The following is a 72,089-nucleotide window of genomic DNA, read 5'->3' as shown; positions in this document are numbered from 1 at the left end:
AGGTTATTTGTTTCTCTAATGCACACAGAATACTCAATTATTTTAAGGTATACTCTTGAAAGGTAACCCCAAAAGGTCACTTTTCTCAGTCAGTTTTCCTCATAAAGAATTATTACATTCATGATTATAATATTAATACTATTTCAATATGAGGATGAGATGCCATAGTTTTTAGAAACTGTACACATGGCCAACTGAAAAAATAAAACTATTAGGTAAAAACAAACAAAAAATACAAATACCATTATTATACTTGCATTCTAGATGTTTCCAAAATGGAAAAAATGGATTTTATCTACTACAAAGAGAACATTTTGATAAATGTATACATCAAACCACTTCATCAACTGTCTTAACAATTTCAAATGAATTTGTCCTTGTCAGTGCAACACTTTATGCACCACAAAATACTGTGGCTCCTTTCTTACTTGGGCTTCTTGCTGTCTTTCAGAAGTGTTTGAAAAGAGAAAATTCCCTTTTATTACAAGGCAAACAGTTGTTGGTGTCCTTTATCAAACAGCTCTTTGAAGAGAGAAAGAGAGAGAGAGCTATGCAGACATTTAACCTTTTTATATAGTCTTACAATTGGGGCTCTCAAGGCCTTTCATTTGTGAAGTTCCTGTGGAAAAATCAGGGAGCTTGGACTCATTACATCTACCGGTACAGTATATTTATATTTCAGCTCCAATCAAAGCTAGCCAATATGCCATCCCTATGTATTTTCTCCTCTGAGCCCTGCCTCCCCACTATAATTTCCACCGACATTTTGTGTGCAAATGCAGTAATAGACACATTTATCACATCAAAAGGGATTCAATTTTCTTTTCAATCATCCACCGGTATGAATAGCGCCACATCCTCTGCGGCCAACAATGAGGGGCCATTACCGTGAGCCAAAGGATGGCTTCGCCTTCTCTATGCATTCAAGGGGAAAGTGTGTCAAACTGTTTGCCAACGTTTGTTCTAGGCAAATGGAGACAGCTTTCAGACAGGTTAGTGTCCAATTTTATTGTCAGACAAATGTCACTTTTGTTTGGGGCCGCGGTAATCATTGGGCTCAGACACCGGTGTTCCTCGACGGTAAAGCCGGCAGTTAGTCCATTTAATACTCTAACTCTCATGTCAGTAGCAGATTGCCAAGTCCAGACATGACACCCGCTGTCTCTTCATTATGTGAAGAGGGTGACATGCAGGATTCAGGATTCAGGTCTCAGTCCTCTGGGAGGGGGTGGGAGGCTAATTGCCAAAGACATTGTTGATCTACATGAGGAAAGAAAATACTTGGTGACTGCAATTAATTGTTCCCTTGCACTGACAGATCGGAGATGTGGATAGGATATTTTCTGTCAGATTTTCTTTGCAGTGATGTGTGTCACATCTTGGAGTAGCTGCAGAAGTGTTGTGCTTGCAATTTCTGTACGTCATTTAACTGATGTTTACTGCTGCACTTCAGGCTCTGAAATGTGCTGCAGGTTTGTGAAGTAAAAATCACTTCAGTCAGTGTTGTATAATACTGTAGCTTATTTACAGTTTGGGGAGTTTTGCTAACAATTAAACACGATTCTTCACACAGCTAGTTTTTTAAGTTTGGTTTATGGACAACATCTAATCTACTAATATATTTATAAAACACAATATTTATCAGACTTTATTAGGATAGAATAATAAAGTCCTGGACTTATTTATCCTGTTTACGCAGTCCAACAACCTTTATTAAGATGATGACGTATTGAATGTTTACATTATGAAATATCAGAAAATAGAAACTTAGAAACCAGCTAAAGGAAATTAGAGGGCGTAATTGTAACTCAATGATTTATGAAATATGGAGTTTTTCCATCAGCTAACTATTTTTTTTTTATGTTTGATGTTTTCTAACAGTTTAATGATTCAGTGCATTACAAGTGTTTTATTCAGTTTTAGTTGATCATTCTTTTCTTACATTTCACTGATAACTCATTGTGTTTTATTGGTACTTTGTGTCTCTGTCATTTTATCCTCTCTCCCATATAAGTAAAGGTTATGATATTTATATTATTAATATTATAATTAGTAGTTCAGCCACACTGAACATAAATGTTTAGGCTGTGCATCTTTTTCCAAACTACAGTCGCTCTGTACAAAGCTTTCATATATTAAACAAGTGAATAAATAGTTTAACATGTCTCTGATTCTTTGAAGGATTTAGATCCCAAAATGCTTCCAAAGCCTTACTCTTGTTGACTTAATTCTATCAAATAAAGCATTTAAGGATCAAGCCTTTGCCAATGTCGGCACCAACACAATCTTTTTGCAGAAAATGTCTCTGCTGTGTTTTCTGTCATCTAGTGCCACGGCTTATACATGGTCTCTCATTGCCAAACCACCCAAGCCACAGCTGATGAGGTCATCCATGTAGCCAGCACCGGTCAGGCCCTGAAAGCCCCGTTTAATCTGATATCATTGGCAGAGAGACGCTTAACCAGCTCCATCTCTCACCACACTATTTTGGGGTGTTCACCATCCAACAATGCTGTCTTGTCTTAGCCTGCGTGGATTCTAGGTTCTCAATTTATATGTTTGAAGTCTGTAGAGAGTTTGTGCTGGTGATGCCGCTTGCAAGGAGCAGTCCGATGGTTGGGACAGCATTTATGGAGCATGGCGGCGTGGCGGTAATGCTGAAACAATCTAGAAATGAAGAATGAGCCACAAAACCACGTCAGCACATGAGGCAGAGATAGCCCATTTACTTTTATGTTAAGTAGAGTGTGTTCTAGTTGTGGTCTGGCTACCGAATTATGTTGGAAGTTGAGGAAATGAACAATCATTCTCTGGATTGAGACCCTGCAGACTGAACAAAAAACATTTCTCTTAATGACATATTGAAAATAATAAATAATGCAGTGTAAAGATGCTGTGCAGCGATTTATTTCACTGCCTAATTTATTTCACAGGCCAATATGAGTAACAGCAGCTGTGGATGATATTTAAAATACAGTACAGCTCAAGTAACCAGTCACATATGTTCACATTCTGTCTTTCTCCATTAAATATGTATTGCATAGGCTTGAGCCACTGACCTTGGCTCGGGAGAGAGCTCGTATCATTTCATCTTGAAATAAAAAGAGAGACTGACAGTAATTATAGCATGTTAATTACATATTCACTTTCATCTGCTAGAAAATCACACAGATCTGCCCTCAATGCTGCTGTTGGGTCTCTTTAGATGGGGGCAGTACTATATTTGAAAAACATCAAGTGCCCCATCTAGTTAATATCTTCTTGTCCTTACCTGTTTATGTTACAAGTGCTGCTCTTGTTTAATCTCTAAGAGACAAAGAATTAAAAGCTTGAAGTTGGTCTGACATACCTATAGAAAGTGGTGAATACTTGAAGGAATTAGTACTTAACAGACTGCAGATAGTCTATCGTGATCTTGTGTTAAACATAGACCTATACAAGACTGTAACATCTGTGAGGAAACATCAGTCATCTGGAAAACACACACACACACACACACACTTAAACACACACAGAGTCTCTCGCTTCCCCTCTTAATGAAAGACTCTTTATTCTGTCTACAAGTCTCTCTAATAGAGAAGACTAGACCAGCAAGTTCAGCGGCTGTTGTAATTTTCCCTGTCAGGTTATATGAGGAGGAGGTGGAGGGGTTTGACAAACACTGTGCCCCCTATATCCCATGTAACCCCCTCCTCTGTGTGTCAGAGAGTGATTTACATAGACATGGTAATGTCGCTGCCATGTTAGATCGGAGGGCAGCAGCGCGGAACGGTGCGACGAAGGAGGCAGCGGCTTCAGCGCTCTCTGCCGAGCAGCTGCGGTCAAGAACAGAGACTTTTTTCTGGGATAAATGGAGTTAAGTCTGCATGTAGCTATTTTACAGAGCAAGAGGAAAACACTGGAAATGTTATCTGTTGTCACAACATGTGAGAGGTGTTTTTTTGTGAGAGACAGAGATGAAAGTGGCATGTTTATGGCAGTGCAGCTGCAGTACAGTGTTGTTTGGATAGAAGGCAATTTCACTTTAAGAATATTACTTTTGATATGTATATTAATAAAGAGGTGATGATCTCAAATCAGAACCAGAAGGCAAAGTGAAGTGTAAATTTAATGTCATCCTTGACTGCCATCAGTTTGATCAAATTAAATGACTGAATTGACATGTTAACTAAACAATGATAATGACTAAACATAATTTATTTTACGTTTGACTGCTGGCTTTTTTTGTATTTATGTTTTTGCAAATCTTTCCCAAAACTACAGCAAAACAAAAAGGTTCTGGGTGCAAAAAACTGCAATAAAAAAAGATCATAACATCCGCACATTTATCTCCTTTACAGCAAATTTACTATGTAAGCTTTCAGTCACAAAGACCTTCCCCGGAGCAACCTCTGCAACACTTTTGTGTCCGCAACCCTGTCTTCTAGAAATTACGTTTACATACAACTCATTTGTAACAGCAAATATGTTTTTAACAAAACATAATGCTACCTGAAATGTCAGGAGACCAAAGATTGACCTACTCTGAGAGCACTGGACAGGCCGTATTCCTTGTGAGTCAGTTGAAGCGCTCTTAACCTCTTCCTTCAGCTACATGAAATATGTTTTTATCAACACAGTGAGGAAATATTTTTAATGAACATATCTGCAAAGCTGCAAAATACTAACTGGTAAATGTTAACTGGCAACATATTTTATTTGTTTTCCTACAGTATCTGTGCTTGCAATAAAATACTGGCTCGTAGCAACTTACGCATGATTAACGTTTTTTAGGGTTATCTTCAGCCACTTAGCTTAGGTAAAGATAGTGGTCTTGGTTTAATAAGAAAAGTGACTTGAAGCATGAAACAGGAGCGATATGTATATGTTATTACGTAACATTTAACAAAATCACAATCATTCCCTAACCTTAACCAAAGTGCTTTAGTTACCTAAACCTAACTCACGGTGTGAATCCCAGTCTCTGGTGTCAATGTCCTGCACTTTGTGTGCCCACTGCTACCACCCTCCGACCCTCCAACCTGTGACAACAGGCTATCACGAAGGTCATGAAAATGAATCTGTCCCAAAACAACTTTCCTGGTTAAATACAGTTTGAATAAAAGCAATAATATTCCTCCTAATATAAAGACAAATGTATGTTTCACATCTTATGACAGCAGTTAAGCAGGACTGATAGTCACATAAAACCTCAGAAACATAGCAACTCTATTACTCCCTCGTGTCTTCTTCGAGTGACACACACACACACACGCACACACAGAGTCATACACGTTCAATCATCCACTCCAAGAGGGCAAACTCAATCAACCATCCGTCTTAATGTTTAACCATGAGTGTCACTTTAGGACACAGGAGGTTACATACATGAGACAATCTCCATATTTACTTTTCTGCTCCTGGAAAAGTTGCAGGAATCAACTGTCAGTTCAGATGTATTTGTTTTACTAGCATCTAAATACTAAATGTATTGTTTTAACATTCTGTGTTTGAGTTACCCAGATCAAAATCAAAATCATCCAAATACTAAAACAAAACAATGACATGACTACTGAAATCTGGATGAGGTCAAAAGTCAAAAAGCCACTATAACACTCATATAACATATGGGCATTTTTAGCAATTGGCATTTCCTCACAACCAGCAGTTTTGGAAAAAAACATCACACAACATGTCACTCAAAATATAAATACCCTGGAGACCAAAAACTGCTCCTGCCAATCCAAAACAGTATCAAACACATGCAGCCTTGTTAGACATATAAAACCTAAAGGCTACAGATACTCGGGCTGTTACATGATATACTCCGTCATAACTGTGGACACAGAAAGTTAACACAAACAGTCCGGCGGTTTGCTACTGTCTGCAGTTACAGGCAGCGCTACAGAAAAAACAAATACAATTCTGCAGCCTGGTCGTCTACAGGAGGAACAATCTCTCCACAAATCCTCTGAGACGCTGGATGGCGAGAGAGGAAAGAGGAGTCTGTGTGTGTGTGTGTGTGTGTGTGTGTGTGCGTGCGCGTGTGTGTGTGCGTGTACTGGGGGACATAAATGGAAAGGCGTGCTGCGGTGGCCTGTTAATGGTGAGGGGGGCTCAGAGGACCAGAGAGGGGAAAGTGTGTGTGTGTGTGTGTGTGTGTGTGTGTGTGTGTGTGTGTGTGTGTGTGTGTGTGGAGGATTATGAATGCTGGATGATTTGCTGAAGAACAGATGAGTGTGTTAACAGCCATAGTGAACAGGGGTTACGTAAGACTGTACAGGTCTGATGGTTTTTAAAAGAGACAATGGAAAAACGTTTAATTTAAAATTATCTAAACAGATTTTGTGTGTGTGCATATTTAAATGTAGCGTGTGTAGAAGAAAGCAAGAGAGAATGTGTGGCCGTGTGAAGGTCTCCGTTTGTTTTTATGTGTGTTTTTATATGTATATATGCATAAGTGCATGCTCTTACTTCTATTTTTGTGAGGACCAATTTGAAGGTTGACCTATGGGACCGAGGACATTTTGTCCTGGCTTCACTTATTCAAAGGGATGTTTGAGGGTTAAGACTGTTTTTTTAGATTCAAATTAGGTTTAGTTTAAAGGTACCCTCAGAGATTTTGATCACCAATAGCGCTGTAGAGCAATGTTTTCACGAGAAGTACTCTGTTCGGTTTGTTTCTCGTGCTCTGCTTGCAAGTGTACGAGGATGCACATGTATGTGACTGAGCACACAGGGATGGTTACAGGCCAAGAAACATATGGCAAATAAGAAGACTACTAGCTAGCAAACCTTGATGTGGGGGGGTGGGGCGTAGAGCCATTGTGTGGGGGGGAGGGGGCGCAGATGTTGAGCAGACCTAAAGTGATATGATTCATATGACATAAACAAAAGTGCTCTGATGCGAGCAAGGCTATTTTGCTAACCTGAATTTTTGAAGTGAAAATGAACTTTTTTCAGCTTCTGAAGAGGGACGTGACAGAAAAAGTTTGAGAACCACTGAATTGCAGGTTTCAAAATATTAGAAAAATAAGCTCTGCAAATGTTTTATGAGGAAGGAAATGTACTCAACGCATTTGTTGGGCCTCAAGTATACACACAATGTGTTTTTGTGAGAAATACTGATAGAAAAGAAAACTCCAATGTGGTACTTTCACACCAACCCAGATTTAGTTATTCAGCACTTTAAACAACAAACGCAGTTGATCCAAAGTACTTTGCAGCACGGACAAAAAAACAAAAGATTGGACAAAAATAAATGTTTTTTTGATAAGTTATTTTTAGGTGCATCACTTGTAATCAACTTTTTATTTACGATAATGTCTTTTTGGAATATGTGTGTTAGTGTCACTACTGTTGTGTCAGTATGACTTTCATATTTTGTCTGCTGTGACCTGTCTGATTTATGTGCCTTTTGTTAATTGTCACTGTGCATGGGCGACAGTGATGATAATGTTAAGAAATCAAATTTATATAAGTATTTTATGTGTATTAAAATAAGCCTTACAACATAAACATGTACTTTGACAAAATAATCTTGGCTCAAATTAAATTAAAGGTCCAGTATGTAACATTTAGCTATTGACAGAAATGGAATATAATATTTATAAGTATATTTTCATTAGTGTATAATCACCTGAAAAAATAATCGTTGTGTTTTCATTACCTTAGAATAAACTGTTTTTATCTACAGAGGGAGTGGGTCCCCTTCCACGGAGGTTGCCATGTTGCACTGCCATGTTTCTACAGTAGCCCAGAATGGACAAACCATACACTGGCTCTAGATAAGGCTGTTTGTGAGTTTCACAGCCACCATACTTTCTCTTACACATTTGGAAGCGGAGGATCATGTGAGCAGTATTCAAATGGTTGCAAACTGCAATTTCATTGCTAGATGCCACTAAATCCTGCACACTTTAAGATTAAGTTACGATTAAAACTGAGTTTAGATTATTTTGTAAAATTACTCTTTCACATTTAAATAAAATGTAATGTCTGAGGCAATGCATGAACTCTTGTATCAGCAAATGTCTGGCATAGGAAAAGCTACAGCTACATTTTAAAGGGTCAGTCCACCCAAATTACAATCTACCCATAACTCTGGATAATCCACAGACCTTGCTGTCAACATTTAGCTCCGTTGAACTATTTCTTAAGTAGTTCCAATGAGAACTGTTCACACAATTTCATTTATCGCCGCTGTATTGGGGTGGCAGCAAAAACATTCTAAAACCAGGACAAATAAAACCAAACTCTCTATATAGATATACAGCTTTATGACTCGAGGTAAGAAAGAAAATATGGGTTTTTTTGTAATTTGGGTGAATTAACCCAAAAGTTTAGTCTTGAAAACATCAATACAACATCAGTGTTTAAGTTAATGATTTGGGTTAGTACTCATGTAGTTATGATGGTTAAGGTTTATGGACTAAAATCAATTATGTCAGTGAGGGTCCTCATAAGTTTAGAGGTGCAAACTTCTGTGTTTATATGTGTATACAAACAAGATGTTCAAGGCAGTTTTTTCTCTGATGGATTTGCCCCAGTCCCTAAAGAGCAGCAGTCTCTCTCTCTCTCTCTCTCTCTCTCTCTCTGTCTCTGTCTCACTAACACACACACACACACTCACACACACATACTAAAATGCAAAAATACAGACTTAATAAAAACACCCTTTGAAACTAACAAGACTGTGGCTGCTCAAATTTTAATTACCACATTTCATTAATTCATTCCTTTTTCCACAAGCACGCTGCCGTCCAATGAGCAACTGTACACCACGCTCAATAATAATTTTAGTGATAGAAAAAGATTCAAAATGTTCATTTTCTGTCACTGAAAATTAATCACCATTGTTTATCTATACTTTATGCCGTGAAAAATAAATTGCAGCCCTGAATATGCTGAACATTTGATCAAGGCCGCACGTCTTGGGACAAAAAGGAGCTGTTTGAGCCTTGGTGCGGAGCATTTATTTCGTCGATTCTGACCCACACAGAGTGACCTCCCGCCATCCTGCCTGGCACGAACAAATTAAGGTGCACTCAGGCAACAATGAACAAATTCATGGCAGTCCACCAGGAATTCTGTTGAACACAAAGGGGAAAAAAATGGTTAAATGGTTTTGTTTTACCTTGAAGGTCTGTGAAAGTCAAGTTTACTGTACACGACATTCTTGCTGACTTGCTTTAGTGGTTTTAGCACAGATCAACATAAAGATACCTAATTTTATTTACTTCTTGTCAGTATGTTTCGTCATACTGAATTTTAAATGGTGCAGTGGGCAGTTTCTTTTGCCAAAATGAGCTATGATAAAAAATGCCAGGATAATGTTGTCTGGGTTTTATTGAGTGAACGCTTGCTAAATACTGACTGGAAAATAGAGTGAAAAACCCATAATTCTATGGGATTTACATATGATAGAAAAAACGGAACTGGATTAAAGGTGTTGAGTAAGCAATGATACGCTCCAAGATATCCTTATACAAGGAAAGGATGGATTATGCAGAGGTAATAATAGCAAAACACAAGAAAGATTGGAGTTTTCTTCACTAAGTGCATTATTTTTACATCAGATGTAAAAATCAAACATCAAAAGAGAAAATGTGTTCACGTGATTATCCATTTGTGCCAGACCGTTACAGCAAAGGAGACTGAATTGAGTTGGGAAGTGGGATGATTTATTTAAGATGTTCAGGTGTATTATCAGTGTTAAAGATGAGTAACTACAATAGATAAAATTCAAAGGTACATAAAAAATGTACAAGTAATACGTTATTAGTATTGCGAGGAAATGCAAAACATATTGCGAGGGAATGCAAAAGTAGTCCTCAAAAAAATTTGGGGGGCTCCGTAGGAAGCACATCTGCTCTTTTTCCCTCATTGAGAGATTCTGGATCTCTGAATGCCACGCCCACCACCGCTGTGTGTTAGGTTGACCAGTGCCAATGAGAGCATTGATGTGGGTGACAGACATACATATTAAATAATGTTAGTAGATAGTGGAAGGAAGCTCCAGGGTCTGGTTTACATCCAGAAACTGCACACTCTACCATGTTTGCTGTCAAAACTTTCACTACGCTAACTTAGTGCAAACTCTCGCTCTCTGTACTGACAAGTCCGCTCTCCGCTGGAGGTTTCAGGTTTCTTTCCAGTGGAAGTGCGATTGGCTTTTGAATTTGTGACATCCCAAATCTAGCTTGTCCGGAGTAAGTTTAAATCTCAGATTTTAGGTAAGTGTACAAACATCTCCCCCTTCAGTAGAGGAATGTGAAAATACCTCTCTAGTGATAACCTTTGCACAGATACAGGTCAGTAAAGTCAAGGTTTGATATTTTAGGGGACATAAACATAAGAAAAACACATTTTTGAGTGGAGGGGTACTTTAAAATTCTGTTGCTCAGCTGCACCACAATCAGCATGTAGAAGCTATATGATTACACTTAGTAAAAAACAGTCTGGTTCACATCTCTTCATTCACGTCACTCAAATTCTGGGTCAATTTTGGATGAACTCTGCAATTATAGTGCTGTGTTTTGTTCACACCTGTCCCAACAAAGTGATCAGAATTTCATACAACTCTGACTCACACCTCTGGCTGGCTTCTTCTCCATAGCAATGGTAGCTGAGGCTCTAGGTATTGAAGTATTTAGAGCCATCCATGCGAAACAGAGATAAAAACATAATTTCTCTGAACACAAAGTTGTAATAATTCAAAGTGATGGCATATAAACCATAGCATATACCTATTGTATTGTTAAAGACTAAGGAGACCTCCATGTTTCAATGTTGAGAAACATTCAGGAAATCATTACAAAACAAAAAAGAATTATGATATCAGACTTTGGGGGAAAATACCTCAGGAAACAGCAGCTTCTCTCACTTTGCACCTCTACTGTATATCACTGACTTACCAACTGACACACTGTTGAAATCATATCATTGAAATGCACATTTAAGAGTTATTATTTAATTTGTCAGCTTTTTTTGGGAACTTGGGAGCAAAGAATAGAAATAACGGGCAGTATTGTAACCAGGGCTGGCAAAATGGGACACGGAAAACAACACCAAATATACAGTTCTCTGTTAGAGTCAACACAGTTAAATTCTGTTCTGTTAAAGGTGCCCTGTGGAGTTCTCTTGTAAACAAATGCTAGTTATGTTGACATTGCAAAATGTTTAAAGCCCCTGGAAATTTGGACTAACTTGAAATAGTAAAAAATGCATATATGATATCAAATTTGAGCGTTTCGTTAAACATCCATGAAAATCTGAGTGAAAATAAACGTTCATAACTATTATAAAACCTAGTTCAAAAAAACAGCTAATTTTGCTGTTTAGACCATTTCTCAAGTGTGTCGGCGTGGCAGATTACATTTTGATTGACAGCTCCCTTGGTAGGATTGACATCTCCCTGGCTCTGCCTATGTCAACAATCTTTCATGGCAACAGTCACTCGCAAGTGACAATCAGCATAGTCCAGCCATACATGTTTGAGCTGTCTGATTCGGAAACATATCAAGCCCTGCCATCTGAAAATTTTTCTTTTCAGTTGGTCACTGAATGGTGAGTTACAAAATCCTTTGCTATCCGTATTACTCCTGAGTAGAATAGTTAGCATATACATGCAAAGTTAGCTAAGATGCCCCTGTTTGTTATGAATGAATGCAAAATGATCGCTCTGTAGCATTAGCTAGTGCCATACAACAGTCGACAATGGATGCTCTGTGGCCAGCACTAAACCCCCACGGCCGACGCTCAACACCCGCGGCTGTCAATAACCTCACTCGGTTGACACTCAACACCCGCGGCCTAAACTGAACACCCAGCCACCAATAATCACCTGCACACGATGCTCACGGCAGGTGTAAATAGTCTAATGGCTGCCTGTGAACATTCTCACAAGGGTACAAATTCTCTGCAGGTTTTAACCTTCGTGAGGGCGGTGCTACTCTACGAGAGGGGTCCACCGCAGTTGGAAAGTAAAAGAATGACACCATGGCATCTTCACCGGTGGATGTGCACCCAGGGACAGCACAAACAAGCTTGATGGGGGAAATAGCGGGGCGAGAAAGAGAGAGAGATAGCTAGCAATTTGGGTTTCCGGTGGCTTTAAGCCTTTTAAATCTAGCACTGTTTTCATTCATGTTTATTAGCTTGCACTTGCAATCTTCTTCTTCTTGACACAATTCTGCATGTCTTGGCGCATTACCGCCTCCTGTAGGTCAGTGGAATAGTGGAACAGTGCGAAACCATTGTAAAGAATGTGCGTGTGTACGTGCATGTGCATCCTCATGCATGTACAAAACAACGGGCACGCACTCAGAAAAAGAGCTGCATAGCCCTACTAGTATAAAACTCCACAAGGAACCTTCAATAATTTACCCCAAAAGTGTGAATTGTCAGAAAACCCCTATCTGTTCGCTCATTGAATCAACAGAATTTAAATGCCCAAAATGTCATGAAAGGTTTATAGCCTAATCACATGAACATTGCTATATCTATTACTTTTCAGTTTATCTAAGCAGCTGTTACTAAGTAAAGGGGCGATCCCACAGAGATGTGTCGCTAGAAACATGTAGCCAGCAAAAACAAATATCACACAGACTGTGGCATTCAAAATTATTTTTAAATGAACTCGTGCTACACAACAACCAACAAAAAAGGTTTAGAAAATTCAAGTTATTCAGCCAGTGGTGATTTGTTTTTATTGCATAATTCTTATTTACTGTTTATTTTTCTGCAGCATCAAGGCACATAGAGTAGAATAAAATCATGAAGGGAGATTTCTTCAGTGCAGTGGTTAAGACTTTATAATGTACTAATGCATGCCAGCTACAGGATAAAGCCATATGACCACTGTACACAAACCCCTGAAAATTTTTGGCATTAGACTTTTACCCTCCACTGACTTTGGCCAAAAGTTGTGACCACAAAGTGCTGATATTAATTTACACTCAATGTTTTGGTTGTGTTTCAGCAATTAAAATCCCCACTGCCCCTAATGGGAGCCAACTGGGGACTGGACTAGAGATATCAGTAAACAGGAATATAACTCTCTTAATTGGCTGTCCAACAGGTGATGGCACTTAAGTCATAATTATTCTTTATACTGTGAGGTCTATATGTGCTGCAGCAGGATGCTAATGTGGGATTGGTGTTTGTGTGTTTGGGTGTGTTACATATAAAGTCTTTAAGGTGATTAAAGGCTAGGAATATCTGTACGCTGTTAGTAACTAGTCTTTTGTCCAGAAGTAAATATTGAAAAATACAATTGGCTCACAAGCTAACTAGCAAACAAGTAAGCAAGCCAACCAGCTAGCTAGTAATTTTCAGCAACTCAATGCAAGACTCTACACCACAGCATTGTTGCTAAAAAAGCAGATTCACATCATGGTGCCTTTCCTGTTGAGTAGTGTTTACAAGAAGAATCCATTTGAATGACCTACTGATGTAGTATTCATGACTTGTGGACATTTTTTTGTGATGTAGTGTATGTGAATGCTTTTTTCTATATTGTTCAGATCATAATTATAAGAAACTAGATGGGTAAAAAGGTCCACGTCATCCTCCGAGTTGTAACTTCGAGTCCGAGATAATACATTGTTTGTGTCTGATTTCACTTGTTAACGAATCAGTACAAGTAAGTGACTTGAGTAGCTAATTTAAGCTAATTATCAGGTGTGACTACAAAGCTGCAGTTGGGGCTACCATCTTGGAATAATGCGTGAACACTCCCAAGTCAGAATTACAGGAGGTTTTTCACTTTTGCGCGAATGCAGCATGTTATGCCCCTGTCCAGGGGGTAAAAGTGAAAGTGAAATAATTTATTACTACAAAAGGTGAAAGCTGCTCCTGGTCCTTGAAAATAACCTTCCTCTCCTTGTTGATGATGGAGTCCTTGGGCCTCTGATCAACTGCGTCTGAAGTGCAGTTCATCAACAGACTAACAGTGGACACAAGGGTCCACAGTTCTTTGTGTGCATCTTGAAAATATGTGAAGACTTTTTTTTCTCTTGGCAAAAGGAATTTGACTGTTAAGTTTGGCCAAATCATTTCATGCTAATTTGTGAGTTTTGCAAAAGTAAAGTCTAATGTATCAACTTATGAAAGCATTTTCAAAGGAGGAAGAAATTTCTGTCATTTTCAGCCCTCTGAAATAAAGAGTCCAACAGAGAAAAACTTTTCCAAGGCAAAAGCAAAAGATGTGACACATAAAATATTAAAGTCTCAGGAGAGTCACAGAGTGTCTTCTTACATTAGACTAAGTCCTCAGATCCTTTTCTTACACAAAATGTCTGTGATTTGTACTTTGAGACAGTGAAGATGACATGAAAATGACTCTGTAGTGCAGCTTGCTAGCTTTCATTATCGAGTACTGAGTTTTATTTGTAATGTACACTTCCCATATTAAAAGTGATAGTGCTGATATTCTGATACCTGTTGACGAGAGACCTTTTTGATAGAATGATTAGATTAAACTTGGTTGTTAACCACCACCTTGAAGCTTTGGATGGCAAGGATGGCAACAACATACACATAGGTGACGATGGAGAAAATGAAAGTTCAAGAGCTCAGAAACTGAGAAAAACTGAAAAACTCAGAGCTACAATACTTGGTATCGTGGTCATGGTCGAACCAAAACAATATCAAAGGAACCTGTGTTTTTAGGCCGTCTGTTTAGTTCTCCTCTGTGTCAATACATATTTCATCAGGTCTCAACAAAGCAAGGCAGGAGCATATTCTATCACAAAGGCTTCTGAACACAGTCCCACGTGTATGTTGGACAACACACACGCACACAGAAAGCAGCTCAATTGTCTCAACACTGGGCTGGAGTGTAACAAGTCCAGGCTCAGCACAAGTGCCCTTAGGTGAAAAATAAGCTACAGAGAAAGCAAGAAGACCCTCAATTGTCTCTCCAAGGAGAGGAAGGCTTATGGAGAAAAAAACCTGAGAATGTTTTTATCAAAGAGATGACAATACAAAGGACAAGTTTTGCAGACAAGCCCTCACATATTTCTTTGTAATCACTTGCTGTATCATGTCCCAATCACTTGTGAGCTGCAGCACTGCGAGTGAATGAATGAATTAGTGAATTTTCAATGTGTGAAAAGCTGACAAACACAAGTTTTTCTAAAGTACTCAGCTACATTCTGCACTTCTATTCCTCCCAACAAAACCCAATGTTTTTGAAAAGCTGAAGGCTTAAATAGCAAATGTTCCACCTTTTTTTGTTTGTTTTTTGAGAGGACCAGGTAGTTCACGGGGGATCAACAGGTAGATCTTTGGGTCCAGCTCCTCTTAGTCTCTTGGCCTCTTTCTTTCTCTGTGAGACTCATTCAAAGGCTTTTCTCATCCCTGTGCCTATGTTTGTGACAAGACAGAATGTGTGAGCGTAGTTTCTCTGAGATAGCTGTCTGCTCTTTGGTGCTGAGTTGTGTACAGTGGGTTCTTGAAGCTTTTTCACTGAAAACAGCTGCCTGTTATGAGAGTGGTGAGAGTGAACCATAACAGTAAAGTTGTGGGCCGGTCAGCCCACAATGAGCTGAAACTCACTTTAAAGTTCTGTAAAGCCGAGCAGAGCTGCAGATTTGGATGATAATTCGCTGCATGTCTTAGGGGATCAGTCTACAGTAGCTTTTCTTTTTTCTCTTCTTCTTACTTAATTTATGTACTTTTCCTTTTTTTTTCTATTTCTTTTGTCAGCGTGTGCATTCTTCACTATGTTAACTGTGTTTTTGTGGGTTCCCCGTGATTGGAGTACTGTAATTCAATATAATGACATACGCATCAGACAGATAATTGCCTTTACTCCATGCATGGCATACAATAATGGTAATTCTCTTTAAATAAAAAGCATTTCTATTTTCAAATTCAAGACCATTTTTATAGATTCATTTTCCAGTGGCAAATATGATATTTGAGATTAATGGCAAATATATTCAAGAGAATAACTCAACATGCCATACAATGCACTTTAACAAATGATATATTGTACACCAGGACAAATAGATCATGTTGCCATATGCCTTAATAAAACATTTTAAATACTAATAGTGCCCTGTCAACTAAAGGTCCAGTGTGTAGGATTTAGTGGCATCTAGCGGTGAAATTGCAGTTTGCAACCATTTGTATGCAGTTCACCTCACCCTCCCCTTCCAAGCGTGTAGGAGAAACTACGGTGGCCACAAAACTCGCGAAAAACATGAATGGCCCTGTCTAGAGCCAGTGTTTGGTTTGTCCATTCTGGGCTACTGTAGAAACATGGCAGTGCAACATGGCAGCCATGGACCCGCTCCCTATGTAGAAAAAAACAGCTTATTCTAAGGTAATGAAAATACACTGATTCTTATTTTCAGGTGATTATACACAAATGAAAACATACTTAATATAATAATACATAAATATTATATTTCATTTCTGCCAGTAGCTCCTCCTAAATGTTACACACTGGACCTTTAAGGTACTCAAATAAACAAACTGAAAACATGTCATAGTCATCTAACTGTAATAATTTAGTTGTAAATGGTTATCCAAATAAAGTGACTGCTGATAGAAAACATCAAAAAATGCAATATTTTTAAAAGACCAACAATAAATGAGTTGAGAAGAATTTAACTAGACACATATCTTGGTACTCCAATGCTAAATGCTTCAGATGATTATTTGTGTCAGAGGCATTTTGCTGTATTATCCACTTCTGTGAAGGATCTTTCTCTGTTCTCAGATAGCCATAATGCTTTGGATACAATATCTTCAGACAAGAACATATAAATTGCACAGTGGTAGCATATAAAGTGTTTCATTTCAGAACAGGTTATACTTTCATTTTCAAAAAGTAGCACCTACTCATACAAAATAATTACTGATATAATTACTGATGTGAAATTCCCAGTGGAATAAAATAAACTAATGACCTTTTTTCTAGAACACCGTACACATTCATTGCATTTAATATGATCACTGAGTTGCACTAGGCATCCATCCAAACTGACACGATGCAGGTTCACTCCACTGCCCAAATCCTCGATGTCCAGTATGAAATTTGGACAGAAAATAATCCTAGGACACAGGAAGTAACAAACCAAAGTACCAGTCAGGAAAAAGATGTAATGTTTTGGAGTGAAACTTCTCATTAGTCCTCTTTGTGTCATAAAACAATACATGTATATGATCTTGTACATGAGTTCAGCTCTCCACTATCAGTGTTCAGTTTGCAGGCCATCATACAAAGCTCTCCTCCATGTTGGAACACAGCAGGAAAGAGTCGACTAGCCGCGGTTTGATCAGCTGCTGGTGGTCGGCTGCCTCGATGCTGTCTGGACACCCTGCTGCCAGCCTCCTCAAGGCAGCCTGACACACACACACACACACACACACACACACACACACACACACACACACACACACACACACACACACACATCAGTATGCATGTGCACAACCCCAAAAACACAAAGACATATGCATTATCACATATCAAGATCATGCTATACTGCTGTATGCAAACACACACATTGAAATCATGTAAATACATATGCAATCACACGTGCAGACAACTGGGGAGGTAGAATTGTAACAATGCACATTTAATATGGTTAAATAAAAAAACACCAGAACCTATGTGTCTGTAGATTTACAGTGAAAAACAACAAACTGTAGTGATGTAGTGATAAATTCAGTCCTACCAGACCAGGGGCTGTTCAGTTTTTCTCCACATCTCATGTGGATTACAACAGAGCATGAGCATTATGTGTGACGTCTCAAACCCAATTCAGCCAGGAGAGCCTCAAACATTTACATTTAAGATTACAAGTGATCTGTGAAAGCTCAGCGTCCTTTGAATGTAAAAATTCAACACCTACAAATGCTCTACTTAACCCTTGGCTAAAAGGATAAAATAGAATCACATTAATTTGAATAGACTGACAAGTGTGGTCACAGTGAAGAAGAGTGTATTTCTGGGCGCAGCATGGCAGCCCAATTAAGCTCCAGACCATTATGCACTTCAAATCCCCTCATCGGCCCTAAGATCTGGTCTTAATAATTATCAGGAATGAGAAAGTGATAAAGTACGAACAGTGATATTATTCATGATATGTACATATTTAAACATACAACGTTTGAGATGATGTGCACCGTTCAGCTATCTCAACATGGCTTAAAGATACTGAGATTGTGATATGTTTTAAATTTTCAGATATTGCCCTGTGGATGTAATTAAATTGGACAGTCATTTGGTGCACTGATGTTACATATGCAGGAATGTAGCATAATGCCCTCAGTTTGTACTATATAGCGAGTGCAGCTGAAAATGTATAGTATTTTAGAGGCACAACTGAAATGTGGAGTCACGGAGTAATATCTAAGTACACATATCTAAGGGTCTGCACACACACACACACACACACACACACACACACACACACACACACACACACACACTTTATACCTACCAGGCAAGCCACCAGCACTGAGTCGCTGTTATTTCTCTCAGTAGGGGAGCGACACAGTTCAATAAGACGAGGAACAGCTAAAGACAGCAGAGGAAAAATTCAGTTACAAGTTATATATATATATATATATATATAGCAGTTGTGTACAGGAGACATTCAGAATAAAAACTACTTTTTGTAATGCTGGGAACATTCCCAAAATAACAGGGAAGTTTCCATTACATTTAAGTTCTGACTAATTATTTGGTTTTACTTAATTTCCTAAACACAGCTCAGTGTACTGAAACAAATGGTATCACCTCTACTACTAAAGAAAAAAATACTTTCCATCTCTGGCTTTCAAGGTCCAGCTTTATTGTAATTAAGCTTAGAAATCCACTTACCTTCCCTTTGGCCAAATTATTTAAGATCCATTTCCAAAATTTAAATTATATATGTTATACTTAATGTTTCTCTTCTTGCCCAAAGCATCATTTAATTTATCTAAGTCAATCAAAGTCAGCTATACAAAGGAAAGCATAAGATAATATTACTTAAAGGTCCAGTGTGTAACATTTAGGAGGAGCTACTGGCAGAAATGGAATATAATATTATATTAAGTATGTTTTCATTAGTGTATAGTAACCTGAAAATAAGAATAGTTGTGTTTTCATTACCTTAGAATAAACTGTTTTTATCTACAGAGGGAGCGGGTCCCCTTCCATGGAGGTCACCATGTTGCACCGCCATGTTTCTACAGTAGCCCAGAACCGATAAACCAAACTTTTCATTTGCGTTTTTCACAAGTTTCACTGCCACCGTAGTTTCTCCTACAAGCTTGGAAAGGGAGGGTGAGGCGAGCAGTAGTCAAATAGTTCAGTTGCAATTTCATTGCCACTAAATCCTACACACTGGACCTTTAAGATAAGGTTGCTTAAATACATAGCAGTAAACTGTGACAAAAACAAAACACTTTTTTGCTTGAGGAGCCCTCTGGTGGCTGTGGTGCCCTAAGCTGCCACTCAATTCATTTATGATTGTTGGCTACACTGATTCTCATTATTCAATATTTATTCTGTGTTGCTGTTTCTTTTTACCTCTTTTTTCAGCACTTTATTTGTTTTTCTCAACTTTTCTTCATTTGTCAACAGTACTATTTAATAAAGAATAAATAGTGTAACAGTGTTATGAGAAAACTGAAATTCTGCACTACCTTTTAGCTGGATGGCTGTTTGGGCCACGTCAGGATCTCTGCTCAGACGGGCCAGAGTGACAGCAGCTTTCTGCTGAACACGCTCACAGGCGGCACCCTCTGATGGACTGGAGGAGGACGGCTTTTCTCCCAGCAGCAGCAGCAGTCGCTCTATTCCTAAAAGACATAATAATAATAATAATAATAATGATAATAATAATAATAATATGTACTATATACAGTACAGATTAGCCAAGCGAGACACCACATAATCAAAGGTGTCAGGATGGATAGAAAGGAACAGAGAATCAGAGAGAAACATGGTACAGAAGCAACACATCTACAGTAAGACACACAATAAAAAACTAATTAACAAATGAAGACAGGAAGCAGACAAGCACTAAGTTAAATAAGAACAAGACAAAACAATGCAGCTCAGTCAGAAACATAGGAACCAAACACATAAAAAACAGACACTTCAGAGACATAAAGTTACACAGGACTCAGATACAAAAAAGTGCCCAGGTGAATTAGAAAGGAGCCAGACATTACACACATCACTGTCAGAAAGGATTTAGACTAAAAGTGCAGTTAGAAAGAAAAGTCAATAGTCCAAAAACACAGAGATCAGGTGTTCAGGTGGTTTCACGTAATTCTTCAGATTTGCTCTAATCTCCACAAGTGCTGAGGCTCACTGCTTCAGGACAATTGCAGGGACAAAGACTATAATGAACTGACTTTGAAATACATTGTGCAGATTGTAAAATAATAAATAGTTTTGGCTTCTCAGTCTGTGATCGAATTTAGTAAATAATCACTAAAGGAGGCAAGAGTAAGCCACATAATTTATCTGTAAATACTAATTGACTGAGGGACCTAGAATCATACTGTAAACATCTGTATCTATCTATGTATTGTACAATGCCTGAATGAAAGCATAGAGACAATGGAATATGTTATACAGGATGGACTCATACGTAAGAGCAGAAAATATAAATATTGAAATTGAAGAATGAAAAACATGATTAAAATAAATGAACACTGAAATCCATTACAGTTGTTTAAAAATATTTGCATATGCTCAGTGGTTGATGTTTTATTTAAACTCTTCCAGGCTACTTCACAGATATTATCTGATGCTGCCATCTGGAGGATTAAAGAAGAATTACACTGATTTTTTTCTAGATTGTACATTGTACATACGTTTGGGTGTTAATGAATAGTTCAATACTTGCTAGTGTATTTCCTTCATTCAACAGCAGTTTTGCCATAAAAAATAACAATGAAATGTAACATTCAATTAAATATTATAGTTGAAATATAGATTACCTTGATCTTGCAGGACTTCAGAAGCACACTGCTCTAAGACTGACAGGTTTGCCAAGATTGTTACCACCTGCATTTAAAACAATAAAGAATTAAAAAACAAACAAACACACACAATGAAAGGTTTGACACATATACTTGTGTAGTTGGTTCAGAAAGCAAAAAATCTTGAAAATGCAAAGTTTTCTGTACCATACCAGTTCACTAATACAGTTCAATTCAAAAACATTCCCAGCTACTGTAAGAGCTGCCATGTACGATCACAACCTTCTGCTGCTGTACTACAGAACAGCTCATAAGTGCACTGCTTAAGGGCACTTCTAAGTCAGAGTCATTCATGTTCACCCTCCCTATAAGTGAATGTTGTAAGTTTTCATTGTTAACTTAACATTTTGGTAATTTTTTCTATTTTTTGAGAAATTACACCTAAATGTAGATGTGTACCTGGTCTTTGGAGTAGGGTGTGTCGACTCTCTGGCGGTCTTTGCAGGCCTGCAGCAGGATGTGGATGGCATTAAGCTGCAGGAGAATCTCACAGGCCATGCTGTCGAAGAAGGTGATATTGGCCAAGGCTGCAGACGCCAGGAGGAATACTTCACCACAGGAGGCGCTCTCGCACAACTCTGAGAGAATAAGACATCACACACTAAGTACAATGGTTCTAACATAACACAACAACACACATTATGCAAGAAAGTAAGCCATGAAGTGTTGACTGCCACATTATTTGCTCCATGTTTGAGGATGTTGTCTTTTGGCAACCAGATCACTTATTATACTTGTTTACAGGTGTTACCATTTGTTTGTTTGTATGTTTTGTAGAATTTTGAGTTTTATAGAGATTTAAAGGAATTCAATAAGGTGCGGTAATGAGGCATATTTAATCAGGGAGACTGTTCCAGTGTTTTGGAGCACTGACAGCAAACAACATTTTGTCTTTAATGTGGACAAGGTGGACACTGCAGTTAAACCATGGAGTGTTTGAAAGGTTACAATCAAAAACTACAATCTTAAAATCATTATTTTTGTTTACTTTATTTATTGTACTTTTTGTATTATGCAATATAGTATAATATAATATTAATAATAACTTTAGTAGCACATTTCAAAGCACAGTTACAAAGTGCTTTACAATAAAAAACAGAATACATTTAAAACAAAAACAAACAAACAAAAAAATGCATATATATATATATTACAAATATATATAACAAAACCTGCTCTGAACCTCTATTGTAATAAACTAAACTAAAATAAACCCACACTAAAACCCTTACTAAGTTAAAGGTTATATTATGTATGTAAAGGTTAAAGATGTGTTTACATTCAGTGTTACTCAGCAAATCGTATTGTGTGTATCCTTGAGATCTAACAAACGTGTCAAGTGCATTTCCTTCCTCATAAAACATTTGCAAAGCTGATTTTTTTTTACAAGTTTTTTTAAATGGAGCATTCTTTTCAAGCTTGCAGTCTTCTTCTTCCCTGCCTTTACTGGCACAATGCAGCATATCTTGGCGTGTTACTACCACCTGTAGATCAGTGGAATAGTGTGACACCATTGCTGTGTGCGCATGCACGAGATAAACAAAACGGGGACCCAGTCATCAAAAAACAGCTCCATAATGCTACTAGAGGCCTAAAACTCCACGTGGAGTCTTTACATAAAATATTTTTCTCATTTACCATTTCTCACATTTACCATTTACAGTAAAACTCACTGGTGGTTATATTGTTAACCCTTTTAACAAATCCTGTTTCGCCAAACAATCCTTGGTCAGGCCTACTATAAGTCAAAGGTCAGGGTTACATTATCAGTGTCACGTCCACTCACTGATGAGCGCGGTGACGATGTCATGCATGCTCTCCAGGAAGCTGGCAAGGTGCTGCGTGGACGTGTGGTGAGGTGAGGTGATCTGAGCCACGACCGCCGCTGCCTCGGCCCTGGCTGCTTCCACACTGCTTTCATCAGTCAAGATGTCCGCCAGGCACAGGATCCCATCCACCTACACATACAAGACAACATACAGTACACATTAGGTACCATATAATCATGGAGGTTGGAAATGAATCTAGAAATGTGTTTTATAGTTTAGAATTTAATGTGAAGTGCAGTTTATAGTCAATGTATCTCAAAGACCACCTCTGTAGAGTTTGGGGAACTCGTGCCCACCAGACTAGAGCCAGTGTTGCAGAGGTTTAATACCAACATTCTGTGGTGCCAGGAATTGGAAAAAGTGACCATTGCACAAAAAATAACCAACACATTTTTTAAAAACAAGGTCAAATTATTACTTATGGAAAATTTGGAAGTGTAAACCATCCTATCTAAAATTTGTATGTATTTTTTTTTGTATACTTTGTTTTATGGATGTTTAACTTGAGGTGATTTTATTGAGATAGGTATTCACTGTGTAGCTTTGTTGGTCAGGGTACCTGCACACTTTGAAATGAAGCTTAATGCTTTTTAAGGCCTTTTAAGACCACGGATACCCTGGTTGGTAGTATAGTATGATTTTACCTAGTTACCTGGACTCCTGCATCTTTACTCTTACTTCAGGGACCGCACTGGAAGCTGTTGTGTCATCCTTGACATTTGTGTAGTTGCCTGTGATTTAATGTTTTTCTTTCATAATGTAAAATAAACTAAACTAAACTACGAAATTAGCTAAAACATAAAATCACAAGTATTTAAGGGCATTTAAGATTTTATTTTTAAATACCCAATATTAGAGGTACAAATCACTTTCACTATGATCTGTCTGCAGGCCTGATTGTTGAACTGAACTCTCACTTAACTTATTTCATCTCAACACTGCAGGGTTGACAAAACACCTGCAGCATCACTGGCCATCCAGACAGACAGTTAAGTGTCAGCTTGGCTAGAACTTGCAGCTCTGCCCATAAAGCCATCACAATTAAAACACACCACTCCAATTTAATGTGCCTCAGAGAAGCTCTTGTATATCTGGCTGGCATCGAGCCAGCGTGTTTGCATCATCAGGTTTGGAGAGGAGCTCAGAGGAGCAGGAACTCCTCTTCTGTTAAAAGAGAAGTTTATTCAGGGGCACAAGGTTATATTTATCTCATCTTTGTGTTTGTGTTTGCTTGTGTGTGTATTTGACGTGGTATTTGAGTAATTAGGCTTCAGGAAATAATGGAGATGTAGAACAGATCTTCATCCACTTGGGGGCAGTATTGCACAGTTAATACAAACTTTACTACAGCTGCCGATTGCAACTCTGCATCTATTGGCATTAGTTCTTATCAAGTTTTGCATATGTAAGTGCTGAAAATCAGCACACACTCTAGAACCCCTCCATACCATCAATTCAAATTCATTGTCATAAACTGCAGGATCGTGGTTTCCAGAGTGGCAATGGGCACCTAAATTGTGTCCATGTGAAAAATCCATTTTGTTTTCTTTATTACAGTCACTTTTCAATCACAGTCATTATTGCTATCATTTAGTTAAAGAGCAAATTAATGTTTTTGATGACCAGCCACCACCAGCCAACACTCCTGAAAACAAAAGTTTTAGAGACAAGCATCCAGAGTGAGGTAAACCGTCAGCTCTCAACCAGCCACACCTGTCAGTCTTATCTGCTGACAAGCATCAGCGCGCTGAGCTTCACAGGGCAGTTCCCTATTTTTGTCTCCATGGACGTCAGCAGCACTGTGCCAGCGCGACCCACTGACGTGGAACAATCCACTTTCCACACCCCCGTTCATCTACCGTCCCCCCTCTGTTTCCCCCCGTCCCTACCCGCACCTCCTCCTCCTCCTCCTCCCTAAAATAGGATATTCCCCAACTCCTCATTTACCGTACACCGGATGCATCTCATTCAGTTTATTCTCAGAGCTGATGCCAAATAACTTTTCTGCATTTTTAAGAAAGAAAGTTTACGTTGCCTGCTCACAGAAAGTTTTTGATTGATGCCATACAGTTGTAAGTATTTCAGTCTGTGACCATAGACAATACATTGAATTGTGGTTCTCTGTTTCAGGTGCAGAATCCTAAACCTAGACACAAATTAAATTTGTTACTTTTCTTCTCAGTTAAAACTCCACAAATACTTAGCAGAGAGGGAACAATTATGAGTTATTATATTATTATTATATTATTTTATAGTTTTTAATCTCATAAATCCTCTATTTGCTAAAATATGGCCCCTATTTGCTAAAATATGGCCCCATTTGAGTGACTGGACCCCACTGCAGAAATTCTAAAGGGCAACACACACCAGCAAGCACCATCGCTTTTGATGCACATCAGCATGCCGTGTAGCATCAGCATGCACAGATGTATGGAAAGCCATTTGTGCAAGTAACGTTTTTGTTGTTTAGACTACATTAAAGTGCATAGAGCTTTGTAGTATTAAGTATTTACAAAATATTTCTACACATTAATACTACAAAAATTGATGTCTTAACATGGCTTTTCTGGTTGTGGCCAATGAGGGACCCTGAATGAAGGCGCTCGTACATATTCATGAGGAAGGTGGCGAATCATGTCGAACAACAACGCAAGGGAGCACGCTGTGCATACATTTCTGAAATGGGTGTCTAAGCACACGTTACAGGGCCCTAAGTTGTGCATAAATTACTGATATGAGCGTCTACGCACTTGTTACAGGAACCCTACAGGGCGTTACAGTGTCCCTCATTGACCACAACCAGAAAAGCCACGTTAAGGCATTATTTTGTGTTAATACAACAAAGCTCTACGTGTTAACATGCATTTTAATGTAGTCTAAACAAGAAATCTCTAAGACGTTCCTTGCGCAAATGGCTTTCCATATAGATGCTCCTGAAAAGAAGCAATTTCATCACATTCACCTCTTGAATCGCCCCATGCAGGCTACCGTATCTGGACTACTTCTGTCTGTTTGACACGGCTCGTGTTTTCTTCATCAAGTGATGGAACGCTACACAACACGGCCAGCGTGTGTTGCACGTTAGGGCAATCATGTGCTATAATTTAATTTAATATTTTAGATCTGTAGGCTAAAGTTAATCTTTTTCAGTGTAGGCTGATGTTTCACATCAAAACATGATCGTGAGTTAAAACATTTAACTTTCACTCTGATACAATGTTGCCGTCATCAAGCCTCCACACTTTTTGTCGTTCTTTCTCCTTGTACGTCTTGAACTGCTTCATAATCAGTACTCTTCCCATTCACCATCTTATGATTACATAATGTTCCAGTTGGGGATAATACTAACAAGTATATATCAACCAATGAGCAGTGCAGATGCAACAGTGACAGTTGTGTTTCTCACGCCTGAGCAATCGCTGGTGAGCGGTTGGTAGCATAGACTTGCCTGACAGCCTCTCTCCTGAGACAAGTCTGCTAATCTGGGGCGGACTTTGGTTCCCGTTAAAGAGTTTTCACACTTGGATGATTCATGCTGTCCCAGCTGCTCTATATGTGAACACAGACACCGTTGTGGCATCATTATTCGCCGGAATCAGGTTATATTAGTCTTTCTGTAAACACTCACTTGACACAGGTGCGTCTGTTGTTTATTTTGGTTGAATTCTCGACAGAGAACAAACAAAGACAAACAAAGAAGGATGTATCATTAGCTTTCTCACTCCCTGTCTCACCTTCTTTCCTTTACACACACACAAACACAGTGGGAAGTCATTCAGGTCTAAATGTTTGACCTCTCATCTCAGCGTGCCACAGAGACTCACTGTAAATCATGACTCATCTTTTTGTGTATGTACTGTATGATTCTGTCATCGGAAAAAATGAACATACTTAACCTACACACAGCATGATGCTTATTTTCTTACTCTCTCCTATCCTAAAATTATATAGTGAAGCTTAATGCCGGTTCCCCTGCCCTGAGGTAACTGAACTTGGTGAACTCATTTGTGAAAATTTAATCAAGTAAATATAAAACTGGAGAATGCAACTGCGGCATTCAAATGTTTCCCAAAAAAGTAACAATACAGGAATATAATACACAGAGGCAGTGTGTCAACTTTTGCCTCCTAAACAATGTAAAAGTTCAACATGTAACATCAATTATTCATTATGAGACATAAACAAAAACACTGTTGCTGTTAAGATTGGCACTCCCTGCCAGTTTCTACATTGCATTTTCCAATGAAGTCTGCCAGTAGTAGAGGGTAAAATCACCTGCAACATGCGACCAAAGATCCTCCTCCTGACAGTATTCTACAGGGTGTTTAGGAAACATGGTCTAATTTTTGGTAATTAGTAGCGCCAGTTTCATCATGTTTAAATGGTAACTATACCAAGATTTTGCAAATTGAAACCAATGTATAGATATTTGAAATCATGTTTAAAGGACAATCTATTACAAGGAATAGATGATTCCATTGCCCGGGAAAGAAACAAATGCTTTTTGCTAAACTGTTGATCCTTCGATTCCACGATCACACACTTTGTTTCTGTGCAGCCAAGCCTCCTCCTCCTGCTGCCATTGTTGGCACACATTCACCTGTGAAAATAAACTAGCCTCCCAGTCATAACATGGGAAGTGAGAGCATGGCTGAATGTGTACAACAGTAGGCAGACTATACTGTGCTGCTGGGAAGAGGAACAACCGCCTGTCTGAGCTACAACTTCAGCTGATCAGTGTAAATGTAATCTGTCTGGACTGGAGGGAGCCAAGGTATTTTACTGGAAGTACTGTACTTACTTGAAATTAATGTCAACTCTCTCTCTCTCTCTCTCTCTCTCTCTGTATGTGTGTGTGTGTGTGTCTTATCCACATTCCCATTTAAAAAAAAAAAGAAAATCTGGATTAGTGCTCATGTACCATTTTAATAGATTTTTTTTTTTTACACGTGGCCACTAAAGACATGAAAACTAGCCTTTAAGGCCCACTGTGGCTCATTTACAGTTTATCTGTTAATCAGTGGGTTTTGTCCCTCATAAATACTCAATTGTATTAAATTAAGTTGTCCAATTGGCTATTATTATCATTAGCTTGACTTTTGTTTTCCTCTTTTCCTTTGTTATAATATCAAATTAATTCATGGCTGTCTTTTTTATTTCAACAGTTTGTAATTTGTGTGTGTGTGTGAGTGTGTGTGTGTGTGTGTGTGTGTGGAGAGAGAGGGGTTTACCTTGTCCAGTTGGTTGATGCCCTCCTCCACACAGCAGATGGAGGCCACTGTTCTTAGAGCGTGAGCATAGAGGTCTCTGAAGCGGTCCTGCCTGCAGATCTTAAACAGGGCTACCACAGCTCCTTCCTGTGGAAGACGACAAAGTAATTTGATGCTTATGCTTAAGGAAAGGTCTACAGTGCACAACATATCTAATATGTCTTCATAAATCTGTACTGATGCTACATTGTGAAGTTCAGTGCCCACAACAGTAAAAGCATTTCAAGTGTCATCCGCTGTGTGTGCCTTGATCAGGTGTCTTTGAAGTTAAAGCCACTAAATCCTTGGTTGATCACTGTTTTCAAAAACATGTTTTCATGCGATTATAAAATAAAGTTATAAAATGGAGAGATTTACTTTGAGACTCTGTATTGATGAATTTATTAAGTTGGACAAAACAGTTATTGCATGTGAATATGGATATGGTACAATAAGGAAGAATAATAACTTGGTCTTTCATGGTCTTAATGTATGTTGTTTACTTCATCCCTCATTTTTCACTGTTCTCAAAAGCCTTATGTGATATTGTCTGTATTAAGCTTGTATTATTATTATTCATTATTATTATTATTTGATTTATGTCCTCATCCTCTAGTAAATGCAGAAACTGTATGCATAATGGACAGCTGTATACTAAATACTTCTACAAGACCAATTCTTTTTTTTAAATTCCTGTTGGGGACTATAAGAAATCATAATGGACTTGAAGTTGCTATAATTTAACATCCTACAACCCTTAATTATTATTATTTTTTTGTATTTCACTTGGAGTCACTTTGAGTTTTACTTGGTTTCTGGAGTCAAAGTCCTGCACTTTGTACGCCCACCATCCACCCCGATGACTTTCCTGCGGCTCCAGTGTGGTAGATAAATAAATAAAGGTAGCGCTTCATTCACTCAAACAAATATTACCTGTGAACATAATCCAGGCAGCGATTGCATTTTACAGCACAATGTAACTGGGAAAACAATTTAGTAATATATAAACGTAATTTATGAGACAGCGTAGCATATTCATACATTGTTAATGTAAAAATAGTTGCATATTGTGTATTTAACAAAATGTTTAAGAGCCCACATACTTTTTCCATTAAGAATGCCCAGCGACACCACATAATGATGTACCCTAAGCTGCATTCTCATATGAGGATTTTTGTTTTGTTTAGTGGACACTGTGTTTGGTGCAGTTCGTTTCTCTGTACTTTTTCCGCATCATAAGTTACTTGCAGGACAAAAAGATGGTTAGGTTTGGAAAATAACTTTCAGTGAGAGTGCAGCTCTTTTGAGACTTTCACAGACCTGACATTAGGCTTCACATCACCAAATTATGCACCACACGTCATAGTCAGCTCTTGTCTTGAAGCACACATGATTGTGAAAAATGATGGATCTAATTGCTCCTTGCTAGACTGTGCTCTGAGAGCAAACAGGTCCCGCAGATCTAAGCCAATAGCAGCATGCTGGTTTTAAAGAGTCCAGGAGATCTGGACGATGGATTTGGCCAGCTTTACTTAGTGAGCCTGCCCAACACAGAACCTATCAAATGTCTCACACAATCTATCATGTCAAATAAAAACAGCCAAAATATACATTCTTCATGAATGGAAAACACTGAGCAACAAAAAAAAAGATGATTTGCTTGCCATAATAGCTGAGCATTTTCTGTTGGATTATGCTTGGTGTAAACAAACAAAAATAGCTCCTGTATTGGCTCCATGTCTACTCTAAAGCACCCCTCTGACAAAAAACACTTGCAGGTATTGAATTCTATTCAGCGTGCAGATAGATAGAATTACCTGGTGGAAGACGAAGCCTGTAACTACCACCATTATCCTAATAAGGCCATTATACTGGAATGGCATGTCTCATATGCTGCAAAGGCCATGCTGCCAGGGCTTGGAGTGAATAATCACCCTGCCCTCCCGCCTGACCGCTCTTCCCTGCTCGCTGCCTACGCAATATTGTTTCGCCATACCCGGAAGAAGTGCCAACACACCGACAGACAGTTTTCAGTAAACCTTTTGAAACTCCAGAGAGGCTCGCAGGCTGATTGCGAAGAAGAGGCTGTTGATCCTGTTGTTTTTCTGTGATGCAAATGTTGCTTTAGCTTTCAAAAATAATGTTCAGTTCTGAGTCTGTGGAGAATCTCCAAATCGTCAAACGGACTTTTGAGCTTTAGTTCTTTGGTTTTAAATTGAGAGGGTTTCAAGGTAGAAATATTATCATTTTGTCATATTTTGTGCCTTTAAAAGTTAAAAAGTTTAATTGAAGTTTTAAAGTTTAGTTAGCTAAATACTACTTGTTTGTTTTTCAAACTCTGCACTTTCACTACTGCCTGCCTTTACGATCAAAATACAGAAAACAATATCTCTACCCACCTAAATGTGAGAGGTGCATCGGAGGGCGGAAGAACTTGAATAAAAGTGAAAAACTCCTACATAGTTTTTTTCTATTTAAAATTTTGACAGTGTAATGTTTCACTGATTTTTTTGTCATGCTAGTGGCACGGCACTAAGGATGCCACTGTCTGTCGGTCTGTCCACCACTTTGTACCAGACTACAAAAATCTCAACAACTATGGGATGGACTACCATGAAATTTGGTACAGACATCCATGGTGCACAGATGATGAATGCTAATGACTTTGGTGGTTTCCTCTAGCTCCACCATGAGGTTCACATTTTTGGCTTTTGGTGAAATATCTTAACAACTATTTGATGGATTGCCATGCATTTTGGTTCACACATTCCTGTCCCCCTTAGGATGAATTGTAACCACTTTAGAGATCACCTGACTTTTCATCATCAAAATCAAATCAAAATTTAAGTTTGTCCAATACTTTGGTTTATGACAAAATACCTGCAAAAACAAATGACATTCCCATCAGCCACCGCTGTACTTTGTGTTTATTGCTAATTAGCAAATGTTAGCATATGGATATGCTAAACTAAGATGCTATGAACATGGCAAACATTATATCTGCTTAACATCAGCATGTTAGCATTGTCATTGTGAGCGTGCTAGCATGCTGAAGTTAGCATTTAGCTCAAAGCACTGCCTCACAGAGCTGCTGGCATGGCTGTAGATTCTTAGTCTTGTTTAAAAAAAAAATGCCCTTTTGACCTCTTTAACATGAATCCATTGACATATGGAATTTGAGTGATACTTGTTCATATACCTGATTAAGGTTGTTCAGACATTAAATAAACAACCAATAAATGAGACAGTGCTTTAAGACTAGTGCCTGCCTTAAAGTGTGTGCCAATTTTATAGCATTTAGCTATCTTTCTTAATCCACTCTAAATCAGAAATGGATCAGACAGTTTTCTTCAGACAATCATCAATTTGTAGTAGAAGCCCCTTTTTTGTTTGTTTCATCTTCACAGACTTTCTCCTGCTTCTGCTTTTCACAGATCGTTGGGCTTGGCAGTCGTTTCTTTCCCTTCTCCATCAAACAACTTGCAGTTCTATTCTTTCCACTGACTTCATCCTCATTCCTTCAACGATGCCCATAGAACGCATTTAGTGTCACACTCATGCATTTTGGTACTTGCTGCACTAACATCATCATGTGAAACTTGACTACTTGTCTAAAAATGCCTCTCTATCCGTGTGTTTGCATGTACAGGCTTACACAGCGTGTAATTTCTTTCCATCTCATAGTTTTCTGAGCTGAAATCTGTGCTCTGGTCTATTGTACTTGCTCACACAATCCACCTTCTTGAGTTGCAAGAGGTTGTAAGCAGTTTACTTCTTGATTTGCGAACAAAAAAGGTTGTTAGTAAAAATGTAATCAATTTCTCAAGGACCTCATTGTGTTTAACAGTGTGAACGAAGCTATATCATAATGCTTGTTAGACTGAGAAAAACACTTTTCATCCAGATACAGAATGAAAGACATAAAGACTATCCTTTGCCTTTGTGCTGTCTAATCTTAATAGAGACATCACTTGAACATCTTCATCTGTTGTGATGTATTTCTAAATGTTTCTCCACTCTCTACCCACAGAGTTTTGATGACACACTGCCTCTCACCAGGCCTGAGGTATTGCCACGTCATGCTCTCATACCCTGCAGTCTTAAAGCCTTCAGTGTTAGGAGAGCAAGGGCATCCTACACACGAGGAGTCTGCCAGCATGGACACATTTGGATCAGTATCCATCATAACTGTAGGTAAACACTGCAAACTCGTTTGTACATCATGACACAGTTGCTCTCCAATATTCCAGCTGCTGTTTGATTTATGAGGTGGCACATGGCTCAGTATTAAACACTGCTAACTCGTATAACATTTTTCTTTTTAGCAATCTCAGCTGTTTCCTCCTAGAGTCCAAAGACATGCAGATCAGGTGAAAATGAAAATTACCTGAAAATGTGTTTGCCTATCTATGATTTATCCCTGTAATACTAAAGAAAAGAAAATGACACTTGACTTGTTTTGGTGAATTAAGGAACAAATATTGAAAGGCTTTTTTAGATAAATATGTGAAACATTCATTTTGTTTGTTTTGTCATTATGAGTGGGCCATCAAATAAAAGCAGACATGGATGGTGTTTGACAATAATTTGTATGATTTGTTCTCTCCTGCTTGGTATGCCAGATGGGTGCAGATCATTCAGTTGTGACAAATCAGTCACGATTATGTGATTACTCAGAGTATGATACGCTGTCAATTACAGAAAAGTGCTTTAAGGAGCCACTTCCTGCCATAGTATAAACCACACATACATTATGAGGCATATGAGAATAAAACACTGAATATGTTTTGTGTTAGGGAATGAGATGAGAGATGGTAGATCTCTATGGGATTAATTTCATGTCATATTTCGAAACTGGAAAAAAAGCTTCAACAGGTTGAAACTCGGTTGAAAGCTTGAAATCTGATAAATAAGGTTTTGCAAGATTGAAACTAAGTTTTGAAGGCTTGCATAATGTTTTGATAGGCTGAAAAAATTCAAATCTCTGAAAACATTATTTTGTATTTGAGCTTTCCAACTGCAGCACTCTTTTTACAGTTCTCAAACACATTTTCAGAGTTTATTTAGTTTATGTTTGACAATCCTGTTGATTACATTTTACTTCCACAAAACCCAGAGGGTGACTTTATGACATAACAACAACCCTGCCATGGACGTTGATATATTAGTAACAAATAACAAGCAAAGGCAACTGCTATTGTCATCATGCACGTTAGATGGATGTAAATTACAAGCTAATATCTAATTATCACACAATACTCTCATTTTCCCTAAGGAGCTGCCACCACCTTAAACTGTCTATTATGCTGTTCAACATAGTTTAACTCTACCCATCTGGTACTTCCAGCAGAATAAATCCAACAGGATAAAACATAAAATCTACAAATCTCTTTAACCTGGTCTGGATATGTACACAGTGATTAATCTCATGCTTCCTGCTTCACTACCACACATTTAACGTACCTCCCTTCTCCTCTCCATACACAGCACATCTCTCACTAAACACTGACTATCAACAGCAACACTGGTAAAGAGATGGAGAAGGCGGAAATATCAGGTCCCCACCCAAATATTTCAACAGCTAATTGCAGTTATTCAAAACAAGTGCATGAGTAAAGTCAGTGGGCTGCGGAAAATGATAATGAGTGAAGAGCTCGGATATGAGCCAAAAAATACGCACTACTGTAAAGGGTGTGTATGTGAGAGAGTGACAGACTGGTGCTAGCTAATTAATTCTGATGGCAGGTGGAGGATGTTTTGTATTGGGTATTCATTAGCAGCCATTGGCAGGCAGGTTTCCTTCAGACACCTCTCTGTGGGCTCGGCCAGTGGCGCTACAGAGGGAGTTAAATAAGGTGGAGCGGATTGAAAGGTACAGATGCCTGAGCAACCTGCATTTGTGATCAATGCTCACTCCTAATGGGAGCTGACAGTATTGATCTGACAATCTGGCAGTAAAGGAGGAGTGTGTGTTATTATCTGTGTGTGTGGGTGGGCCATCAAAAAGAGTCTTATCAAGAGTATCAAGGAAGCAGTCGGCTAACTAATGTCCAACTGAGACTTGCTGTCTGGTCTGCCTTGTCTTATCTCACAGTGAAATAGCTTTTTAGATGCATGTATAAAGAGATAGCTGCAGGTCTGCTGGTCTGCTGGTCCAATGATGAACATTGGCAAATGGTGGAGCTGATCATAACAGGGGCGTGTCTGGAATGAAGCAAGGGGTGGAGATGTAATATCAAATGAAGCTGCGTCTGCCAAAGACGGGGTGTGAAAATCCCAAACCTAAGAACATAATACATCATGCGGCGGACTTGTTACTGACGCCAGATTCTCCGACCTCGAAGGTTTTTGCACAATGAAAATGCGTCAGTGGAGATGGGTTCATCTGAGACAGATACATTTTTAACAGGCGTTCGTGGTCCCAGTCTTGAAATGAATCAAACTCATGACCAATGTGGTGTAACTATTGTCAGCACAGGACCAAGGCAGTACAGAGTCCTCTAGTATGTTCACAGTACCTTGGCAATGATGCTGCAGAGCTGAGGTCCATCCTGGGTGAGGGACAGCAGGTTGCTAATGGCACTTCCGATGGTGTGAATGTTGTCTGAAGAGTCAATCTGTTTAATCAGGACCTGCAAGGAAGATCAAACATTACGTCATTGTTATTACAGACCCAGAAATGCAATTCACATTGCCAGTAGCTGTTGCTTTTGAATATCTTTACAGTGATTTTTTAAGACAATACTTGTAGGAATTTTCTGTAATCATAACATCTTTCAAATTTTCCCTATGACAAAAGTTTTTGTTTGTAAAAAAATTAAGTCTGTTGCTTTCAATGGCACCAAATTCAGAAATGTGCAACAGTTGCAGGATAATTTGATTTATTTTTTCTTCTAATTCTAATCTTAACACTAAGCCCAAACCCTCAAACAGCCCTGTGAAGAAGCGAATACCAGCCAAAATGTTAACATTTTACTGTTATGTTAATTCAACCCTAAAACTCAAACTGGTCAGTACATTTGCCATGTCTTACAAAACTGCCTGTTGTCTGGTCTAGAAAATTGAAGTTGAACATTCGGATTTGACCATCTGCTGCCTCATTACTTTTCCTCCTTTACTGATTAACAATTTGCAACTACCAGGTGTGAACATGGGTTCCAAGTGCTCAAACTGCAGTATATTAGCTGATCTTGAAATATAAAGACCAGTACATTGTGTGGAAGAAGAACTTTTCTGCGTCTGCTTGAGCCAAGTTACAGCCATGTGCACTATGCGTAAAATAACTGGAAAAATATTATTCAGTTGCATACCCGGATCTCATTGGCTAAAGCCATGTCAATCATGTTACTGAAGGAATCACTGACATCTGTAAGGATCTCGTGGATTGCCTCTCTCATGGACTTTAGGAAGAACTCATCATCGGTGTGAAGGCACCTGTGGGTGAAGGGACATTTTGATTCCATATAAACCCACTTTTTACTATTTTTTATGATTATTTTATGATTGTCTATTAGCTTTTTAGAGTTTTACCTCTCTGTAATATTGGTCAGCTCCATACACTTTTCCAGAAGAGATTTCTCATACTGCAACAAAAGGAAAAGAAGAAACGCATTGTGCTGCGATAAAACACATAGAGAAGGAAAATAAATAGATTTGTAAGTTTATTCTATACAGAAAACTGTTGATACTTTAAATGAGATGAGTAATCCACATGTATATATATATATATATATATATATATATATATATATATATATATATATATATATATATATATATATATACATTTTACCATGTGTGTCAGGAAGTCTAAAACTTCAGTGCATATCTTCCTTTATAACTTCCTACTTTGTAACCTTGATGCTTTAAAAGCTTGTAAGGGCCAAACTGGCTTCACATGCCAACCACTTCCAAAATCAACGCTCACCTTCTGCATCTCTGGTGGTGTGCTTCGGGCTGCGCTGTACTCATGCACCAGTGAACGCACGTGGCAGTTCGCCCTTACGGCGGTGCTGTGGACCCTCTGCCAGCGTCCTTTCTCCAGTCGCTGGAACATCTTGCCGAGCTCCGTGCTGACCACCAGCGCTCGGCGGAGCAGCGTCTGCAGGTTGTTCCTGGCCACGTGGTCCCCTGCACCAACCCCGGAGGCCACAATCAGCTCTCCCTGCTGGGCGTCCTCCTCCACCCCGATGGGTTTGGCCTGGAGGACACACATACACTCTACCTCCGTCATGTGGCGGAGGTCCTCCATCCAGCGCTGGACCGAGTCAACCTGGAGAGACTGCATGCGGGTACTGTTGGAGAAATGAACACAGAAAAAAAAGGCAAGTCAGAGATAGTTTATTCACTATGGAGAAGTGTCACAGTGGTTTAACAACAACAGGACCCTGGGTGTGAGTATAGGCCTGTTCTGTGTGTAGCCAAAAGTAAAACAAACAGAGGACAGAAATGTGAATTTAAACTTAAGATTACTGGCACACACAATATCAAAATGCTTTAAATTAATATTTAGTTCAACACATTTATTATAATCTTGTAGAAAGAGTCAACAAATCAACACTGACTGTCGCAAGGAATAAGTATCTTGTGGTGTCCTGCAAGTGTTTGCATGTGTTTACAATGATGACCAAGTTGGAGACCTAGATTGCCCAATTGGACTGCCCATTTTTGGATTTTGATGGACTATACAATACAGTAAATATCACTATGTATTCAGTCTATATATGTGGATCCTTGGCTCACATCAAAATGAAGTCAGGTGGCACAGACCAGAGTTCATTCACCTCTACTGATTGCTGATTACTGTATGCAGAGAAAATTCCATTTCCTGCTTCTGAATTAATTTGCTGTTTGGTTTCATAGCAGTTGCTCATTATTGATATAAAAATGAAAAGTACAAATTACTGCACAAACAGAACCGCATTCGTGCAACAAATGTACTCAGTATTACACAGATAGTGTATGTTGAGGACAGTATTGTCTGAGATCCGGGAAGTCATTTGTGCTGACCGGCTTGCTGACTAAAGCCTGACCTGATTTATATGAGAAAACCTTAATCATCTTTGCCTCCTCCACAAGAAATAACATGCATCAGTAGAAAATTAAGGAAGTGGTTACTCATAAATTCAAACTGGTTGTTAGGACAATGACAGATCATTTAACTTGGCTGTGCCACCCTTGTACTCTCTATATATCTCTCCTTCTCCTTTTTCCAAATATTTCTTCCTTTTTTTCAGAACGTATAGGTCATAGTATAGGTTTGGTTAGATAAAACAAAATAATGATCTGTCTCATTATTTTGTTTTTTATTTTATTCTGAATTTAAATTGTTTTTGGGGTGGTGTCTTTTTCCAAAACCAAAAACACAAGAGTAAGTCAAGGACCCATTGTTTCGAAAAATTACTAAAAATGTGAGTCTACAGTCCTATTAAAATGATCATTTGACCCCACATACATGCAAATAAAACCCCATACTCCTCCTCTCTAAAATAAAATTCCATCTATGCCACACAGTATAACTGTCATTGGAAACTGCAGCGCTAAAACACCACTGCATTCCTAAAATCAATGATGTACACTCTTGAGGTCAATTATCCACCGCTAACTGCCAGTTTCCACACTTGCTCGTTTAAACCGTCATTTTCCCTCAGCATGGAGACGGCTTTAACAACAGGCTGCAAGCAAACAGTCCTCCCCACTTCAATCTCTGCCAGCACTGACCCTAATGAACGCAGGCTTAAGGGGGCAATCCAGAGTCCCGCACCCAGTGAGTCAAAGCTCCCTGAAAGTGAACGGGTCGATGGCCACAACAGCCACCTTTGCTTTGAGTCAACACATGGGAAAGGGTCTCTAATGAAGCTTGATATTTTCCTATTGGCTCTCTGGGTATTGTCTGCCATTTGTGGGAACTAGAAGCTCACCGGAGACACTGGGATATTGCATTGGTATTGAATATTGGTTGATCTGGTTTAAGAGAGGCATTGTGGTTGTGTGCACACTCAGAACAAAGATTTGTCATTGATGAGCAACAGCCAACGTCATTACATCTTCAAGCCAGGTATTGGGTTTCAGCTTTTAGCCAGAGCTGGACTGGAAGAATACACATGACTGAATCATTAGAAAGCCACAACTCCAATTATATGTAATCCACTATCAAACCATACGGCGGGCAGCTGTTTACTAAAGAAAATCAATGTGGAGTTTTGTTAATTTCAGAAACAGGTCTCATTAAAGGCTGAAGCAGATTAACTCAGCTGACATGTGAAGACAAGACCATTAACTGCTCCTCTTAAGCTGCCAGTTTTACTATAAGAAAAAGGGAAAAAGAAAAACAGGAGGAAATTACAATTAAAAGCTTTGTTGCACAGTACGTGACTGAGGACACTTGCAAAGAACTAAAATTAAAGAACACAAAAGAACCCCAAATATGAGAGTGCTAAAAAACATCTGTATCTATTAGAGGTGAAACCTTTCTTCTACAAAGTCTGTAATTTGAAGTTCACTTTAAATTCAAAACTTTGGCAGTTCACATTATTTGTCCAAGCACATTTTGTCCTGAAACACAGAGCACTCACTTGAAATGTTTCAGACATATTGAGTATGGAGCACAAAAGCACACACTCACACAAATACACATACTGTATATGTATATAAATTGTACATTCAGTCAATCATCCGTCAGGTGAGGAGGTGGAATAACAATGCAAAAGTAGTCAAATCTGTAGGTTGCAGAGCGAGGAAGCTCACCAGTTCAAAACTCTCTCCAGCAAATATATCTCCTTCAATTTGGAAAAGGATGAAGATGTAATTAGCTGTAAATGTAGAATAGAATAAATAACTGCACAGTGTTTCACGGTGTAGTAATCATTCATATGGAGCTTGTTCTGCTAAGTGGGGTAAATGACTTCATAGTGATCATCGTGACTTCTGAAAATGGATGAGATACGAGTTTTAGTTTAAATCTAGACGATTAAAGAAATGAATTTCTCCTAAATGTTTCTTGCAAATAAAATACGACTGAACCCTGCTTCAGTTTTTTTCTCATATTCTAAAACCTCTTAAAAACCACTCTAGTTCTCCAAATGTCTCTTGTTAGAGATTAATCACACAGTGGTGAATAACACTTAGTGATTTAAACTAAGTGAGTCAAATTAGCCACAAAGAACTTGATTACCAGTCACTGCCATGGCTGAAGAGGAGATGGAAAGAGCTCTCAATTCTTAATTGGCATTATTTTCCTATACATTTCACCCAATTAAGTTACACTTTTTACGTTTTTGTGGAAAACCAAACTGGATGACACAGAAACAGAGAAAATGTCCAGATTTGGTTATTATACATTTCTGTTATGTTTATCAGCTATCATGTATTTCCTAATGGCGTCAAAGTCACACTCAGAGTGTATAACAAACAACCAAATCAATCTAAAATGTGCAGCAATATGCAAAATTCTCTTCATATCAGACCCAATGTGGCCATTTCAAACCATTTTTCACAGTTATATAACAGCATCACATAAGGATGAACCCATCTTGATTTACACGCCCATCAAGCCACAAAACCTTCCCCTCAGTGCGGGGGAAAAAAGATGATAATAATAGGCTTGTTTTCCAAAAGAGGGGAAGCGGTGCTCTTCAGCTTGCAGGGAATGACAAATATTTACATGCAGGGCCAAGAGAGGGTCAGGCGACAGCAGCTCTATTATCCCAGACAGGGATCCTGTGGAGATGAAGCATCAGAAACGCCGGCAACAGCAGAGACAGGAGCTGGTCAATAGGAGATATCCTTGTTTTTGTTTTAAAATGCCACAAGATTTAAACATGTTTTTTGTACCAGGCTTGGAAGTCTATTAATGTCTCTGTCTGTGTTTGATATTAATGTTCTCTCTGTATTATGATTAGATTAGAGGGAGCTGCTGTTAATAGTCATACTAATAAAACATTAGTGTGAATTGAAATTACCTGTAATGCTCACCTGAATTGTGCTGAATTGTCATGTGAAGTCAATCATATTAAGGCCAGTCTTTTTTTTTTTAAACAAGGGATTTGTGAAGGAAGCTGCGGTTCTTTCACAGTAAATAGTTTCTGATCTTACACAGCTGTCAAAAAAGCTTTATTAAGAATTTTTAGTGTCACGGACATGAGAGGGACGACAGAAAGTATTGAGAGATGGACTAACACATTGTTGGTTTGATCTTTTCATGGGATTTGCTGACAATAAGAAAAATACAGAATTTTAACAGCTTTATCTGTTAAAAAAGTGATTGCAATGTGCATCCTAAAAAGTTAATTAATAGAAAATGAATCTGAAAATTGGAATTGTAGTAGATAACATGGCATATAACATACACCAAGAAGAAAAGATCTTTAACTTTACAAATAAATATTAACAGGCAGAATTACATAACGTTTGTGTATAAACATGGGGAACATACAGAAATCTGACAGGCTGAACGGCATCAATAAAGGTTGAATCCTATAGATATTTACGGAGGAAATCAGGTTGGTGTGCTGAGTTAGTGTCACAGTGATCACACTCTTCCTGTAACACATCAAGGGAAAATGATAACTTGAGCTTTTAGATGATTCACTTTTTCAACTTTTCATGTGCTTGAGAGACATAGAGTTGTTCTGCTGGATGAGTCACTGAGAGGCTGCTGCTCTGCTCTGTTCGGGTTTATAATCGCCTGTCACTGAGATCAACTCCACATTTATGAAAGAGAGAGGTTTGTGACTGCACAGTCAGTCTATGTGTGAGTGCTAAGTTGGTTTTAGGGTTAAGGTTAGAGTTTGAGTTAGGTTAAGGGGTGTAGTTAGGCATGTAGTTTTAACGGTTGCTTGTGTGAGGGTCAAAATACTGTGCTTTTACAATATAACACTACAGTATATCCATTAGATTTGGGTTTAATTACATTGCACAATGGACTTCAGCTGATGTGCAGCTTGGTTTTCAAACACTTCCTTTATTAAGTGCCAATTCGGATATATCAGAGCTTTCAGAATATTTGTCGTAATGAAGACTTGGATGTTGACTTGATGCTGTTTACAAGTTGGAAACTCGTAATTACGATAACTCTGGTATGATATGAACACTGCACAGGTCAGGGGTTAGGGAATACATTATTAAGTCATTGAGGGTCCTCACAAGTACAAAATGTGTAGATGCGCAAGAAGAGTTCAGTCACAAAACTAAGCAGCACCAAAAGACTGATCGTTAAACATTATTTGGTTTGTTTGAATGTTTTTTTTACACTTTAACTTGCAATTTAACTCATCAACGCCACACACACATACACACAGAAATCACAATGAAAATTTAAAAAAAAGCAGATGTGAAGAAGATAAGTATATATGCTTCATTCACATTCTTTTAGTCATATCCAGCATTTAAACTAACAAACTCTCAGGCCAACATGACTACAATGAAATACATGTTTTTAACACACGGTACAATTTGCATAAAAATAATTGGTATTTAAATATATAAGGTGGACATTTTCTATTCCATTTTCAAGTCTAAAATGTCTCTCATGTGAACTTTACAGTAACCCAGTGCATTTTCAAAAACCTTCGCTCTGTGACATCCGGCTGTTTTAAAGATGGAATCATCTGCTGACAGCCTTTCTATGCTGAGGGAAGCCCTCGGCGAGCAAAGAGAAAGAAAACACAAAAGTAACACTTGGTGTAGCACAAATATGGACAGTTTGTTTGAGGCTAAAAACAGTAACCACGTCCGCATAAAAATACACTGTAAGCATTAATCTTTTAGCGTGTGCTGTCTGTGGGTCATTCGCTAATCAGATCCTGAAGATAATACAAATAAATGACAATACTATAGTGTGCTTTAAATCACAGCGATAGTCACATCTTTACCCATCATACTGTATTAGCTCGCAGTGTGGTGGAGTGCTTGCTAGTTAGCGAGCAGCAGACGGGCAGGTTTGCAACCAAGTGGTACAGCACCTGTTGTCACTCAAGTGTGGCAGTTATTGGACAGCAGGAACTAGTTTGTTCTTCAGGGGTGGTTGCCCATTATTAGGCTTGTTCTACATATCGCTAGAGGCTTCAAGTGATTCATGTACTATGTACAACACTTCATAGATCATGAGCACAACAGGTTGAGTAATGTCTGCCTTTCTTTGGTTAGCCGCTTGATTAATGGTTTCCCTACACGTCATGCCACCCTGCTGTCGACTGCAAAATGATCCCACTGATGTCCTGTGTGTCTGGTTTAATGAAATTGTGTGAAATTAACATGTCTTAAAATACAGATCATGTGCTCCATGCACATTTATGGACTTTGTGTAGGAAAAGAAAAGAAACTGGGAAGTTTTACATTGAGCTGATATGGTGAAATATGGTGATGGATTAAGCTGAGACTGAAACTTGATTGACAGAAAAATAATCCAGAAGTATTTTGATATTCCATTAATCTTTAGTTTTTCAAATAAAAATGCCAAATATGCCCTAGTTCCAGCTTCTTTGTGTGATTCTAAACTGAGAGTGCTGGACTGTTGAAGCAATTAGATGGCGTCCCCTTGGGCTTTAGGAAATTGATATGGCCATTGTTCACTAGTTTAACAATTAATCAGTTAATGGAGAAAATAATTGGCAGAATAATCGCTAATTTGTTGTAGCCCTAATTACAATTTAAGTGTGAGTATCACATTTTACTATGATGACCTGGCTTCACTTCAGATCATGAAAACACATTTTCATCAAATAGTGGACATATATTGTGTTACCAGCACTAAAACATTACCAAGGTTTAAACTAGGGATGGGCAATACCAAACTTTTTTAATTCGATATGTTACAGATACTTTTTCTTACAATTTTAACAATACCGATACTGACACTTATTATACTTATTATACTCCAGTATTTTAGAGAAATACTGATTAAATAATAATAGAATAAATAAATATTGTATTGTAATAAAAGTTGTAACATAACAACATAAAATGTGCAAATTTGCACTTTCTTAAAGATCTCTTTCTTAATCTTGTGAGTATCAAAGTATCGATTCCACAGTATCGATCCGCCCATCCCTAGTTTAAACAGCTATAGTCCAGTTAATCTATAAATAGATAAAGTTCAAATTATTTAGTTGTCTTGGTGTGTTTAAAATGAACATGAAGGTAATTTTCACCTTTATGTGTGTAAATTTCGACCGCTGGACTGTGAAATTCTGGATCTATGAAGGCCCGCCCACCACCACTGTGTGTTTGGTTGTGTGTTGTGTCTTTTAAGTATAGTTAGCATCTTTTATTTGTTTATATTGTTTGTTAGCTTGTTTGTAACTGGCAGTGGCTGACACAGCGTTAGTGGTTGTAAAACATACAATAATATCTGCGACGATGTTACAGTGTGTTCATATTGTTATACGTAACGTTAGTAGGTAGTGGAAGGAAGCTCCAGGGTCCGGTTTACATCGTCAAAACTTTCACTACGCTAACTTAGTGCAAACCCTCGCTCTCTGTTCTGACAAGTCTGCTCTGCTGGAGGTTCAGGTTTCTTTGCCCGGAGTATGTTTGAATGTTATATTTTAGACTTCCCCCCCCTTCAGTAGAGGAATGTGAAAACACATCTCTAGTGACAAACTTTGCACAGATACAAGTCAGTAAAGTCAAGGTCTGACATTTTAAAGGACCTAAACATAAGAAAAACACATTTTTGAGTGGAAGGGTACTTTAAAGGTTTTCAACTTCCACTGGCGAATCTTTGCCTCACTTTGTACCATACTAAAAATGACTAAACATCAGGCCTGGAATTTCGTAATTTTAGGGGCAAGGCCACATGCCAGGGCATCAAGGCCATAAGTTAAAATTCGTGATTTGATTCACTTAAATAAACCAAACAATTTCTTAAAGCATTAATGCCTTTTTAATAAACAGTGTAACACTTATAGAAACACATTTTTTATCAAAAGAATAATTTATTGGTAATTCGTATTAGAAAAGGTTTATGATCACAAACCATTTGTACAATCATTGAAGCCTCAGGGCACTAAAATAAGTAGTGACAATAATATCCAAACAAATGAACACTCAATTTGCGGCACAAAGATTTGTTTTATTTGAACAAAAAAGTTTATGAGCATTTGAGGGCACTTTTGCTCCAAGCTGTGTTAATTTCTGACTTGTCCTCTGTCATGCTGCTGCCGCACTTTCTCTTTCCCACATCTTTCTCCACCATATTTTATTGTTTACTCACAAACTGCTTTAATCTGCTCACCTTGCTTTTCCTATCAGTTCTCTTTTCCCCACACACACGCGCACACACCTACACCTCTGTCTCTTACTGCATACACACCTGCTCGCCCCACCTCTTTCTGTTTCTCCCTGTATCTGTCTGCTCTGTTGACTTTCTTCATTAGCGGTATGTTTTATAAAGTCGTCCAAAAAAACACAACTCACATTTTGGATTTTTTCACAACAGTAGGTGAGCTGTGTGTGGAGGAGGCTTGTTGTTAATGATGTCACCTATTAAAACGATCTAAACCAATGCGGTACTGAATGACATCTGCACCAACCAGGTTGACTTACAAGCTTTTACCAAACAACGGCAAAAGTAGGCCTACATTAAACAGCAGACTCTCTCTCTCTCTCTCTCTCTCTCTCTCTCTCTCTCTCTCTCTGTTTCTCTGCAGAGCATGTCCAATTGTCAGTAGATGCACAGGAGGGGTAGAGCGAGGGGAGATTGTCCACTAGTTAATCGATTGCGGATGGTGTCTTTCTCTCAGACTTGTTGATTACATTACTGCTCAATCAATCAACAATCAAGTACATGTACTAACATTCTGTTGTCAAGCGGACTCGACAGGAGAGGGCAGAGAGGCAGGGCGGGGAGAGAAAAAAACAAAACAGGCAGAGAGTGAGTCACCAAGGCCACAGCGGCCGATGGGCATGCGATTTTCAGGAGGGCCAGGAGGGATTTTCAAGGCCAGACAGAGGGGTATGGCCGCCAACGATACTTGTTCATTCTTATCACATCTTAATCATTAAACAAACCTTTTTTTACTTACCTGGCTGTTAGCTAACTTTTACACATAAAGATACACATAAAAATGTTGTATTTGTATTGCCATCTTTAATGGTAGAGAAATTTAATCTTCACCTTGTGTGTTCACAAAACAACTACTTTTTAATTGGATAAGAGAGAGGCATGCTCTGGGTTTTGATCCTCTGTGCAACTATCCATATTACAAATGTATGCACTCATGGTACAGTAAAGTGAGGGGTTTTGGATAAATGTCCTCACCAAATGTCTTAAAACATCTGGAATTGTCGACTAACTGCATGCAGTATCACTGGCAGGCCAAGCAGCTCGTTTGGAAAAGAAACACAGCAACATGTGTTAGTTTATGTTATTATTTCTGTTTTGGATCTGACTGCATTCAGGTCAGAGTATTCTCCACACCGTTTTCTGATATAGAAATCATTCACCACGATATAAGCAAGATGGAGCCCTTCATTGTTGTCCAGTGTCTGCTTTTCGTGAATATCAGTTTGACGCCTGATGTCACTTATGAACAAATGGAAATCTTTCTCAAATACCACAACAGAACCGCAGTTCAGCGGGGCAGAGTCAATGGAAATGTGGGCAGAATGGGCTGCAAGATTTTGAGGACCAGACCATTGTGGCTTTGGCTTCAACTGAAGGAAGAAACAAGGACACTCTTGTACCAGAAAGAATTAAAGATGGAGGCATATATACAAAGAGACCAAATAGGATGTTAATGCATTCCTCTTCTGCTTAAAAAACAGAATTTTGCTAAACAGAACTCTCTGAACAAACCTTTTTACGCAGAGGCTACAGCTCCACTGAAAACTTCAGAGAGGTTTTTTCTTTTTTACAAAATGCTGCCTCTCTATGTAATGGGGTGACAGATGAGCTAAGAAAATGGTAAAAGCATATGGCTAATGGTACTTTTGAATGTGTAAGTCACGCCTTGATTTTCTGGGTGATGGTCAAGTCTGTGCTCCTCCAAAGTAGCGGTAGTGGTAAGGGGATATTGTGGCCTCTGACTGGTACAGTTGAATCCTGGCAACAGGGGCAAACATCTGACTCCCAGATGTTTCAGACGGCCTCTAATGTGCAGCCAAGACCAGACTTACGTAAAACAGCACACTCTGAGTCTCTTTCTATCTTGTTCTCTGTCTCTTTCTCCAACCAACTCTAGCTTATTTCTCTCCATCGTTTGTTCTCTTTCTCTCTGACTCACACTCGTATCCTCACACATGCCCGGTTATATGCAAGACATAAAAGTACACGTACTGCGGCCATATGTGCAAGACATTATCTCTTCTTCTGTCTCAAACCATCTCCAGCTGACTCGTCTCTCACTTTGTTCCATTATTCTCTCTTCACTCTTTCCTTCACATCAGCAAACCCACACTTATGCAACTTCCAACATCCTGCATGGGCTGCAAACACAAATCCGCAACATAAGAAGATATACAAAAAAATGACAAATGGCGGCACAGAAACTAGGTTAACCTGCTCACAGCGTAATGGCCGAGCCTCTTTCAGAGTGTAACCTGAGGCCTCGATTGTCCAGACAAGCCAATCTGGGCAACGCGCTGGTTCTGTTGTGGAGATGATTGTCAACTAAGTGCATGTGTGGGTTCCATCTGTGTTTGCAATTTATTTTAATACAATTCAGACATTTGGCTCCTTTCATCAGTTGATTTACTGACTGTTACTGAACCATGTGAGGAACAAATAGGATTTATGTTTGAATGTGTAGACACAGGAGGGGCAGACAAAGAAAGAAAGAGATGATCTGTTTGTTTTTGTTGTGTTGTGTGTGTGTGTGTGTGTGTGTGTGTGTGTGTGTGTGCGCCTGCATGTATGGCGTGACAGCTGTACTGATTTGATATCCAAGGGCATTCATTACACGTCTTCTGCGACGCTGTGTAAGCATTTGTAAACACAAAACTGTCAGAAGATATATATTCAAATTTATTATCAATGACTGAAATACTCTCAACCACAGCAGCTGATGAAGAGGCTTTTTCCCATTAAAAAAAAGAAGCATCAGCATCTGACATTTAGAATTTCACAACAAAGATATAAATCACTGCTGTGTGATAAGAGTTTGTTTTATGTATCTCCAAAAAGAGACTTTTCTGGAAGTCAGGAGGAACAGTTTATTTGAAGATTGATAGCTATGAAGGTTAAAAAACACACAGTGGGTTTTGGATGAGTTTTCTTTGGCACTAAGTTAATAAAACATGAGAAACGAAGGATGTGAAACGTCAATTAAAGCGAAGCAAACTGCAAGTTACTGATTTTATATTTGAAAGACTAGACATCCAGCTTGTGATGAAGGCTGTTTAGTTGATGGTTCAACAGTGCAGAGAGTCCAGTTTAGATCAGCTGGCAGGTCTGTGCTCCCTGTCGACTTTTTGACAGCGTGGAAGCTGCGCTGCTCTGTTTTTGCTTCAGTTTATGATTGTTTGGTATGTGCACATTTCTCCTTTTGCATCTTGACCACATGTGTCTGGCAAATTTTTCAGGACTTTTGGTTTCAATCTCTTGCTATTGTGTGCTGATATGCACCTCAAATATAGAATCCCGTTGTGGACAGATGTTATACAGGTTGTGTGTGCGCATGGCAGGGAGTGTGGGAGTGTGTGTTTGTGTATGTGTTTGCATTGTCACTAAGATTTTGACCTTTGCACCTCCTGCTATTGACTGCCTCTAATTTGTTTATCTAGGATCCTGACTAAGGCCAATATATTGGTTTGGGGATGTAGAGCCAACAACATCAGCCAATAAATATTTCCCAAGGCAGATATGAAGGAGGTGAGGATCTGATTTTACTCACCAGATTCAGGGGTGTCAGTCTATAATACCTACCTTACTTCTTCTCAACATACACATGAACCATCTAAAGTTCATGTAGTTCCAGTTCAGTTCCATGATAGTCTAAATAATGCTGTCGAGGTGTTGTACATCATACAAACAATACAAGTCTGTAGGAATTATTATGCAAGAATATGTATATTGTCAAGCTGCACTAATCTATATTTTTTATATAAACAATGGATGAAATGTCTACATGTAATGTGAAAGGGGTTGCTCGTGGTGACGAACCTACAGAATTATCACTCAACCCTCAGCTCTGGAGAGCGTTTTGGTATCTGTCAGCTCATTGTTTTGATTTTACATCCTACAACTAAAACTAGTTGTAGGATTTAAAGGATGTTGTTTCAATCTCATCACTCTCGTCAGCACCGTTTCCAGCTGCAGACAGTAAGCAACTAGTTGGTAAACAAAGTGGAGTATTTAGCCAGGTATTTCCCTCACCAGTTAGTGGAGACCAAAGCAGAGCTAAAAGGAGAGTGAATATTGGACTTACATGTGCAAAAAAAATCAGTTAATGCTACTTAAAGTAATCTTGTTAGCAGGAAAGACGTTTGGTTGCCACAGGTTTTAAACTAGGTGAGAAAAAAGTCTTGCAAGATTTTATCATGCAGGTGTCCCAAAGAGGAACTCAATATCTTGTAGAAAATAAAAGTCTTGCATTCAAGAAATTTATTGAATCAGTACATCAAACTATGTTTCAATTCCTGCAGAAGTTCTTCAGTTCTTTGTTAAAAAGGTGATAAAGATTATATTATTAAAGAGGAGATTGAGTACCCAATTTTAAGATTGTTATTATGAGTGTTGTTTCATTGGATATATGGCTTTTTATCCAATTCTTTGTTCTCTGTCTGACCACGAGTTGTATCTAACGATGTGATCAGTGTCTTCAGCTGCACACTGTAACACAGTGAATTGAGCGCTTAAGTGATATATACTATAGTCTAATTTTGACAAAGAACTTATGCACTGTAGAAAGTATACAGGGACCAAAATGTTCGTCTGTTGGTTAGGATGTAACTTTAGACACTTGGTCAAACACTGGTCAAACAGAGGACCTGAAGCTAATTCTGCTGTTGCACTCAGTGTAATTCTCTGATTAACATCACCTTACGTCATATTTAAAATGGCTCATGTTAATGCAATTGTATGAGAGTGTAAGTCATTTCTGTTTGTGTTTTCCAACTCACAGACCTGTGAGAACCAAATACGACCTGCCTTCCTCACAGCAGCCTAATCTGTTACCAAACATCTCTGTGATACATTCATCTCCTCACAAACCACAGACGAATGACACAACTAGACCCTGTCACCACTGTAAACCTCAATCTCTGCTCCTATGAGAGCTGCCATGATACCAGCGTTCCTCACACCACTGCCACCATTACAGTGCATTATCAAAAGGAGATAGGGGCCAAAGTAGGCTGCATTTTTGGGAGCCCCATCTGCAGATGAAACATGAGGGTTATTTCTTGCTATCATGGCTATTATTGTAAGTATGTTGTTTGGGTGTGTTTGGGTGTGTTTTTCTACATGTGTGTGACGTGTGTGTGTCTTGACGGATATGAAATCCAGAGAAAAGTGCTGTCAACATGAAGAAAATTTACAGCTCTGCACCAGTGGCTTTAATATTAACATGAACAGCTCAAAGACTATGGTAGACTGTTTGTATTAACTATGAATGTTATGTTATGTCCTATTATCCACTATCTTTGAGCAAATACATTCAAGAGGACCTGACAAGATACATAGTTAACCAAGCACCTTTGAGATTTCATTGCTGCTTCCCTTGTAAGATGGGATTTGTATTTTTTTAATGAATGAATTTGTCTCAACCTATACCAGCTACTATGGTATAGATATGGACACTGCAGTTTGGTACACCCCTGCTCTTTTATTTATTTATTTTTTTTTTTTTTTTGGGCTTCTGGTACAGTGAACACATGTAATGAAATGGTGAGTAGGAAATTATGAGCCTTTTTCAATATGCCAATTTTTCCACCTCAGCCAAGCGCAAAAACCTTTTTGTGATAGTTTTCAAATTTAGGAGCAAATTGAAAATGCCCATAAAAACAGCTTCATGGAAACATACCTATTGCTGTTGAGTTTAAAAATAATTTTTTTGATGCTTTCAGCAGCAAAAAAGAAATTCCAATCCCCCTTCACCGTGTCAACAGACTTCTCAGTGGTTTATATCTCAAAACCACAGCAAATAAAACCACAACTAGCCCCATTGGCTGCACACCACCTGGGGCAAGTGGGAAAACTATGTTGCTTCAGTGATTTGGGTGAACTGACCCTTTAAATACGTCACGTTTTTTTAGTGGTCATATGAACCAACTGTGGCTGTGTATACCTCTGAGCTGGCCTGTGCTCAGATCCACAATGGTCAGACTGTGCTGCAACTTGCCTCATTGGGGATGAAGAGAGCGAGCTGCTCTGCCTGGAGCTGCTCTGAGGAGTCGCCATTCTGTCCGAGGCCATCTTACTTCAGCTCTGCACCTGAAACACACGACATTCAACATAAAAATTAAGGTTACAAGACATGAAAGTGACAGTGTCATCCTTTAGTAACTTATTTTCCTGTCAAATGTGAAAAATTGTTAGAAATAAAGTCAAATGTGCCAAAAGTATTTTACAATCACCTCAGACTGAATACTAACATATGTAACTACATATTTCAACATACACACAGTGAATACAACAAACACACACACACACACTGCATTTTCCTGGTAGTGTTGCTTGCCTCCGCAGTGTTATCCACTACAAATCTTGATCTGCCTCCAAGAATTCTATTCTTGTCTTGTCTTTTTTTCCCTCCAAGTAATTCAATTATCAATAAACCTCACTGTTTTAAATAGCTGCAAGCCACTGCTGTGCCAGTGGAATAATATTTCTTATCTTCTAATTTATTGGCTGGCTGCCAGCCAGTGACTCTCTTCCCTACTTTGAGCCTGAGCAAAAGAGGCTGACGCTCTTAAGTGCCCGCAACTTTATTCCACCGTTTTATTGATGTATCCCATTTAGATTAGTCCATTTTCAATCGGGAGAAGCCACAGACGCCCTCCTGCCTGAACCACACTCTAATCCTTTTAGTTAATGATATCCTGCAGTGGTGTGGTTACAAATTTTATGTTTACTGTGCAGTATAATTAGCAGGTAGTTACAAAGTGAGACTATCGCTCTCACACACACAAACACACACCCTCCTAGTGTCACGGAGCAGGTTTCAGCTGTAGTGACCTGCTTTTTATTAAATGCTTCCAGAGTGTTATGGGATCGATCGATGTAAACAGGAGAACTCACAATAAAGCAATTGAGAATGGAGGGATGTGTGATGCACTTGAGACGATGCCATGTTGGCCTGCTTCTTCAGTGCTGTAGTGTTCAAGCCCAATGCCAAAATAACAGAACAACTGATCCATTCTGTAGAGTCTGGAGATGGAGAGGATGAGGCACAAGGGTGCATTAGAGGAGTCACCAATTCTGTTTTACTGTTTGCTTCGATTGCTCCGAAACTCCCCTTGTTATGTAATTATGAGCAACAAGGGAACTATTTGATGATGGATGAGGAAAAAAGACGGGTTTTTTGGGTGACTGAGTCAGTGACAGCGATGAACAGATACCCAAATGAATGAATAAATGAAGAGATAGACTCTACAGATACAAAAGAGAAGAGGGAGAGAGCAGAAGAAAATGCAGAGAAGGAGAGAAAGGGAGAGAGGAGGGGGGTCTTTTAACTGCAGTCTTGGCATGACTCCTCCAGGGCCATTTTAAGAGAAAGCATCACAGCAAATCAGAAATTATACCAATACTGTGCCAGGACCAAGGAAGTCTAGATGGCTGGAAGTAAGAACCCTGTTTGGGGGGTAAAACCCACATCTACACACTCAGTGCAGTTAGAATATAGTAGAATAGAATACCATAGATTGAGGGTTGATATTATTGCAACAATATATTATCACAATAGAGGTGTGGATTAATTTTATTGGTCCTATAATTTAGCACAGGGTCCCCGCCAACGAGACAAGAGATTCCATTACATGTGCCTCCGGCTCGGTACAGCGCTTCTCTGTGGATTACCATACAAATGGAGATGAGTTGTCCAATCAAGCAATTTAGTCCTGAGCACTTAGAGTGTGCCACTAAGTGCCGTGTTAAGGACCATTACGCTGAAAGTGATCTCTGTCATACTGCCGTGAGTGGCCACTGACTGCAAACGATGCATGAGGCAGGAGAGCAGGAGGTTTTTAGCAAAATGTCAAAGTTTACAGCAGGTTGTCGTGTTTTCAAGAATGTTTCTTTTACAGCCTCCTGGACTGATTCATTTCTGGTACAAACAGTGCTCTGTTATTTTGTAATAATTTATGTTGGCTTAGTGTACCATTTAAGAGCTAAAGCTGTACCTTCTATTCAATTTAAAGTTTTCCATGGAGTTGCAGGGACCACAGTTTAAACATCCCCAAGTGCATGAAAGCTGCAAGTGCTACAGAAATATGAGTTTCCTAAGCAGATGGTCAGCTTTGATGGGATCCTGGCTAATTTTCTTGCTGGGGTGGACATTTCTTTTCATGTCTGGGCTGAAACCTGAGTGGCCCTGTGGATTTCCCCACTCGGTTGCCGTGGAGAACATGTCGGTTGTAGGTAAGCCAAACAAAGGACACCTCTGTCTCGGCCTCATGTCACATGGCGGGTAAAATAACAACCACTCAGTAACTTGTGTCTGTAAGGGAAATCATTACAGTTTGCATTCCAGATTTACTGCAGCACTTGTATTTATTCTTGTGTGTAGAGGGGGATTTAAATGTTCGTGATATTCTGGCTATATAGCTCAGCAGCTTGAATAAGCTGGGCAAGAGCAATTACATAACATAACAATGAGCCAGTGTTTAAAGGCTCATACCGTAAAGAACCATAGTGAAACTGGATTGTCCAGGTTCTGTTACAGAAGTAAGAAAACCTAATTGTAGTAATGAAAGTTACAAAACATCCAGTACTACACCACCTTTCAAAACATTATGCTATACAAATCACCCCATTTGTCCAGATAAAAAGCAAAAAAATGTTTAAAGAATGTAAAGAATGTTTGAGTTGTCTTCGATGGACACCAGTTCCTGCCAACCCAATACTGCCACTGGTTAAATGACCCCAGTTTGATAAAGACTGAGATTAGTGGAGAAGCAGGCTATGACAATGGATTGTCACTTGTCAATCACCATAGTACAGCTGCAACAATAGAACACCTTGTAACCTTTACCCAAAAGGCAAAGATAAGGATTATTTAGGATGAGGGAGAAACAAGTACAATGACACGTAATCTGCACACAGCTTCTGTGAAAAAACTAAATGGGAGTTGTTTTTCTTTAATGCAGTCCAACAAATTGATTGTTGTTTAAGCTTGTAGCAAATAGTTTAATAGCAGGTAAGATTATTTTAGAATATGGTTAGTAAACCCCAGGAACATGTTTAATTTATTTAAGAAAGACAGACACTAATGGAGCAGCAGCTAGCACACAAGTAACATCAGGACTTCAGCTCTTTATTAAACTCTGATATTGTCTCCTAATACATCTGATATTTTGCTTGACAACTCTTAAAAGACCAACCGATGTTGTACCTTTCTAAAGTTAGAATACTTGTGACAGGCAGATTTTTCCGTAATTGATGCTGTAGCACCAGAGATATCCATCCTTCTGGTCCCTATATGCTTGTTTCTGTTGTAGGTCTCATTCTTCACTCTTTTTTTGGTTAACAAATAAAAGAAACATATGTGCAGGCTAATGTACCAACAAGATTTCATTGTCTGCTGACCTCATTGTCTGTGCTCTCCATAACTTAAGAATTGATGGTTAAAAATACATTTCCAGTCCTTTTTATAATATTCTGTGGTGAAGCAGAATGCCTCTTGCAGATTCTGGGCAAAACCACTAAAAGAATACAAAAACTGGTCTGCAGAAAACAAAATACCACACCACTGTGGCTTTGCTTCAATGCTGTGCCAAAAGCAATGAATTTCTCTTTGACAAAAACATAAGAAATCAAACTCTGAGGAAATCAGGAGAAACAAGCAAAGCCACTCACCATTTTGAGAGGCCAAAACCAGCTTGAATCAATGTGATGGAGTTCAGGACGAAGTGAGTCAGGCTGTGTACTCCAAGTTTAATATCCTTGTTGTTTCAGGAGTGCCTCATTGTGTAACTGATTCCTTATGGTTTGGCTTAATTTCAAAACTGAACGATTAAGTACAAAATGCCTCTTCTCCTGCTGCTGTCCTAACTCACACAGACTAAAGCATCCACTGTACTAAAGAAGTTGTCTCAGGGCTTTGACTTTTAAATATAGTGGACATGCCCTGCATCGGCGACTTGATGGTGCCGTGTTGGTCATGTCCTATCATTGAGCTGGAGACTGGGTTCACAGGAGGAGACAGCGGTCACAGTCTCACCACAGAGTTGTCATGTGGGGTGGAAAGCAGAGCAGGATGGATACTGTATGGGTGGTTGGGTGGGAACAAGCTGGATGCAGGCTGTGTTGAGTCATGGATCTGACATTCCCATCCCACACACAGTGGGCTGGCTCAAAGTGGGCCCTTGTACTTGGACAGAGACCCACACAGGGCAGTAGATAATGCCTGATCTGCTACTGAGCTGCTACTGTCTGAACGCTTGGTGAGTCAGCTTGTTTCTCCTTTTGTACAACGTTCAAGCTACTTTTATATTTACAACCTTCTCTGAAGTTATTTCATGGTTAGTGCAATACACAATATATCCCTTTTTATTGATTTTTATTCTGAGTACCTTATAGTAAGATTTCAGCCTAGCCCCAGTGAAAAAAGGGCTTCAGATTCCAGACAGTCTTAGTGCCATGCTTGACCCACTGAGCTACCCAGTAACATAATCACACATCATACACAGAGATGTATGCCAAAGTATACTAGATTTGCTGTTAAAAGACCTTTTTTGACAATTGTTACAAAATAGTAGCGTAAACATGTTTGAACAATAATGTAGAGGAGCACAGAAATAGGTTGTGGCACAGGATGCAATGCAACAGCAGATTTGCAGATGCTGCTAGCATAGACTAAATACTGTATATGTCTGGCAGTACCTACTGCCTCAACCATGATAATTCCTGATGTGAAGAATTTTGAGATATCCGTACTGTTCGGAAAAAAGGTGACAATAATGTGAACAAATTGGGAGCTGTTACGGACAGATCAGGCCGGAGACACAAGGAGAATCGTGAGTGCTTTATTTAAACACAAACAACGTGGATTTGGGTATGGTGGGAAAGCTACTGTTCATAAATCTGGATTAGACGGAGATCTGGAGTGGAGTGGGAAGTCCAGACGAGAAGCTCGACTCGAGCCAGGAGACTGACGTAACTCCCACAGAAGACGCGAGATACACGGAGACTGGAGCTGGTGTGAACACTCACAGGAGACTGGAGATACACGGAGACTGGAGATACACGGAGGACAGGAACACGATCGAACCAGGGAAGAGGTACTGAAGAGCGGTTGCAGGGAATAGTTAGGTTTAGACGAGGTGAGTCCAAATTGTTCTTAGGCTACAGGGGAACTAACGTTCTGTCCTTCACCATGAACGAGACCGGACCCCGACAGAGGTGAGGAGCTGGGTATATATAGGGAGTAGAGTGGCTGATTATGTGCAGGTGTGCGATGGGTGACAGGTGCTGGGAATTAATAATCAGGTGAGGGAGTGCAGAGTGAAGGGGAGCCTGAAGTGCGAAGTGACAGGACGAGAACAAGACAGACTGTGACAGGAGCACAATATTCAATTTGGAAGTCTAACGTAAGCTAACGAAATGTAAGATAACATATTGTGAGCTAACATCACAAAATCTAATGTCACGCAAGCTAATGTGCACTTAGATGACAGGAGTTTACAACCCATGTGGATGATGAACTTGATGATTTTGTCACAAAATACATAAAATACCAAATTGTCCATCAATTTGTCTCTTCTACATAAAGCCAGACACAACTGTCCTCTTGCACATTATCTCAGTAGTCTAAATGCAGCGCATTCCACAGATAACATTGGCATGGGCAACTTATTTTAAGTTGGGTCATGTTTTGACGCTGAAATATGTGTTTGGTATGCTAAGAGAGTTAAATCTGTATAATCTTAATAATTTTAAGAGTTTGAACATTTGCAACATGGTCAGTGTTCTGAAGTCCCATATGCATATTCTCCATAAAGTCTAGCTTGGGTTTTTATTTTTTAAGCTTTATTTGTCACATCCCAGTGATTCTTGTTGTATGTTTACACTGAGCACTGATTTGTTCCTTTTCGTTTGTTGGGTCTTGGAACTGCAGCTAGACACGTGAAGACTTGGTCCTTGGTTCTTTCCCAAGTTAACTGGATGACAGTTTTCCAAATCTCTCCAACCTGCTACTTGAGTATTCCCGTATACAATCACATAGTGTAACCAAATTAAGCTAACTTTTCCACTGTCATTCAGAGTATAGAGTATAGAACAAACTTTTTGACTCTTCTTTAGCATCATTCAGCTACACGTTCACACAGACCCACCGACACCTGAGAGTTGTTCAGTACAATTAGTAAGTACAGCCACTCCTCTACAGTACTACTGGAGTAACTGCAGGTCAGTGGCTTGCGGTTGCTCACTCACATTTTCCCAGCCTGTCCAAGGATCTGAATGACCTTCTGAGCAAACTTTTTGGCCACAGTCCAAACTTCGAGGCTACCATCACTCCATTCAGCGCTGGTGAGCATAAAACTTACACTGAGAACCAAGAAGAATGTCAAGACAAAGGCTGATAACCAGCTAAAGAAAGGCTGTAAGTACAATTTCATTTACAGTACAATAGTTGATGTATATTAAAAAAATGGACCTTAACAAAAGTTTGAGAAACCATGTAACTTTAAAACTCAGCATGTGTTTGACACACCCTCTGTATGTTCAAAAATCAGATCTTCACAAAGAACAATGTCTCTGGTCAGCTTGAAAACATATTTTCCATACAGAAAGAGTATTACCATGTCCAAAGAAACTTCTCAAACTACTCCAACTGTATAATTCACTGCACTGTTGGCCATTCTGCAAAATATGGCGCAATAAAACATTATTTTGTCGTGCTACAGCCATCCTCAGACCTCGGAGCTCTGCCAGATTTTGCATACTAAACCATACCTTGGTGAAAACATGAGTGTTTGAAACATACAGAGATGGTTGACAAGAAGTGGATTCTGCTGTACGATTGGTTTGAGATGTTTTATGAATGTGTTGATACTTGAAACTGTGGAAATATTTTGCAATTAGGATCATTGTAATTAACATTAATTAAAAGTGACCACAGCTGTTGTTCTCTATAAAAGATGAAACAATAAACTTTTAAAATGACCTTTTAAACCAAAGGGGTAAGTGTTTGAATGAGACTACGTAGAACTACGTATTGTTCTTGAAACAAGCCGAACTGCACTGACAACATGTAACATGGCAACAACACTGGCAAGGTATTTGATTTGCTTAGAAAAAATTAAACTTTAAAACTCCATAGAATTAATTATTAATTTCTAAAAAATTGGATTTCATTTTATGAATCTGCCACACTAATTCACAGTGTAAACACATGCAATCTCCTGTGATGTTAAAACTTGACATTTGATATTTTTGTCCCTGTATACTCGTTTAATATGAGTCCTGTATTAAAATAGCAGCTGCACCACCTTTTAGCGTTCCCTCTGCCAACATCCAGGTCTTCCGGTGGTCTGTCAAAATATTACATCCTTCTGATTTCACCTCAATCATTTCTGACACTGAAGTCAAACACAGTGGGAGCCACCACTAAAAACACTGACAGCTCCCATAGTTAACTCCAGATTCTCCTAATCACTGCGTTTTCTTTGCATGCAGGGATGTACGCAATACAAATACCAGAACATCACACTTACAGTACTGTATACTGAGTCACTCTGCATCAATACGGGTGGTTGTTGTAGTTCATTAAGAGACATTGGAACTCAAATTTGCCTTTAAAGACACACAAGACCATATTCTACAGCTGTGCCACTTTAGCTGTGTGGCTAATGATAGAAAACAGTGTCAACGTCTTGACATGTCTCAGGGTGATGGTGACAGGGGCTTCAGGAGCGTCACAGGTTTGAGTGTGACAAACCATGATGTCAGGAATAAATGTGTAGGAGGATGGAGAGTACGGTTCCCGTTTCCATATATTTTTACTACAAAAAGTGGCTGTACAGTGTCAGTGAAGGAGATTGAAGGAGTTGAGAAAGAAGTGGAGAAGACAAGGGGAAATGTGGGAGATGGATTGTGGGTAAAGCAGGTAACAATGCAGGACAAACACTCTTGTTACATTAACAGTTCTCCAAATAGATGGGTTTTTCAGAGTAAGAGTTTTGTAACATCAAAATATTTCTTCAACATGTGAGGTTCAGATGTGGTACACTTACTTTAAAAGCACAGGGTCAGGAGGAGGGAAGTGCTACTGGAGCTGGTAGGTATTTGCATAGTCTTGTTTTATTAAACTTCCACAAGTTGAACATACAGTATGTAGTCATAGAAGTTTTATCTTTGGACTATCTAACTCCAGTTAAGGAAAATTCTAAATAAGACCTTTTCTTTGTCCAGCCTATTTCTCCTTCTCAGACATAACTGAGCTCAATTTAAGATCAATATGAGATTTTGACCATTTTTCATATTTCTTAAATTCAGCTCCTGAAAAATAGACTTCCTCTTGTTTTAGCCCGATCCTAATATAAGATCTTAAAATGCTCACTTAAAAATCTCTCACTGCACTAATCTTTATTTGTCTGAAATAATCAGCTCTTCGTAAGATCCAAACAAATGACTTGATTGGCTTATAAATGAGCCTACACAATTTCAGCAATTTGTCTCAGTGATCAAATTCAATTCTCAACTCAGCTTTGAGCACAGCAAAATAACTCCTGCTTTTCTTGTGTTTCTACTGTTACTCTCAAACTGGACAGGATCATTTGTCTTAGATTTATTTATTCTTTTGCTCCTTAGGTCAGAATTCAGTAATCTCCAAATAAGAAGATGATTTATTTTTGATGAGACAAAGAAAAGACTATTGTGAGCAGCAACATTTTCCTCTGGGTAGCACTACAATAAGCAACACTGCTGTCCTTATAATTTGAATATTTAATAAGATGTTGCTTCCTGGGGCGTCCTGGTGTCTAAGACGTCTACGACCACTTAATGGCAATGTACCCAGTTCGAGTCTGGCTTGAGACCATTGTTGCATATCATCCATCCTTTCTCTCCCTTCATTTCTTCTCAACTCCCCACTGTCTGCTGTCAAAGCAAAAAGGCCTCAAAAATACACAAATGTTTGCTAAAAATGGCCCATCCATGGGGCCATCATTTAACCCACTGGTCAATCATTTGAGCTAAATGATGTTCATATTTTTACCAGGTTAGTTCTACATGGTTTGATCCAATTTTAGCCTAATACTAACATCTTTAAATGACATGCTTAAACACTTTAGCTTTCACTCAAAAGTTAAACCAGATGCTACTGCTTCACCATCAACTTCTTCAATGTATTTATTATTTATTATCCCAAAGACAATGTGGTTTGCAACCAGGCATTATAACACATAAATGCACAGATGACAACTAACAACAAATATAACAAATACGGCCTGCATTTATTTAATGCTTTTATCCAAAGTGCTTTACAATCTGCCTCACATTCACCCATTCACACACACACACCATTGGCAGTGAGCTACCATGCATTACATACCATCCTAACATGAAAGGCATTTGCCTGACCTGAGTGTCTTGCTCAAGGACACTTCGACATGTGGACAGGAGGAGCTGGGGATAAAGTGGATATTTAAGAACCACACCAAATATAGAGCCATATAGAGCAGTTCTAAGTCTTTCAATGGCTACAGGACTAAAAGAGACTCTGGTGTGCTATATACAGTATATTGACAAGTGGTTAATATGAGTCATCTTTTCAGTGTCTTTTCAACAATTTTCTGGGTGGGTTAAGATTTGAAATGTGCAACATAGCAGGAAAGATGGGTGAATTAGAGGTTACCAAAAGTTTCTGTGGGGATGGTACAGGGCTGAAATAGTTCTACTACTGACAGTTTTGTGAGATGAAAGTGTTAGAAAGTTAACACTGGTGGAAAGCAAAGGTGGATGCACTGAGAATGCCTTCTTAATGGATCACGGAGCCAGTTATCATTCAGCGTCTGTCACCAGCCTCTACAGAGAAGATGGACTTGCTTGACATGTGAAATGCTCCCCCAGCAGTGTACCTGACAGCAGTTTTGCTCCATTGTGCTTCTGTCACTCATACTGCACCCATCCACTGTTAGCCAGGATCTCAAGGTGCAAGAGGGGACATCATGGCGACCTTTCCGAGGTTACGGAAACAAAAGATTTCTTACTTTGTCAAGCAGCAGTCAGCCGAGCAATAGACTTCACTGCAAGTATATTCAGAAAAAAAGACCAACTAGAAAAATAATTTTCCAGCACTTGTGCAGTTTTAAATTTTACCAGTAGTCTCTGCTCCAACATAACAATAACAAACATTACAGTACAATGCTTTTTCCAACTTAACATCAGACACATGTACAGTAGCTACTTTTAGCAGTGCATACAGTAAAAGCACTCTATAAAAGGTTTACTAGAATTTAGGCCTGTTTTTTGGTTTTGTCTAGCATGCTATAATTGCCCTCTTGTCTTTGTATGCACCAGTTTTGGGAGATGAAAACTTCAAGTCCTTCCCCAACACACTCCTGACTGGATTAAATGAGAAGATTTCCTTGTAAGGCCAAAAACTGCGATCTATTTGGGTCTGGGAGCATTCCTTCCTTTGGCATAATAATATGGAAGTTAAATGTTCTGCCCTCATGGGGTTTCTAGGCAACCTGCACTTATGGAGATGAGGTCAGACAGGGTCAAGTTGCACACACACAGACCTGTAACCCCAACCATGGTTTAAGATCAGCCACCCTGTTGAATGTCACACTAATAAAAGTGGACAGATTGCTACAACTGACAGCATTTACACTTCAAGGCAGCAGTAATCACATCAACTCCTCATTTCTCAGACACCAAAGAAGCCTGAGACACATTTTCCCCCAAAAAAGATTTAATTCAGCTGCATAAATAACTACATTGCTTCACCACAAGTCTGCTAAAGTGAACACACTGTCGTCTTGGTACTTTATGGTCAGCTATAAAAGTACCCCTGATTCTCATTTTCAAGAAAAAAAAGTTGATAGCAGCACCATACCTCCTGTGAGCTCAAATAGCCCCAACGTCACGCCAAGAGAAATATCCAAATGCATTTTAAGCTTCCCAGTTCCATCGACAGTTAGCCGAACAAATAACTCAGCCAGGGAAGAGACAACATCCAGAGCTAACAAAAGGGTTTGGAGTGGAGCTCAGGAGCTTTGGGAGCAGCTCCAACAGGCCAAAGAGGCTGGAACTGGATCCTGGCTCAGTCTGGATCAGTGAAGGGGATTGTGTGGGTACCTGACACCGGTGCAGTGATGGCCAGCAAAACATCAGGAGCTGCTTAATAATGAATGAGCAAGGCCTGAAAAGAGGCACACACACACACACATACACCACATGGCTAATAGGGAGTCACACTGACATAATTGGAGACAGGTTTACAGCGTGGTCAGGTAAAAGTAGGGTATATGACCATAATCAGTCACAGCAACTTGACACATGTTGCTAACAAAGTACTCTGTCATCACCCTGCAGCAGTCCACAATTTAAACACAGCGGGTCACAAGTGTGTTTAGTGCTAGTTTATACTCAGAAACATTTTGTCTAGTCTTGTAAAACTTCCTTTTTTAGTTTTAGTGCATAGGCATAAAAAAGAGACATGACTGAAGACGTCAAGTAGAACTTAAAATCTGCAAGATCAGTCAATTACAATCCAGTGTGGTGTTCAAAATAACAGGATTGATGGGTGTTGTCATGTATGACTTAACCTCTACCACACCTTCCTCAGAAACAGAATATGATTGGCTGAGATACAGTCCTCGTGGCAAAAAAGAGGGGAAAACCCAATCAGCTCCAAGCAACAAAAGTAGAAACCACTTTTCTCCTATGAAACATCAGCTGAGTCATCTCGGAGCCGAGATGATATCAACAAATACTGAGGTTAAAACCAGGAGACATGGGTGCATCTATTTGAATACCTGTGGTTTGACTGACTGGGCCTTTGTCAAAACCCAGATTAAGTCAGAGTAAGTGCAGAAAACCAAACCAAAACTGAAATCCAAACACAACACAAACGGGACCACAGTGTCATGAGATATGTGGCTGGTATCCCTAAAAAGTATCAAAGGATTTGTGCAAAACATAACATTATGTGATTTTTCAAACCTGGCAACGCTTTGTTCCCCCTGGAGGACCACATACCTAAACATCATTGGAACAATGTTGTTCGTGCATTGAAATTAAAAATATATTGCACAACACAGAAGAGCAAACACACCAGGCCAGGACTCACTGGTGTTTACCCATTGAGTGCGTTTTATGCACAGAGTGTCCTGGTTATGATCAGGTTTTTGGAGTATCTCGGTTATGTATTGCACATGGTTTTGAGACATGCTAGCTGGAGCACTACAAGAGAAAGCAGGATAATGTAGCATGTAAACACCTTATCAAGGTTTCTGATCATTCTCTGATGGTACAGAAATTAGTGGCTCAGATGTTGGTTGAATGATGTTGGACACAGCATCCTGTTGGAATGGGACATCACTTTCAGGAAGCACCTCAGTTTTGGTCCATGTGACATCACATAGTGAATAATCCAGAGTGGACTCCCCACACAGCCCAGTATCCTTAGGAATTATATCCATATTGTACAAATCTGCACCTCCTGATTTACGTTCAATGCCAATGCAGAAAGTAGCGTGCCCTACATGTAGCAAGGTGGAAGCTAAGGGTGTGGAAGTCGGGGTGGTGGATAGACATGTAGTGAAGTCGACTTTAACATAGGAGACTGAAGTTTTGCTCCCATCACAGACCTGCAGTTAAAGGCTGCGTTTTCATTCAAAATAGTCATATCTTCATGCTTTAGTTGCCATAATATATCTTGTATAAGCGACTGTATATATTGGTTTTATTTTTATTCTATTCTAATTTTAAATATTTGTATATATGTTCTATGTGTGCAGCGTGAAGGGGGCTACAACTTTAATTTAATTGTGTGATGTAGAATGACAAATAAATGTAAGCGTACCTTAAATAAGCCCCCTGGATGAGTGGGAAAACACCTTCAACTCAACAACTACAGTACATTTCTACCTGGTACCATCAAGGTGCACTGAACTCCCTGTGGCTTTAGGGGAACTACACAGGCTCAGTATGAGTTCCCAATAAAACAGCAAGACCTCAGCTTCCCTGAATGAGAAAGCTCCATAAAAACAACTGAACACCAGGGATTGGGGGCACTTTTATTTTGAAATGTAAAGGTTACAAAGTCTATCAAAAATCTACCTGATTACCGAGCTTCGTTGCAGGTTAAATTATACATCAAGTTACATAATTCATAGGACCAAATTGTCCTGTACAAGGACTGGACAGAGTGGACGTATGTATATGTATTATTTTGGCTAATTTGGCTAACTAATTGATCTTAATACTCTGGTACACAATGGGGTTTAACAACATTGCAATAAAGTACTGTTCATCTTCAGCAAAGTACATAGCAAGTCCATTGCCTTTCCAGCATTGTCTTGAAAGTTTGTGATAAATTCTTGAGAAATCTGTGTCATCAACTTCCAGGTTGGACTTCAGGCATGTGGCCAAAACAATCCTTTGAAGCAAATTCCCGACAGCAGCAGGAGCTCTCAACCCTCAGCATCATTGCTTGATCTTCTCCTGTCAGTCACACGGAGAATGACCTGACTGGCATTTATGTCACGCAGCTCCTTCAGTTAGATGGAGTGCCTTGGAAATGGAGAGACCGGCCTTCTACAAAACATAGGAGTCAAGCACGATCCATACGCACAATTTATAGCCAGCTTTCTGTCTATCCATCTCTGCCCACAGGCACCTACGATGTACATTCATGACGTCATATCGAACGCCCAGATCATAAATAAACCTTGAATGGATACTTGGTTTAGAGTCCACGTTTGGGCTCGTGAGTTATCTAATATTAGGGGCCACACACAAAATGGCTGCGAAAAAGAGAGCAGAGTGGGAGGGGAGGAGGACGTAATAACAGCAATTCAACTCTACAGCTGTTTGACATTAGGAGGTGGGAGTAAATTAGGTGGGCTGGGTCTGTGTGCGTGGGTTTAGGGGAAAAGGAAGAGTAAGAATCAGGGATGGAGGATAGGTCCAATGCCCAGATCTAAGCCGAGGAACTTAGGCACCACTAATGGGACACACATGGGGTCAATGTGATAAGTAAATACCGGCTGCAAAAATCACAAGGTATGCAAGAAAAGCTTCATATGTGCCCACTGAGCACACACGTGGCACTTCAAAAAGCCATTTCAGTGTTATTTTTTCCACTTTGGGCACCAAAAGTAAATATGTGAGAGATTTGTGGGTAATTAGGTCTGGAAAACAGTCTGCCATGTCTCATTTGAAATGTACAGAATATGCTTAGAATAAATACTTAGAAAGTGAGATTTCAAAATGAGATATGCATCATTTAAAAGGTGTAACACCTACTCTGACAGAATTATTGCTGTCAATGAACCACGGTGTTACAAACCATTTGAGTTTTATTGACTTTCATTTATTTTCACAAGTTAAATCAAACAAAGTACGTAAAATAACAAGAGTAAGTGTGCAGCGACAACAAGACAACAAAAAGGGTCCATTTACAATGTCAAAGATATAAAATATATGTATACCTAGAGCTGAAACAAGTAGTCAATTGATCGATTAGAAAATTAATCAACTATTTTAATAATCAAGTAATTGTTTTAAAAGCAAAAACGCCACACATTCTTTTGATTCAGCTTCTCAAATGTGAGGATTTGCTGCTTTTCATAATTTGTTATCGTTGTCAATTAAATATCTTTGGGTTTTGGACTGGTGTTCGGACAAGCCCTAGTGCAGCCCTACTTGTGACATAGGCTAATGAATTATAAAACAGAGGTTAAGTTATTTTTAAAACATTTTTAAGGAAAATATAATTTAAACCAAAGGTGAAAAAGTAAGAACCCATATATCTGACTTAAATTTACAGTTAATATTCACAGTTTAGATATCATAATCACTTTAATTTTTTTAAAAATCAGCTGAAATGGATAGCAGTTTGGTTTTACATTTCCAAACACCTCCTCTGAGTTGCTATCATTGCTGTATGAAGCTGTATGAGCCATGAGAGAGACAGTAGTAGTGAGGGTGTGTGGGTTACCCAAAAAGAAAAGGACGCCACTAGAGAGAAGGAGTAGTAACTCCTCAAAACTCCCTAAGGTGCTCTCAACAGCATCAAGACTTTTTCACAAGGAGGAGTTAGTGGTGACCTTTCTATCTTCTGTGAATCACACAGCAAACAAAAGCGCAGAAGTACTGAAGCTTCTCATGATCTCCCCAATGAACCGTAACAAGGGCCACAGAGCAAATACAGTATATGGCAGTCGCAGAAAAGATAGCTAAACTGACCGAAACCAAAAAAACCATGACCTCGCTCCAATTAGCAGATGGAGATGGGAAGAAAAGAAGAGGTCAAAGAAAAAGAGGTCAACACAAAAGAAGCTCCAAACTGACGCTCTAATTCAACCAGTCTGGTATTGATTTATCTCCCAGCCGTGGGCCCCAGAGTGGCTGCCATATTGGGCCCACCTACACAAAAATTTATACCTGCACTCTCCTAATTGAGTCCCCACTTTGAAGAGAGAGCCTCCACTGAGTCATGAACAGTATTGCGGTGAGTTGTCAACAGTCACCGTTATCCACAATAAAGCAGCATCAGAGATGTACATGTGACGCACATCCAATGTCCATATATTGTGATGTATGAAACATTAAAGTGGGGCTTCCTCATGGGTTTGTCATGGGTGCTGCTTGTGGTCCAAAATTATTTAAAATGTATGTGAAGTGAAGAAGAATTTGGTTCCAGCCTGTTAAATATCCACTTACCACAAACGTTTGCTGATTAATTTGTGTTCAATATTTTTTATTATTATTAGATTTCATTCCTTAGATGAATAAATGTTTAAATCAACAGCAGGAGGTTTGATCACAGTTGTTTGGAAACCATAAAAACTGCCTCTTTGATTAATGTCGGAGACAGGCAGCTGGCTCCATGCGGAGGAAGATGTTGTCTGTACTCCACCGAGGTCTAAGGTCAGCAACTGTTGTTGCTGTGGCCATGCGAGTGTAGAATTGTACTTGCAGAATGAGCTAGCTTGTATCTCTGTTCTTAATAGCTCTGAAGTACTGATAAGAGTTTTGTATTTTGGTACGAAGGAAATTTGCACAACAGTTTCTTGAAATGGCACCAATAGTTAGTCAGAGGCTGAAAATTGTATTCACTACGTAGAAATCATGTTATAAAACAGTCTGCCTGGACAGTCTGTGATCACTTTATAACAAAGGGTAGTATAAAAATGAGAGAGAGAGAGAGAGAGAGAGACAGACCCTTACACTGTCTGCAGAGCCATATCCAACAATAGAATTTCAGGTAAATCTGTGGCATTTTACTAGAGTCAATGTCACTCCTATGTGGTAAAATGTGAGCTGTTTTCTTACATTATCGTAGAGTAGCTTTTATTCAGATGTGGCTGAGAATTTGCTAAAAATTAATCAGCAAATTCATATATTTTAAAAATGATCTGGATGGACTACATTTTTATAGCACTTTCACACCAAAGCACCTCTCATTCACACGCACACATTGATGGCAGTGCAGGTGCCATGCGGGGGCAATTGGGGTTCAGTGTCTTGCTCAAGGACACTTCAACACATGGACACAAGGAGGGGTAATAAAACCACCAACCCTGCGACTTATTGACAACCCACTCTAGCTCCTGAACAACAGCCTCCCCTACCTCTATGACACACACAAGGGGAACACTTTGAAAGTTTAAATCTGTCAGATCTTAGCAAATTACAAGGCCACTTACTCAGCTTTTAAGCTACCAACTGAATACCCCAGGTCACACTTACTTAATGGTATTTGGTATGTACAGTAGTTATCAGCAATCATTAATAGATAATGAATTATATCTTTTATATTTGTTGAATATTATATATATATATATATATATATATATATATATATATATATATATATATATATATATATATATATATATATATATATATTTGAAATGCAGGCAAAATGGTTAAAAGAAAAGAACTGTATCACTGTTGTTTTCCCTGAAGAAAACGCAATTAGTGGACATCTGGATCGAAACAGTCGGAGGACAGGCCGAGCTGTGTGAGAAATAGCTTCTGGAGAACACCAAACTTCTGGGAGGAGAACCAAAATGACCCAGCCCTTACTCCAACACTGCCACACAGACACAAAGAGGAGGGATGGAAAAATAGTAATAGACAAAGAAAGACACTACCTCATCCAGAGGAGAATTACAGACACTTAGCAAGGTCCTGCTCCAAGTGTGGGATCTTAGCCTTGTACATCCTATGGACATGAATTACCTTATTTTAGGAGCAACTATACGGGATGGGTTTGACTTTTGTCTTGGTTTGTCTTTATGAGTGAAAGAAGTCTTAATGTTGAGCATAAAGCCAGTTTAGTATGAGCACACTAGTTTGAATACACAATGCTTTGGCACTGGCTCCTCAGAAACCAGACTCGTGTGGAGCAAAGTGCAGCTTCATGTTTCCAACTTTAGCTGTGGTCACAAAGTTCAGTCACACCCTCAGTGATAGTCACTGTTCATCAGACTGCATTGGCAAGATGTTCTCTTAAAGACGGGGTATGCAATTCTAATCCAATACACGTCTTTTTGTCAAATTCAGCGAATATCTCCTCACGGTCCGCTAGCTGTCCTTTCTGTGTGTGCACTGAAAAAATGTGTTTCTACACAGCCCTGGCTCTGTAAATGAGAAACAAACAAAGTGACTCAGACATAGCCCCACAAAACTATTCCAGCCATGATTTGTGTGTCAGGTAACGTTAAATGACTTGCCCATGGACATTCAGCTTATTCTCTAGTTTGCCAAGATATGCTGTTGTTGTGATGTTAGCTATAGTAGCAGGAGAGTTATGAGTATGTCTAGAGCTGGTGTGCTAGCTCTGGGAAACTGAAAACTGAAAAATTTTTACAGCGGAAACCCTGAGATTCCACGCCCATGGACAGAAAACCTAATTAAACAGTGTGACAGCACAATGAGGGCCACACCTGCATGTGCAGGTCATATTAACCACGCTGCGCCCTCCTCAGCTGTTCACCAGGCAGGCAAGAGGAAAAAGTATGACAGAGAGTAAATGTGCCTTATCCTCAACTAAGTCATGTTTTATTAGATAGAAGTGCTAAACAGATGTTTACCGGAAGTGGTTGTCGTAGCTTGTCATCTGCTGATGCTAAATGAGCCATTAAAACCGGTTTGAAGCATGGAGCTCTTTTTCTAATACAACTGATGCTATCATTTCCTGTTAAAAGCAGCAATCACACGGGTTATTATTATACCAAAATTGCACCAGTTACATTGTAAAACGTGTGTGAAGTAATCAGTCACCACATGTGTAGGACACAAGAGAGGCCAAATACTAAGAACAGAGCAAGACACTGAAGATGTTTCAGCTACTTCTTTATGTATTTTTGTGTTTTGGCAACTTCTATGTCCCACAAGTCCTCAGAGGATCACTCACAACATTCATTCCTCCTCAAAGACTCATTTATAAGTCTCTCAGGAATGTTACACTGAAAAATGGTGCAGGGCAATGCAGGGACTTTGAAGGAGGAGATAATCCACAATTAGCTTTATAATGTGCCTGAAAGCTCCCAGAAAAGAAACAAGACTAGAAAGACAAGCGTGGCTGGTGGCTCTCTGAGGCTGTACTTAGGCACAGTGGAGCTTTGAGGTAAATGCTAATGTCAGCATGTAACATGCTCGCAATGACAGGGCAAACATGCTTCTACCAGGTATAATGATATGTTCACCATCTTGTTTTACCTTGATAACATTTGATAATTAGCAGTAAACAAAAAGTACAGCTGAGACTGATGGGAATGTCATTAGTTTGGCAGGTATTTGGTCATAAACCAAGTAGCGCAGGAACAGGAAGAAGTTCATAAAGAGCTCACTACCCAGCTCTGTGTGTTGTTAATTGCAACATGACTTACATGGCCATAGAAATGCTTCTGGTCCTGCTAACATATTTGCTGTTCAGTTCATGTTACCATTCAGAGCCCCTGCACATTTTTCCACTCATGCATTTACACAGGTGATGTCAGTTAAATGGCTGTGAGTGAGGGTTCACTGCTTAAAGGGCAATTGATGGACATACGATTGGGTAAAGAATCATAGAAAAGAAGGGAAATGATAAATTAAATTAGACACACACTGTACATCCACAAACTTAAACACACACACACCAACATTCTGAGACTCACAAACACATGCAAAGTGTGCGTATGTGCAAACATAATTTTTTTAATCTCTAATTGTCAAATACACACACAGAGAGTACATATGGAAAAACATAATGACACATCTTTCAAATACACATTTATCCACCACCACATCACACACACACAGAAGCCTGTAGTAAAGACATGTGGTAACCGTGTCCTCATCATTACCGTCAGCCTCACTGTAATCTTTGTTGTTTTCCACAGTCTCAGCTTCCATCACTCCCACACAAACCAGATCAGCTTACTCCTAACAGTTATAGTCACTATGGTGTTCAGCTCCAGCATGACTCAGAACAAAAAGATAAAATATTTTCCGAGTGAGAACTCTTAGCAGTATCCCAAAAGGACCATTCATATATATCGTGATAGCATCATTTGGCAAGTGCAAGTTCCCATAAAAAGGATGCTAATGGACATGCAACGTATCGGCAATTTAAAATGTTTAGCTGACATAGTTAAACGTTAGCCATTTGTATATGGTAAAGTGTTTGCATACATATTAGACAGAACTATCTACACAAACACGACTTTAGTGTCACCCTGTTGTCATTGGGTTTAAGGAGACCAGCTGACTCAGCAAAAAGTAGGTATAGTCATTTAATTGTAAAGATTTTACATGACTTAAAGCTGCACTGCTCAATATTTTTATACTAACAATGGAAAAAATTACTATGTGTAATGTAAAAGGTGTCGCTTTTAATGCGGGACCCACAGATAATTGTTACCTGACTCCTCACTTCCCAACAGCTCTGATGAGAACTTTAGCATCTTGCAGCTCATTGTTTTGGTCTGTACTTTACTGTTTTGGTTCACTCTCACCTCTCTCATCATTTCCAGCAGCAGCAGGCAGGTGTTTCTAGTGTAAAAGCTCTAGTAAACCCATTGTATGTTACCTGCCCAGCACTAAACAGCAGACAGACAAAGTTAGCGACTACCTGATGAACATAGTGGAGCCTTTAGCAGCTAAAGAGACCAATATTTCCCTCAGGAGTTGGGACCAAAAACAGAGCTAAATGAGAGTGAATATTGGACTTACATTCATCAGGTGGACAGAAACACGACTCCAAATGAATGCTAATGTTGCTCTCCGCTGAATGTGTTAATAGGCAACTGTTTGCTACCAAATTTGCCATATCGACTTTAAAAGGTGATGTCATTGTGTTAACAGATTGTGCTTGCGCTGCCTCCAAGTGGCCAAAAAATCATTCAATTACTGTTTTGCATTACCTTTTTAATTTATGTATATATATATAATTACTATAGTTGATATAGGATGATATTGCAAAATATAAAAATCTAAAGCTTCTTGAATTTAAAAAATATCAGTTTTCCAGATGGGTTCATACGACCTTTAAGTTTTGTGAGAATCTGGGTGGTCCAGATGATCAATTCTGCTGCCCTTTTAAATCAGAAGCTTTTAAGTTAGAATGCTACTGACATCTTTAGAAAATCCCTGAAGGTTTCTGTGAGACTTGGACGTTGGTCAAAAACACTTTCATGAGAAAAAGGCTTTGACATCAGTTAAGTTGCCAACCATTTAAATACGGGAGTTTGAAATCACTTCAATCACCTTGCACAATATAACAACTGCATCGCCAATTGGAAAATACTCTCTTGTAATGTCTGCCAGCCCCTGAATCAACCAAGTGGACAACTGTGCTGCTGTTGAAGATGTCTGGAGGATATGACAGGGATGTGCTGTATTCCTTTTTAAGTTTTCTGTTTAAATCAGATGCTACATGCTGCATGACTGAGTCATTCTTATGTTATCAAAGTTTCCTAAAAGTTGAGGAAAAGGCTCAAAGTTCCTCACAGCATTATTTCACTATTCCCAGAAGTTGAGATTAGACTAAACTTACCCATTCTCTTGGTCAGGGACTGAAAGGTTAAGTGTTCCCAGCAGGGTTCATAGTTACAGCTTGTGGTTCTTGTCTTCTATACTGCAAACCGTCTGTCTCTGTCCTCTCTTTCAGTCACTCTAACTTTGTCTCGCTTTCTCTCCCATCTTGGAGCCCAGCTGGGCCAACCACCACCAAAGCCTGCTGGAGTAAGACTGCTCAGAGTCTAAACGTGACTGGCCTTTCTTGGGGAGAAAAAGCCCACATCCCACTGTCAGTCAAGCAGCGGAGCATAGTTTCAGCTGGGCTGCCATCCAAACAGACATGAAACTATTCTATTTCGGTCTGCCATATGAGCAGCGGTGCTGTTCAGAGGACAGGGAGGGGGGGAGAGATTCTGTGGTGGAGCATGTAATTGCAGAGTGACCAGTTATGGCGAGATGTAATTGCAGACCTCATCAGATGGAGAGAAACTGCCAACAAGACAAGGTAAAGGACTTTTAAATAAGACTTTGAAAAAAAAAAGAAACAACACAGACCACATAAATAAATGAGGAGCTGGGTTCCAGATGTGGCAGCAAAGGGAGGGAAGGGAGGAGAAGAAAGAGAGGGAGGGACAGAAAAGAGGGCCAGATGAAGGAACTGCCATGGCAGCAGAATGAAATCCCATTTCTGACACGGTGAAAGGGTGTTTACCTTCCCAGGACCAGTCGCACAAGACGGAAAGG

The 72,089-nt window shown here is 39.1% G+C and overlaps 1 protein-coding gene across 7 annotated transcripts; it reads right to left on the bottom strand.

Annotated features, from left to right (window-relative positions):
* Positions 1 to 16,349: 16,349 nt before the first annotated feature.
* On the bottom strand, positions 16,350 to 71,675 carry LOC122874583 (protein inscuteable homolog). 7 transcript variants are annotated; one of them, XM_044192623.1, is made up of 13 exons: positions 71,383 to 71,675; positions 50,287 to 50,432; positions 35,988 to 36,354; positions 35,591 to 35,643; positions 35,371 to 35,494; positions 34,579 to 34,692; positions 28,043 to 28,168; positions 22,769 to 22,940; positions 21,382 to 21,560; positions 20,941 to 21,007; positions 19,633 to 19,788; positions 18,441 to 18,517; positions 16,350 to 17,337 (listed from the first exon to the last, which is right to left on the bottom strand). In XM_044192623.1, the coding sequence occupies exons 2-13, from the start codon at positions 50,412 to 50,414 to the stop codon at positions 17,209 to 17,211; spliced, it is 1,692 nt and encodes a 563-aa protein (XP_044048558.1). In that variant the 5' UTR covers positions 50,415 to 50,432; positions 71,383 to 71,675; the 3' UTR covers positions 16,350 to 17,208. The 7 variants fall into 7 exon arrangements, with proteins under 7 accessions (XP_044048558.1, XP_044048561.1, XP_044048560.1 ...); XM_044192626.1 differs by having other exon boundaries at positions 50,341 to 50,432; XM_044192625.1 differs by lacking the exon at positions 71,383 to 71,675 and adding an exon at positions 61,222 to 61,415.
* Positions 71,676 to 72,089: the final 414 nt, after the last annotated feature.

Source organism: Siniperca chuatsi, linkage group LG4, assembly GCF_020085105.1.
Source record: "Siniperca chuatsi isolate FFG_IHB_CAS linkage group LG4, ASM2008510v1, whole genome shotgun sequence".
Classification (NCBI taxonomy): Eukaryota; Metazoa; Chordata; class Actinopteri; order Centrarchiformes; family Sinipercidae; genus Siniperca; species Siniperca chuatsi.
This window is presented reverse-complemented; position numbering and strand designations above follow the sequence as displayed.

Coding starts and splice junctions, on each gene's coding strand:
- LOC122874583 (XM_044192623.1), bottom strand. CDS start 50,414: ATGGCCTCGGACAGAATGGCGACTCCTCAGAGCAGCTCCAGGCAGAGC. Junction 19,789..20,940: donor TGAAGTCCTGCAAGATCAAG/GTAATCTATATT, acceptor TATGTCTTTTAG/GAATAGAGCGACTGCTGCTG. Junction 17,338..18,440: donor CAGTGCTGGTGGCTTGCCTG/GTAGGTATAAAG, acceptor TGTGTGTGTCAG/GCTGCCTTGAGGAGGCTGGC.